The sequence below is a fragment of the Protopterus annectens genome, chromosome 7.part0, assembly GCF_019279795.1.
Source record: "Protopterus annectens isolate FY-2018-M chromosome 7.part0, PAN1.0, whole genome shotgun sequence".
In the NCBI taxonomy this organism is placed as follows: domain Eukaryota; kingdom Metazoa; phylum Chordata; order Ceratodontiformes; family Protopteridae; genus Protopterus; species Protopterus annectens.
In genome coordinates, this window is record NC_056739.1 from 1,125,321,328 (window position 1) to 1,125,393,416 (window position 72,089).

Genomic DNA, 72,089 nt, shown 5'->3' on the forward strand with positions numbered 1-72,089 from the left:
CACCTCCACCCTCTCGGGGGGCAGGAAGCTGCTCAATGTTGATCACTGCCACTGATCACAGAGAGACCTCCCTCAGCCAGCAAAAAAAATGGCCTCACAGACTTTCAAACAGTTCAGGAACAGCAAGCCTGTGTAACTGAATTTTTAACTCAGAAAAAAGTTTAAAGTTTCTCCCTACCCATATTTAAGTGCAACTTGGACCAATGGATTGGTTATTGGAAGTTTACCCCTGGTCTGGCTGCTATGCTTTTGAAGGACAGAGGCAGTCAGTAAATGTGAAGCCAAGTTTCTACCTATCCATGTTTAAGCACAACTTGGACCGATGGATGGATAATTGGAAATTCACCCCTTCTCTGGCTCCTATGTTTCTGATAGACAGAGGTAATCAGTATATCACCCTCTATAAATCAAATATAAATCACATTTGTGGGTCACACTTTGGTTGTACAGCTAGGCTTATAAGGGCCCTAGTGGTCATTAGCCTAGTATACACCTATGATCCACTGAACAAGTACTGAAATTACATATTAATCAAATTATAAAGCTCTACCTATAAACTAGATCTCAAAGCTAAAAGCAGTAGTAAGTTATATTTTAATTAGATCAGAAAATTGAAAAAAAATGTAAATGCAACATTGTATTAGTAAATAATAAAATGATCACACAGCCACAAAACATAGCAAACACACTTACATAAAAATGTGGTAATTTCATAATAAACAACATATGTTAGGGCCCCATAGACACAAGGAGAGAAATCTCATATATAACTGCAGATATAACAATTGCTTGCAGAAATAAAACTGAAAGCTCAAGTTCCATAGAACTAGATAACATTCTTGATAGTTTTCTAAGCAGAAACAAGAAGCATGTAACTACAGCAGCAACAGTCATGTTAAACAGGATGGTAGTATGCAGAGGTGTAGCTAGCTATTCTGATGCCTGGTGACATCCCTTGATTTGGTACCTACCTCAACTTTAAGTTGAAGACCAAAATAAAAAAATATATGCTCCTTTGACTTGAGGAGCAAAAATAAAATATTCTTTCCTTTTAAACCACAGCAAATTGTTTGCTGCATTCATTGGAAGCAGCTGCTACAGTTTTTGCCCCACAATCACACAATGCTAAAGCACTTTAGTTCTGACTAAAAGTGCAGCATTAGTATTCATTTCTGACTGTCAGTATTGCACTGCAGACTGCCCCTCTAACAATTTGCACCTGGGACAGGTGGCCCCTATGTAACCCCCTGGCTATGCCTCTGCCAGATACATCCCTGATCAACAGGCTGTAGTGGTGCCAGTTCAGAGGGGGTGGAGGTCAAATCCAGGGAGATTATTGTACTGATTTGTTTCCACATTTCTTTTATTTAGTATTTTTGCTAAGAAAATGGAACACACAACCAGTTACAGACAAGTCATAAAACCCACTAGGAGTGAAAAAACTAAATTAAAATAACTATACAAAACTACCTGCAAATAATGTGAGGCATGCTAAAAAAGAATAAAATACAATAGGACAAATTCAGGTATGAAAATATTAGATAAAGAAGATTTTACAAAGCAGATTTTGGTGTTTAATTGAATATATCAAAAATTGTAGTGCAGTTTTCCTTGAGAAGAGAGACGTTTTTCCTGTTATGAAGTGAAATCTTGAAAACCCTGACCTATTTATTGGCCATTTCTTTCAAATAAGTCCATGAAGGTTCTTACAGTCAAGCCAATTTTGTATGGGGTAAAATTTGATTAACATGAGAATTATAGTTAATAAATTATATATTTTTGAATGATATATTATTAGAAGGAATGCTAAGAAAAGCAAAGTTCTTTGCAATGATTTTATCATTGAGGCCCAACTCAATAAGCTTATTTTAAATAAGTTCCACAGATGTGTTGTATATTTACAACTCCAGAAGATATTTTATAAATCTGCATTGTCAGATCCACATGATCGAAATGTTGGTGAATCTGTTGGGAATATAATAGATAACTTAGATGGAGCCCAATAAGCATTATTTACAATCATGAACTAAGTAAAAACAGTTTCTTAATAGGGATATATTTAACATTAAAACGGATTTGTTTATTTCACTGAATGTTAGGGGATCATCTATTTTTTGTCAAATACTTTGAGAATATGATGGAATTTTTTATACTGAATTGAGGTAGTAAGTCTATATGAATTTGATACAAGTTTGTTATTCATTAAGCAAAACCAAAGTTGCTCAAATGAATTATAGTGTATGGATTTTAAACTGTGAAAGAGTATGTTTTGTGTATTAAATATAGAATTTTATTTAAGACAGCTACATATCCTACTGGTAAATTCATAATTTGTCTTAGTTTACTAATTGAGAGTAGAGTGTGTAGAATAAGACCCCAGATTGTTTTTTCCTTTATTAAGGTGCATTTGGATAGGTCTAACATATAGTTATTAAGTTTGAAGTTAGGATTTGTTTATTGGTTGAGATAGTTCAAACGGAGTGCTGAGATATAATAAATCTATTAGATCTTTCAAAAGAGTTATTTTATGGTCAATACAATCATGAGTGTTTAAATCTTTGAGATTTTTTTGTTGTAGATATGGGAGAGATAAAGGGTTGCAATGATAGGTGGTTATATGGTTATATCATCTTTTGACCCATACTGGTTGGCATGCATTTAATTTGGGCATATAAATTATTATTTTCAAAATTCTGGTGTCATTTATAATTAATTAGTATAAGAAGAAATTTGGTAACCCTGGACCTCCTTGATTTCTCAGAACAATTAACTATAGGCCACTCCAACTGATTTGGCTGACCAGATAAATTTAGATAGTGTTAAACTGATTTCTTTGAAAAAAAACAAAAATATAAATAACAAAGTCCTACCAGAAGAATTAATGTAGCTTCTGAAGATAAAACCACTGAACCAATGGCAAAAATGACAATCCAAAATAGCAGGTGCTGCAAACCAAAGTCAGAAGGTAGCATAAAAAACGTTTAATGTGTTAGCACTTTCACAATAATCCAAGCCACTTTATCAGAAACAGAATACTAACAGTACTTCATTTTTAAAAAATGAACATTCATTAGAAATGCAGTCTCAATCATACAATTAATACATGAGCTCAAGCATTTAAAGCAACATCATATAAAAATGTACCCAACATAAAATACATATAGAAAATACATATATTGTTTGTCTAGATTCCTTGTGCTTATAAAACAAGTATATACATACAAAAAATAAAAAAATAATAAATAAAAAATACATAATATGTGTGTAACAAAAGTAGCATGTATACATATCTATATATGTTGATATATATATATATATATATATATATATATATATATATATATATATATATATATATATATATATACATACATTTAATAGAATACCTTACTTATCTAAAAATTATATTCTTTAAAACTGGTCTAATACAGATTCTGTCATGTAAACCCTTTCCTGAGTTGCCCCTCATTCTAATAATCCATTTTAATTCCAGATTTTCAACCATGCATGGACCATGCATTCAAGTTTAAGGTTTTACAAGTAATATATGAAGATGTCCGGGGTGGTGATATAGAAAACAGGGTTGAAAATCTGAACATTTTTAAATTTTTAAATAACATTATTGAGTTCCTGTAAGGAAAAGAGATTGTTGAAATATTTTTTTATCAGGTTTTAGTTTGTAAAAAAAATGTATTGTTTTAGATGATGGTTAAGTATCATATGGTTTAAATTTAAGTTATGTTCTAAGTTGTGAGTATATATAGATTCAAAGACCTGCATAATGTTATTGGTTGAAAGGTAGGCTTTTCCTTTATGAATTATAACTGTTATCGCAGTGGCAGGATGTTTGTTTTGATTATTCTAGATATATTGTTGAGGGTATCTGAGCCCATTCAGAGTATGTAGTTACATATTTCATTTCATTCCATGTGAGGTGGGTTAGATATAAGATATGTATTTGTTTTTTTAATAATCTCATCAATTATATCTTTACTATTACTTATAGTTAATTTACTTTCAAGATATATTACTTTTTTTAAATATCTTGTTTGTTTTCGGTATGTTACCTTTTATAGATGGTAGCTTTATTAATGGAATACCCCTTCTATGAGATTTTAAAACTGCCCATTGGATGTCATAGGGGATTTTACCATTAGGTGTGCTTGTGTCAAGTTCACTAAGTAGCTTTGATATATCTTTTATAGGTTTATAGGTTCATAGGAGGTTACTAGGCTATTGGCCCTAGGACCTTTATAAGCCTAGCCATGTTGCACCCTGGTTACCTTATTGACCAAGTTGTAGGTTCTATATTTGCAACACAAGTCTATGATCAGCGCCAGCTGCCCTTATCCAAGAGGTACATAGGTGACTATTTTTTTCAGTAGGTTATGGTTCAAAGTCCAGTTATAAGATTTTGATTTATTTGGTATTATTGTAGGTTTGTCTAGCTTTAATATGATCTTGGAATTGTCTGGGAAATATCTAGGTGCAGTACTGTAGTCTCTTATTATATCCTTAACTTTGCTAGAGATTAAACACAAGTCTCTTATAAACCACATGATTATTGTAATGATTAATGCCTCACTTGATCTCACCCATTACTCTACACAAGTCTGAGTTCTCTAGTATTTGAATAAGCAACCTGAAATATCTTGTAATATGCAACTCTTTAATAGAAGAACGAGTGAGTTTGAATACTAAAATTATTTGGAAAGACTTCAGTAAGTACTACTGTTCTGTTTCTTATAGGTTTCATAGAGGTGCTCTCTGCATTGTTAATACAGCAATGCCAAATCTGGCTTTACCTGAAAGACCTAGAACAAATGGCTGTGGAAGCTAACATGAGAGTGGGGAATTTATTTCCAAAAATAAATCACAGCAAGAGAAAAAACAAACATGACAGACTGATGTCAGGCCTTTCCTTTTAGAATTATAGAATACTCTTGTCCTTACCAATATAACAAGTCAGTCATTAAGTCTTTCAAAAATAACTTTTATATGGATTGTGGAAATGGGAAAATATCAAGCTGGAATTATGGCAGTCAAATATTAAGTAGTCTTAACATTGCCTAATGACAACTGACCTTCCTGAAGTTCAGCTATGTCATATGATTGACACCAAACCCTATGAATATGTGTATATCTGGATCATTAATGAGCATATTCAAATGACTAAGATACTGACATTTTAAATTGTTTTTTTTTTTAGATTTCAAACTCATTTTCAGAATTAACCTCCTTATCAATGAGAAATAAATAAATTAAGTGCATTTGGTCAGTCTGAAGTGAATTCTATCTGGTTCTGCTCTACAGTAAGATACCTGTTAAGATAAACAAAATGTATAATCAATTTAGATGCACGCAAAGAGATGAGGTCAGATTGGTAGATCATTTTCATAATTTGCACTACATATAGTGTGGATGGAGACTCAGACATAGAACTGACAAATTAGTGAATCATAAACAGGACCATGTGTCTGTCAATCAGTACTTTGCAGGCTAAAGTGTGAAATGAAAGGAATATTTTGTATCAAGTAAGTACAAAATTCATATACTGGCACATGAAGCAACTTAATGCATGTGTGGAACAATGAGAAACTGCATTTACTGGGGTGAGTTAGGGCACATTGCAGTGGTAACATAGAGCTATGCTGGGAAGGCGTGAAGGAGGACAGACGGAAGACAAAGGGTCCACATTAAAGCAAACTGTTTGGCTTGCAGTTACATAGTACAGGTGTTGCAAGAGGGATACATTGAGCTAAGGGGAAATAGGTGTATCAGCTGTTTTATATGCTGTGAGATAGCACATTAGGTTCTGGAGTGACAAGACGTGCAGTTCAGGTTAGATAGAAAAGAAGATTATGCACCTGCTTTGACACAGTATTCTCTGTGTAGATGGATTACACTAACAGCAGATGCACAATGTAGCATACTGTTTGCTGTATATGCCCAGTGTGTAATTCACATTCACAAGATATGGCAGGGTAGAGGTGGGGAAGAAAACTGCAAGGACATTTCACAGGAAAGAGTTGTAGACAATGTGAACAGTTGTGGAAAGTTTAGTACACTGGAGTCCTACTACAAATCAACAAACTTCTAAAGTGCATTTGTTTAATTACCCCTTCCTGTGTACTGGAACTTGCTTACATGTAATATGGACTTTGCAGTGCATGACTGCTATCACAAAACTGTGCAACTCTGCCATGTTATATGCCCCAAAAGGGTTATGGAATAACTTTAGCACATCACACACACACACACACACACACACACACACACACACACACACGCGCGCGCGCGCGCATTCGCGTGTGCATGTGAGTGTGTGTGTGTGTGTGTGTGTGTGTGTGTGTGTGTGTGTGTGTGTGTGTGTGTGTGTGTGTTTGTATAGGGCAACTGATATAAACACCTAATTATAGTGACAGCCTAAATATTGACAACAAAAAAATCTAAGGTTCAAAATATCAACAAAATTGAAGTTACACCAGGGAAGGGTATATGCACTTTCCCCATTGTTGTGTGACTTCAGAGTTGGTATACATTCTTAGCATGGGGGGAGGGGGTGCCAGGCCTCCTGAAAAATTGTTGGTTTGGGAATGTGGTTAGGTTTTGTTGAGAAAAAAAGATGGAAACAACAGAACTATGCAGTAAAATGAAAAAAAAAAATAAATGGTCGAAAGTACATGCCATTTGAATGGAATTTCCTAATGTGTGGCTTGAGGTGGGCTAAAAATACTATAGTGGTGTTCTAATGCAGCTGTGTTTTGATTCTGGCTATTAATCTTACAAAATAAAGTGAGTTTGAACCACAGAGTATATATTAAATTCATAATATTCTCCATAGAACAAGAGTGGGAAAGTTTTTTTCTTTGTAGAAGTTGCTGTAAAGCTAAATCTCTAATAAGTATAGCTGATATGCCAGAAGGAAAGATTGACTGAATGTGTATTAACAATATTTGCACTAAGAAGTTTTCTGTATGTTATGAAAGCTAGAGAGGAAAAAACATTTTTTTTAATTTACTTGTGCATATCCTAAAATAGAAATCAACGTATTAACAAAATAGCAATGAAATTTACACAAAAGTATTTTAAAATGTAGGTGTGACAACTATAAATAAGTTAATATGCCAAAGTTGCATTGGAATGGGCAATGCACTGACAGTGGTAAGGGGAGCAACCCCCTTAGGAAACCATTGTTATAGGAAGCCTTATCTGACTGCTAGCTCAAATGTGTATGCTGGAATGCAGTGATTATAAGTTATGAATCCTGCCCATAGAGTTTGCTTTCTTTGCTTTCTTGAAACTATGTTCACTAAAATACAGTACAAAGAATTCAGAATAAAAATGCTAGTTTTAATCACTGGGTTTTAACCTATATAGACAACCCCCAAGAAAAAAGTAGAGGCACATAAGCTATATTCTGAGAGTTTAATAAGTGAAATATTTTTTCTATAGCAAGTTTAAAAGAATTACTGGAAATGTTTTTTCTAGGCCAAGTTTAAAAGAATTACTGGACAAAATGAGGTAAAATGAAAAGTACTGTTGAGCATTTAAAAATATTATATGAAACATGGTTCTTACTAATGGTGTGTAAATGGAATGTATTAAGCTCCTTGAAGAAAAGCATACGGAATGTGTTCTTGTAGTACGAAGTATGTGCTTAAGAAATTATTGACACTGGATATAGGTAAGGAAGTGTTGCTAATAAATGCAAAGCATGAAAAGTGGTTTGCCTAAAGAAAGCGAATCAATAACAGTACCAGAAAGACATTTGTCACAACACAAAGTCTGTATCTACCCTAAATAATCTGCAAAAATGTTTGCACTACTGTCAGAAGGTGATTGTGCTGGCCTTTATAAAGGCAAAACAAAACTGGTTGTATTGGAAGGTTTGAAGCTATGGTAACAGAAATTAATGAATTTAGCTTTAGCCAATAGTGCTATTAATAACTTTTGACAAAAATTGTGGTTGTTATTTTGTTATATGGGAACAGCAGGCAAATTAAATTTGGAAAATATATTTTTTATGCTGAGACAGTATAAGCACTACTTCTAACTAAATCCTACAGCTGCTTTACTATGAAAATAATCTCAACCTGGAACAAAAATAAATACTGACAAATTATGAGGCAGAGTTGTGAACCAAATAAAGTATCTACTTTATGACCTGATACTAATGTCTTTTGGCTTTTCCCGGTTGGGGGTCACTACAGCAGAGCTCTGGTCTGCAGTGGATTTTTACTGTACCAGGATGCCAGTCCAACACCCAACCTTCAAAGAAGGCATGTTCATTCATGCACGCAACTACCTGCATGTCTTTTAAACATCACTGAACCGAGGGGAGGACATGCAGACTCCACAGAGAAGGCATTCCAGCTGAGAATCGAACTAGAGAACCTCTTGTTGGCAGGTGACAATGCTAACCACTACACCACCATGGCCTTTTCTACTTTATGACCTAATAATGAAATAAAAAATACAAAGTTTTAAACAATTGATACCAAATTCATAAGAACTGAAAGCAAACTGGGATGCTGTTCTAAGTAATGAAACCTGTACTTGCATGAATCGGAGGCAATTAAAGGGTCACTCTGTTGAGAAAGTATAATACTGAAAACTAGCAAACTTTATGATTTGAAATATACTGTACCATTAAGATGAAAGCAAATTAAACAGAGCAGATAAAAGTACTTCTGCTAAAAGTAAAAGTGCTAAGATGCAACAGAGGTAAACTGTTGGTGAAACAAAGCAGAGTATTACTGAGTCACAAGTATGTCAGTATGTCCTGTGTAAGCTTAACGCTTGCAAAGCTGAAACACTACATGTATTTGAAATACAAAATATAATCTAATATAATATCAGTGAATGCATTCAGTGGACCAGCCATCTTAGTATTTTTTTTGTCATATAAATAACTCCTACTGTATCCTTACATATACTTGTTTTGAATCTTGCAGTTTGCACAGTATTCCATTAACAAGGGATGGCCATTAATTGTTGTCACTTCTACTATGGTAGTGCAAAGTCTTTATATGGCATCTCAACCAACTCCTGTCTTTTCCATTTGCCTAAGGTAGAAAAGAATTTCACTTTGTCTCTTAGAATTAATGTAAATAATGGCCAGAAATGATCATCCTCACTTGCAAAACAGTAAAATTTTATGCTTCACTTTCAGTTATTAACTTCTGTAATTCATTACTATTCATCCCTTGAAAGGCACTTGCATTGTTAAGTGAAGTTATACTGTACATGTGACAATACAGACATGGCTTCATATGTAATACAGTCTGAGTAAATATGCGTAGAATGCCATGTAGAAAGCTGTATACAGCAGCACTGAAATATTATTTATGATAATTTGCTTGCAGCTAAGTACATGGGGCAGAAGTTATGAAGATGTGTTGATGATAACATACTGGTTGTGAAATATATATATACGTGGACATATTTGTTATGGATATCGGGGAGAAATTTGATGTATTAGTGATCACCAACCTAAAATAATCACTAATGTGTGACTAGTGCTTTGCATAAAAATCAAGACGGCTACTCCTGAGAAATCTACTTACCCCAAGATACAATAATCTCAGAATAAGTACATTTAAGTAGTTGAGAGCCTCCAAATCAAGGAGTGCAAATTCTTTAAATGTGTTTTCTTACATTAATCTTTTAATGCTTTTTTAAAATCTGGATGTTCTATGATTACATTAATGAACATCATCGCTTACATATCAGATTTATGGCATGGACTAAAGAGATGAGTAACTATTTAGATAAATAAGTACCCATCGTATCAGAGCATGAAGTATATCATATGATTGTCAGTCTTAAGGCAGTTCTCCACCATGTCAGTAAACTGCTCAGGTATAATCATATGGCTCTTCTGTGTATCTTTATTATAGCACCTGTTACTAAGGTCTTCTAGTGAGCTATATATGGATTATTGAGGGTCTGAAAGGTTTTAATGACATCATTAATGCTGCACTGGATTGTGGGAAAGCCAGAATGATACGATGATGAAATGCAAAAATTGGTGGAAAGGCTGAGGTAGAATAATCTTATACTGAATGAAGACAAATATTAAATGTGTATGAATAGAATCAGATATGTGAGACAAGTCTTGGTGCATTAATGTAGGCAACCTGATCCAAAGAAAGTAAAAGCAATTGTCTAAAGAGAAAAGCCATCATACAAACTGATAATATTTCTGGGCATATATCAGTACTTACCCATGTTTATTTCAAAAATGGCAAGAGTTTCTATGTCATTAAGAAAATTGTTTGAAAAGGATATAGTATGGCACTGGTAGTAGGGTACAACGAATGTTTCAAAATGCTAAAATAAATAAGTGCAGAATCCTCAATTCATTATTATGGTAAGTCAAAGTAAATTTGCCACAAATAAATACATTCTTGCTGCAGATGTTTGGCCAGTTGTATATATATATATATATATATATATATATATATATATATCTACGGGTCTACTTCAGAAGACTGCAAAAACAAAAGACTGAATTCCAAAAGACTGAAAATTCAAAATACTGAAAAAGATTGCACAACAGTGGAGAAGTGGCAAATTCCATTATTCAGTATTTTGAATTTTCAGTCTTTTGGGATTCAGTCTTTTGGGTTTTCAGTCTTCTGAAGCAGTCTCATATATATATATATACACACACACACACACACACACACACACACACACACACACACACACACACACACACACACACACACACACACACACACACACACACACACACACACACACACACACACACACACACACACACACACACACACACACACACACTCATATTAGAAACAATTCTCAAGGTCTTTTTATGGGTATGAAAAGTTCTGCAGATCTTACTTGATTGCTCCTGTCAGAACTCATCAATTAGAATTTGACATTGGATAACCTACTAAAACAGTGCAGTTGGGTATAAATAAATATAATACATGTGACACCTAAAAGGAAGTGATGGATGAAGACTGAAGATGACATGGTTTTAAGACATAATATGATATTTTGCATGATAGCAGAGTGCTTAGTACAGGTGCTTTCTGTATACAGCTACAGCTTGTGATGATTTTCTCAATGCTCTGGGTTTCAGTCGGAGTTCACATTCTACACACAATCTAGTGCACTATTATTAATTAATGCAACAGGACTATCATGTTAAATTAAAAAGTAGGGATATAATATATACATAACATTTGCTCTTCTTCAAATATTTATGTACTCATAATGCTAGCACTTGCACAGTGTCATCTTATCCTTGATGTATAGGCAGTTCTTTGTCATGTCAATAAACTGCTCAAGTGCAGTCATGTGGCTTTCCTATGTGTCTTTGTTGTAGTACATGTTATCGGTTAGTGGTAGAAAAGAAAAGAATGACTGTGTTCTGAGCAGTTATATTGACCAAGGCATGAAACAGAAGAGACCTGAAGGTACAATAACCTTTTTTATTGTCACAAAGAAGTTTCAGAAAGTTTTATAACATCGTGAGCCCGAAAAATAAATCAGTTTTGTCTGTCCATATTTTTAATTAAATCAATGTGGAATGTCATATTAATACCACCGGAAGACAAGTTATGGCTACATCCCCCACCCCCACACACAAAGAGGTTGATATTGTCTTGTGGCATTTTGTAAAAGAAATGAAGACCCAAACAATGTTTTTGAATTTCAGAACTTACATTTTTATCCTACCGGCATGACGTATCTCTTTTATTTTTTTATCCATTAGAATATGACACCCTGAAAATATTCATGAGATTCACTTCAAAACAAATTTACATCAGTTTTTCTCACAGGTTAGGTTATTTCATATGCAACTAAAATAGCAATATGATGCCAAGAAAATGTGATTACAAAATGTTAAGATCTTTCAGAGATACATACGCATATTGGTAGTGGCCCCAGTAGGCCTAAATGACCAATGGAATGCATACAGTGCCAGGCTGCATTATGTTTGGCTTCTGTAATGTTTGGGCATGTGATGCCTTTTCAGGGTAAAAAAGTTAAATCTCTCTAGAACATTATTTGACTGAGTTGGGAATTACATCAAAAGTAAACATTTGATATACTTCTTTAGAAAAGTGACCTTTATTGCCACGTGAAAGGTAAAACAAGCAAAATGTTATGTACTGTCCATGGCAATACACCCAAGGTAACGTCAGCATTGAGCTAAATTTAAATGCTTAATGGTGGAATGGTCCTGTTAAGGGCAGCATATACCCAAGATACCAAGAAGAGCACATAAATGTTTTACTCAGAACTGTCAGTTTGTTGTGATATTGCCTTCTATACATAGTTGTTGAATTCAAATTTTAAAGGCATTTCACAGTGACTGTCTGAAGAATTGCATTGTAACAGGAGCCCTGGTATAAACTGGGGCTACATTAATTATTTCAGGCATAGGCTTACATTTCTTATGGGCAATTTCTCGCTCTACATACCTATATTTACCAAAAGTACAATGCCAATACTGTGTGTGTGTGTGTGTGTGTGTGTGTGTGTGTGTGTGTGTGTGTGTGTGTGTGTGTGTGTGTGTGTGTGTGTGTGTGTGTGTAGTGAACTGCACTCCATTGGTTTCCACACTTCCAATAGATTCACTTTATTTGCAGTTAAGAAACAATTATACAATGACCCCCCGTTAATATTTCAAAACATGCACGCTGATTGGCCAGCATGCCCATTGTAACTCGGACTTATACAAATGGAAAAAGGTCCGGTCGCCCGGACTTTTTCCATTAGTATGCCTTTTTTTTTTTTTTGTTACAGCAACAGAGAACGCAAGATCTCCGTTGCTTTTTAGAAAGTGTCTCACTATGTTAAAAGAGTTTAACATAGCGAGATAGCTTTAAAAAAAGCAACGGAGAAAGGAAGATCTCTGTTGCTTTTTTTAAAGCTGTCTCACTATGTTAAACTCCTTTAACATAGTGAGACACTTTCTAAAAAGCAATGGAGATCTTGCTTTCTCCGTTGCTTCCACACACAGCTCTGATGTACTGCGTAAGCATACACATGCGTAGTACTATCAGAACTGCCATAGAATACCAGACAGCTGCGGAAGGGCAGCACGGAGGCATTATACAATGCCATTATTTAAGAAAAGTAAGTATTTTGTTTCTTAAATAATGTCATTGTATAATAGCAATAACCCACTTCTGGGTGTGGGTAATGCTGGATTTACCCACGGTTGTCTTTGTTTGGCCACTCGGGCTTCGCCCTCGTGAACAATCCACACCAACCGTGAGTAAATCCAGTATTACCCACACCCAGGCGTGGGTTATTGCTTAAATAATTCCCACTTAAGGTTGTAACCCAATGTTATGACATTTATGTGGAAAATGAATCTCAGTTCTTTTTATAGCACTTGTACTTGCTACACACTAAATGGTAAACATTCAGCTGATATTGAACTAGCTTCCTGTAGAACCCTACATTACAAATATTCCTAACCGGCCTGCCATTTGCACTCATTCTTGAACTGAAGGATTACTGAACACAGTTATTAAACAAATGATACATACAGATGAAAATATGGGGTTTATTCCTGCATGCACAGGGCCAAACTGGTGTTGGTGTTTTTCAGCTACAGGTTGTGTCATAAAAAACATGTGGCATTAAAATGCAGACTGCTTGCTCGCATTTATATTATTCAGGTTCAGAAAACTTCTCCAGCAAAGGTTTCCATCAGCTATTTTTTTTTCTGCTTCATATGAAATTCATCACTGAGCTGGGAATAGTGGATTCCATTGAGTACTCATTTCTCTCCATTCCTCATCCAAGCCTGTTCTTTTTATTGTTGAAGTCTATCTGTGAACATAAGTTGACAGTATGTGAATTAGAAGATGCACTGTTTTGCTGATAGAGAATACACCTTTATTTCAGGGTAATATCTCACAATGGTAATAATTGCAATTACATAACATCTAAAACTCTCATTTCCATGGATGATGCATGTATCGGAACAGCAACAGAAAATTAATATATCTTTATCTCTTGCATACAGTGTATTTATTATTTTTTGTTTTCAATCTTCCAGTGAAGCTGTGCACCAGTGCATTCTTTGGGCTGCCAGGGAAATATAAACATACTATTAGCAGAACAGAACAAAAAATGAGCAATTAGGTCATAAGAATAAAGATCTATATATCTAGATTTTTATTCCACTACTGCTACTTGTAAAGTGTGTGTCCATGATTAGCAAGCATACTATTATTTCAGCCTATGAAGACACAAAAGTAAATAACATGGAGAATGACATTATACCTAATCAGTCTTGTGTAAGCTGCCTGCTAAATGGGGCACTATACTGAGGTTTCCTTTAGTACTGACATATAATGACACTGACACTGTTCTACCCTGCAGGGTCCAGAGTGACACAGTCCTGATATTTACACCAGCTTAGCCACCCTGAGGGAGTCCAATGGTGGTTAGGGTTGACCAAACTGCTCCTCTGTGAGTGGTGGGTTGCACAAAGACAACAGGACCAGGGAATGTAAGCTTGGCATTCCAGGCAATGTAGCCCTTGTAGACATAGGTGAAATACAACTGCAATTGCTTGATAGTTACTGACCAAAACTGAAGATATATTAAACTTATACAGAAAATATTTTATGCTGGTAATTATTCACAAACCATTGTCAGCCATATTCAGCCTTTCCAGTCCTGTTTTCCCCTGTCTCTCACCTTCACTGTCCTAACTTCCCTTCCAACATGAACATCGTGCTCCTTTTCTACTTACTGCTTTCCCCTCTGACGTGGCTGTCTGTCTTTATAACTCCTATCCCATCTTCTTTTCCATCTGATGTCTCTCTTTCTGCCATTATCTTTCACATTCTTCTCTTTAACCCCTTCTAACAGTACTTCTCATTCAACAAGTGTGCTTGACCTCTGCCTTCCCATGCATTTTTGTCCAGTTCTGCTCTGTTGTCTGGTTCTCAAATTCCTGCAATGCCTGTCCACCTCACATTACCCCTTCCCTATAATCCTCACTGTTATCAGCTCTAATCCATTAATATGTCATCCTGTTATCTTTACTGCCAGTTCCTGGTAGCAGCACGCCATCTCAACACTTGGTGTTATGATTTAGTCTCACAGCTTTCTCTACCACTCAGCAACCTACAGACATCTGTTTATCTTTGAATCTAGTATGAATATTGTTTAGCTCCCTGGTTCCACATTTAGTATGATTGCTGTGTTGCAGATGAAAGATAACACAGAAGACTCAAACAAGTTCAGTACTTTCCAAAGATCAAAGGACACTGTTGTGTAATGGTTTTGTAAGTCTTATCTCACTTTGCTGTTTTACATACAACAAAATACAGCATCATATACAGCTGGTGCTAATACTCAGAAAGAGGTTTACTTGTCCTGACATTCTTAGAAATGAAGAAAGCCTTTGTATGGATGCCCTTTTCTGCAGACTGCAGGCTTGTGGAACAAAGGAGCAGTTTCTTCATTTCCATTTAATCTGTAGTTTTTCATATACTGCAGGTAACAAGAGCTGAAATTATAAAACTTAAGATGACTTCCTCATGATCATATAGTATACGAGAAGCACTTTGTAAAGTCTGAAACATTTTTATCTGCTTATCTGTCATTATTCTTTTTTTCTCCACAGCTATCCAAAGAATGAACAAGCACAGGCAAAATTAAATGGAAAGGAACAGAAAATTATACATATACTATCATTGCTGAATTTGTGCATTGCCTATTACTATTCTTAAAGGTACAGCACCAGGTAAATACTATACTAAAAAGTTACTGACAGATTGTGAGCGAATCAAGATCTACACATGACTGGCACAGTTTACTCAAGATGGCAAAACCCAGGTCGGTTCATTTCACTGTGAGTGTGTCAGTTCTACTACATTCACAATCAGGCAGTGATTATGAGAGGTAATAGCATGCAAGCACCTAAAGCAGACTCATCAAAGGAGAGACATAATTATCAGCCCAGGCTCCTAGGTCTCTAACAATGTCCTTTAAAAATACATTTCTTACTTAAATAAAGTTAACTCAGCTGTAAAATGGCTCTCTTTTCAGTTGATTGATGTTACCACATTTATCAGGAAGCAGGAAAGCGGGACATCTTTACTACATATTCAGCATATGCACATTTTTGTATGAGAGGTCCTGGCAGTGAAAATATATACCTGCAGTTCATGTCACTTATTATGTGTTATGGTGTGATCATTGCTATCTTTTTAATGAAGAATAACAGATTTCCATTTGCAGGGGGACTGCAGTTTTTTCTTTTCTTTTTTTTTTAATAAATGCATGAACTGGTCACAGACATCTTAGCAGTAGGACGTTTGATTGGCTTTAGCTGCCTGCTGACAATATCTACTTACAATATTTAGTGAACAAAGGAGGGGGTGTTCCAGTTCAACAGCTGCCTGATCACTAGCTGCTTGAATCCCATTCCTGCGAAGCTAGGGATTCAGGTGACTGGTAGCTCACATCACATGTCTGAATGCTTGCAGCTTGAACTCGAATGCTGTCTTTGAGAGAGAGGCCGCAGCCATGGGGAGACAGAGGAGCTCTGAGCACAGTATTCAAGTTTGGGTTAGATTAGTACAGCAGCCATGGGTATGTGAATGCAGACTGGGGTTTTGGGTAACAATGGGGAAGAGTGCTTTAGGTTTAGGGAGCAGAATGGGGATTTTGGGTTAAAGAACAGGAGGGACGTTTTATAATTAGGGAGTCATAGGGAATTTTCAGTGTAGGAAGCAGGAATGGGGGAGTTTTAGTGTTGGGATCGATTGAGGACTTTAGGTTTAGGGAGGGTTGGAGACGGGATTTAGGTTTAGGGAGCAAACTGGGACTTGCTATGGTTAGTGTCAAAGACTGGGTGGGAATTTTTTGGGGTTAGAGTTATTGTTCTGGTAGGTGGGGTCACATGGTGGGAGGGCTAGGTAATTTAGTAGGATCAAGCTTTTGGGAGTTAGGGCACTTACTAATTAGAGAAACTGGCTGCGTTTAAGTGTGTCTAGAGCTAGTAGCATACAAGGACCTAAAGCAGACTCATCAAAAGAGATGCAGAATTATCAACCCAGATTCCTTGGTCTCTAACTACATTTTCATTTTAAGGTGTTGCATTATCAATGCTATTATACACTGGGGGATGCTTTGCCTGCCTGTTGTAACAATGTTGCATTTTTAGCATTTAATTTAAGCTCATTTTCAACATATTAGGCATTTATAAGTGAAAGTTCCAGCTGGAGGGCTTCTGTATCAGAGTGGGATTTGACAATGACTCCCAGTTTGCAGTCCTCTGCAAACTTGACTCAGGTCTTGCTTTTTAGTGTATAGGTCAGAGAAGTAAATACTGAACAAAAGCAGGCCTAGTACTGAGCCTGTGAGTCATCACTAGTCGCCTTCATGTTCTCTGACACTGCCCCTGCCAAACGCACCATGTGAGTTCTGAAATCTAGCCAATTTGCTATCTATCTTGTGAAACGTTCATCTATTTGTAAAGAATTTAGTTTCCATGCTTAACCTGTACATTGACCTTTAATATTTAGACTTGTTAGCAATTTTTTTAACTGACCTAAACCTCCTTTGCCTGTAGATTTTATTGCACAACTTTTTTGTTTGTTTGTTTTTCCTCTTCACCTTGTAATCCATTCATCCATCATCATCAACCCCTTTTCCCATTTTTACACATGGGGTCAGGGTGTCACTTCAACAGTGACAGTCATCTAGAGCTAAGGTTTACACCGCTGAGTGCTAGCCCTTTATCATTTTAACAACTTCATTGAACAAAAACATAGGAACCTTAAATACCATGTAACAAGCTCTAATAAACAATCACAAAAAGTCCATTTAACAGAAAAGTAGTGGGTCATCTCCACACTTCCCTTTGTTTTAGTTTAGTGATATAGCAGCGTAGATCTTGGGTAAACTCATTGTGATGTTCCTCCTCTGGGCTAGTGATCAAGGAGCCTCAATCCTCTTCACTGACACCGGTGGAGAACATTCACTGTAAGAAAAATAGACAAACACAGTATTTTCAGATGCAGCTTTCTGCACCAAGTACAGTTTCCCTTAAGAGCACACAGGAAATTCACACTCCAGTCCTGGGGCTGGGCTTTCTCTTCAGGCCCCAAATAAATCCCCACTGACCACTAGAGAACTGAGTCCTTAGCTGGGTGTTCCAAGGCAAGCCCTCTCTATGAAATCAATGCTCACAGTGTTCTTGTTTAAAGTAGCTGACACACACACTCTCTTTCAGATTTGATTTACATACACACACAAATACCTGGCAAAGGCTAGCACAGCTTACTCGCTCTGACACCTCCACCCAGACTGCCACCAGAACACCCAAATCCAGCTATATTAAGACTCTTACAAGAGTACCCAATTACATTTCATAAAATTAATACTTATACAAATGGTAGCATTTAACCAAGCAAGGAATGTGGAGCTACAGTGCCACAAAATAAATGCAAGTACTCTCAAAGGTTAACTATTTTCTAAAACACAAGCCCCAATGAAAGGTTTAGATGTATTTAATAATAAATAATAATAAAAAACTAAATAAATATAAACACCAGAGTTTCAATCACAGGAAATATAAAAAAACAACACAGATGGAAAGACTCAGACAGATACAGAAAAAAATACATTTAGCTAATCTCACTCCCCCGGATTCACGAACCCTCCATGTAAGACTAAATAAGTCTTACTCGGGGCTGCAGTTGAATGGTATGATGTCAGCGTGCCATGAATATTCATGAGGGCACGCTGACTCAACTGCAAGTCTAACACGGACTGTGCAGGAAAGCAGGGGGCGTATTCGACTGCCGAGCAGTCTAAAGGTCCACGCCCCTGTAAGTGTCCGAAATGCAAAATGTCAACACACAAGAGCGTGTCCGCTCAAATGTCCATGTACCCAACACCACACTCCCTGACATTGTAAACCCCCAGCACAGTTATAAAAAGTAAAACATTTAATTTTTTTTTATTTCTAATTCTGGATATAGCTGCCCGTATTTGCGCGTGTGTGCGCGGGTGTGCCCATTGCTTAGCTGCAGTTAGCAATCCCAACATGGAAGAGCATAAGAAGGAATGTTTATGCAAATTATGCCAAATAGCAATAGCGTAATGGTAGAGCGTTCACACAAAGAGGAGGCATTCATGGTTCGAGTCCCACCACTCTCCTTCCTATTTATGTTCTAAATTAGTATATGAAATAATTCCTGACATATATGATTAAAATTTTACTAAAAAGCATTGAAATGGCCTATGTATCAGTGAACAAAATATATATTTATAAAGGATCCTGACATATAATTTCCTGCAGTTAAGCAGCACTTTACCCAGCGCAATATAGTTGCCTGCAGTTAAGCAACGCTGTACCCAACGCAATATAGGTGCCTGTAGTTAAGCAGCGCTTTACCCAGCGCAATAAAGTTGCCCATAGCTAAATAGCACTTTACCCAGCACAATAGGTTTGTGCGGAGGTGCGCATCATGCCAACCAGCGCACCATAGGGCAACGTGGAGCAACATAGAGCAAAGTTGCCTAAACACAGCCACACCCCCTAGCCTGTCTGGACAGTAGTAAAATAAAATGCGATAACAAGGTTCGAACCCAGGACTCTGTGCACCATAATCAAAGCACTGAACCACTAAGCCATGACAGCTTAGGGCAAATAGCCACTGTTAACATACATATACTTATAAATGGTAGATTCACCATTACTAAGCAGGTCTGCAGTCAGCCGAGAATTTTCAAAAATGGCCAATCACAAAAAAGTGCGGGAAATGCTGCATATTTAAGCCCCATAATTTGGAATACTTACCATAACTGATTGTAGCTCTCATCTGCAGTTAGAATGGCTGGTGCTGGAGAGGGTACACACTTTCGAGTGCAACGTTGGGGCATCGAGGAGTCGAAATACATGGTTTGGTTCCTTGTCCACCGTCATGAGTCAAGACTCCTGCAGGGCCAGTTCCAAGGGACGGAGTACAAGGCAGAGGCTTGGAACCGGTTAGCTCATGACCTCACCAGTGTCAAAGGCATTCCTCGGACTGGTGAGCAGGTCCGTCACCACCATGCAGACCTGAAGAGATGGAAGCAGGACCTACTGAACCAATGAATACAGGAGGCCCATGGGATGCAAGATGCCCCAATACTGAGTAGGTAGCCATGGAATGCAGTATGTAAGAAATGCTAATTGATTCTGTATAATGGATAGGTATGTCCTCAATATCCCTTCATTTACTTCACAGCTGCAGGTGTCCGTGCTGCGAATCAGCAAGCCTATGCAGATAGGCTGCTAAGACTGCACCACCAGGCAGGTTAGTGACTATTCTGCATGTATTGTTATATAAAATAGGTGAGAGAGCCTGAAAGAAAGTATTGTAGCCCAATAATACAGCCATAAAATGCCCTGAATAATTCCTCTGCATGTACTGTTATATAAAATAAGTCAGAAAGCCAGAAAAAGAGTGTAGTAACCCATTAAGAAAGGTAAAATATGTCCGGAATAATATCTCTGCAGGTTCTGTCATATAAAATAAGTGAGAGAGCCTGAAAAAGAGTGTTCTAACCTATTAATAAAGGTATAATATGTCTTGAATATGTCTTCCATATGCACTGTAATATCAAATAAAGGAGAGAGCTTGTGGAAAAGTGTGTAATGTAATTAATAAAAATATAAAACCTGGAGTGTGTCTGTGTCACTTACTTTGAAATGTTGTTGTACCCTTGCATTATACAAATAGTACTGTTTTAATAAGTGCTGCAACCCACAGTTGGGCAGTCCCATCTAAAATGGTTGATGGAAGTGCTAGTAGCTGTGAAGCATATATACAGTCCACAACAGTCAGTTACTGGCTGGCTTGCATAAGTAAATCTGGCACATGAGTAGCTTGCTAATTAGATCCCTAGAAATGTGAGTGTGCTACACGAAATGTAGGGTTCTGTACAAATCTAACGGAAAATGTCATATGAACACATCCAGATATGTAGATAAAGAAATATAAATACAATCAATAAATATGTAGCAGTAACATCTGCATCTTGGACAGTTAGTATGTCAGATATAGGTCAGGTATATAATGAACTAGCCAAACCCATTCCACAACCTAATGCATGTTGCCAAGTGTAATAATACATGTAGGGGATATACACCTGCAGTCAATAGGAATGTATTGTAGACTAAAAGTAGTTATAAGATGTTAATTGAGGTTTCTTTCTACATCCTACTGTATGTGAATAAACAATGCAGTTCCACAACTCAATGGGTATGTGTAATCTCAAAACATTTTTTGGGACATATGTCCTATTGTTCTATAAATATCTGCATTCACTTTGATGCATGTGCCTTGTTCAAACACCACAATCATGCTGGCCTGTTGCCACCAATCATCCCTGCATGCTGTTGGAATGTCCACTGTTGTTCAATATATGCATGTGTTATGCTTGCTGTTCAACTGTTGGAACCTTGGTGTGTTGGGTTAATGGGAATATTACTGCATGCTGTTACAACTAATTTGGAATGCTGTTGTTTATGTTGTAATTAAACACACCTAATCTCAGAACGTATGGGAAGGCTGGTCCCAGCGGACCCACCTGTCCCTCCTCAGCTGGCAAGTGCACCTGGCACCAGCAGGTCCAGTGCCCAGCCTGGGCTCCCTTCCACCATTGGTCCTGTGCCACCTTCGTGTGGAAGCACTGCAGGGGATGGGGCTTGTCCCCCTGTGCAAGCATGGGTGGAGAAGGGCCACCTGTCACCCTTCGAAGGGTCTGGGTTGTGGTGCATAGGGAGATCCAGCATTCAGTCGTTGATCCCCTACGCCAGCTTGAGGCGAGAGTGGCACTTCTCATGGGTGAGCCTGCCCATCCTACGCAGCCCCCAGCACAGCCACCCTCGGGGCTGTGAAGGTGCAGTGGTGACTGCCCATGGGTGGGGATCTAAGTTCCACTGTTACCATCTGTGGGCTCATGGGCTTGTGATTTCTAAACATCCGTCCCCATCAATTGTGTTCACCCACCCCATGTGTCATACACTGCCCCTGTATGCGTCTTGTTTGTCTTGTCTGTTTACCTCCCCAACCTATCTCCCCAAATATACCTACTTCCTCTACCTCACTTTCCACTCTCACCTGAAAAAAAAAAAAAAGGCAATCTGTACCCACAAAAAAATTACGCCCCATACATAGCTGCCCATTTCGCACACATGTCCGCTGGACATGTAAACTGATAATTATAATTGGCAGTACAACATACTTTGTTGTCCTCACCTCTCCCTGGTTTCAAATTTCACTCCAAATTTATTGCATATGCACAGCTGTTGCTGGTAAAGAAATGGGCAGCTATGGACCTTCCCTACACCCGTCCTGCACATCCCGAGCTTGTTTTCCTACTGTCTTTCCCTCTTTGTGCTCCCTTTTTCACCACTTTCCTATCTCCCCATTTTCTTTTCTTTCAAAGAAATTAACGCGAGGATTAGTGGGAGTAAGCACATTTAAGCAGTAGTAAGCGGGTTTTAGCGAGTGTGCGTATGTGTGCGCTTAGCTAAGCATCGCTAAGTGTCACGCAAACGTGCGCAAACCTGCTTACAACTGCTTAAAAGTGCCTTAGTCACTCTATGTCAGGGCCCTTGTTCTGCTCAGCAGCAAAATAAAACACCTCTGTCTGTCTCGAACCCCAGATTTTGGACACACTAGACTGCATGAAGTACCACTAAGCCACAGCAGATATACAAAAACTTGGTACTGATATAAATATATCATGCATTACAATGAGGGAATGTAAAGGGAACATAGGAATGCCATAACACAAATCTTGTTCTGTGGGTCTTTAAAAGCAGTTGTTGTGGAATTGCATGACATGACTGTGAAAAGAGAACCAGCCATTCTAGCAGGGAATAATGTTACAGTAGCACCTTACAAACCCCACACAGTATCAGACCAGGATAAACACTGGCATAATTGAATAGGGCAGAGGCCGGACTTCCCAACTGTGACTGCTTTACAGGGATGTCCCTGATTCATAAACAAATGTTAGCTGTGCCCCTCTGAATCACTCCAAAAAGTACTAACATTAGGCAGAAAAGTGGGGAATCACACTTAATGAATAATGTCAATAAGTGAGAGTAGACACTGCTTGCACGTCAGAAAAGGTGTAGTAATACATATGCTCCGATTCCCTCGAAGTATCAACTGAAATATGTCTGTAATATATTACAGGTGTATCTCACTTACATGTACCTTTCCCTGAGGCTGTTCAAATATATACCTGAGAGTATCTGAGGCCTGGCAGAGACAGAAACACACAGGCATATCCGCATTTCTGCTGTTACACACTCTGCAAATAGCTTTGGAAGGAGTTCCACAAGCATGCCCTTATGTAGGAGTACAACACAGAAATATCACAGGATGTAGCCATGTACTGCTAGCAACCAACTGTGACAATGCCATTGTTCAAGTGCTGAAAAGACTGGTGTGGTGCACAGACAAAGAATAATAGGCTAACCTCTGGCTACCATCTGGATATTTCCACAGGTGGGAGCTACGCAGACAGACTACTTACCTTGATAGTCTAACAGGTACACAGCCACCCTGTATGTCCAGCAAGATAAACATCACACGATAATAAATAATGCTCTCTGCAGTTCTGCACCCCTACCCAAAAGTACTATATACCTGTGTATTCAGGCAAAACCAAGGGTGTAGCTAGGCATACTCAGTACTGAAATATGTCCAGTTGTCTTGAGCAGCCTGTGCTAATGTCAACACAAACAAACCACAAACTGTTCAGAAGTGAGTACCTTAATAATTACAGTATAGCAGTTCACAAACAGTGCATGTGCCAGAGGAATACATTGCAATAACTACTTTTGTATGGCAGTTAATTGTCTAATTCAAAAAGAAAGTACATACTCCCATGTATCCTGTGTTAGCATTTGGAGGGGTGATTAAAAGTCTACACTGAGAAGTGTGTACTGGAAGCAGCAAAATTCAGGTTTGAGTACAACATGCATATCACTGGCTACAACCCTAGCTTCAGATATGAGACATATACCAACCTTCTGACTGACACAACGGTGTCCAGAGCAAACAAGCATGGGCCCCACCTTGGAAAGCTGAAAGGGCTATGCCTACCTAACCTAGCATTTTATAGCAGTGGGCTGCAATCACAGTGAGTACTGCAATTACCACACAGCAGGCTGCATGCAATTACTAAATGGTGAGCACCAATTGGTGCAGAGGCTGTCACATGCACATGTGCAGATACCTAGAAAAGGAGGCTGTACCTGCTATCCACACATGCAATAATATCATTGCAGGAACAGAGAGAGAGAGAGAGAGAGAGAGAGAGAGAGAGAGACAGAGACAGAGACAGAGACAGAGACAGAGACAGAGACACAGACAAAAGAGACAGAAACAGAAACAGACAGAGAAACCCCCCCAAAAAAAACAGTAACAACAGACGGAGCAGAGAAATGCAAAGGTAAGGTATGTAACACAAATGTATTTGCCGGCATGTAGTAGATGTTCTTGAAGAGTACTCTACATACTGTGAATCATCCATATGTGGCAGCAGTACGTATCTATATGTATCTGCACATGTGCATAGGGCAAGGGACATACTGCAACTGTTAGTGAAGGGTGGACATATATATGTTGTTGAAGGTTGTTATGTGCATATATCTATGTAGGTTGTAGTGTGTGGCATAGAAAACAGCATGCAGTGCTGGTATATGTCATGTGGTGGTTAAACACTGGTGGACTGATTTGTCAGATCTGCTGTGTTGCAGCCAGTGAGGCCTGCTAAAGCTACATGGGCTGAGGACACCAAAATGCATTCTGCACAACACTGTGCAATATTATTACATAACTGTATATCTCACAACTGTCGCATAATTGATAGCCCCACCATGAAAGGTGGACTGTATATGTGCCTATAGGAACATCTATATGTACAGCAATGGATGTTTAGATGTGTGTGTGTGTGTGTATATATATATATATATATATATATATATATATATATATATGTATATATATATATATATATATATATATATATATATATATATATATATATATATATAGAGAGAGAGAGACACACACACAGGGTCATACGTACTGCAACAGGTGTGTGGTGACCAAGGCATGGACTGAAGACCAGTGTCGATACTGCAGTGCGATCCCTCCTTTCCAAAACACTGTAACCATTAACTACCACATAGGTGGAAATCTACTTAACACTGAAGGTGTGATGAGGGAACATGGGACACAGGTGGACAGTAGTCTCCCCTTTGATAATCACAGTGCCACACTAGTCTTGTAATCTGTCTACGTGGTACGTGTCATCACAAAAGGTTTGTCATCTAGGGAAATATAGGTCAGTGTTCCCCTCTACTCATCAAAATGCCCCATATGGTATGTACCTCACATGACAATTACAGCAAGTGAAAAGGCCACGGACATACCTCACAAAGAGTAATACTGGCCTCAAACAGATGCCCTATGCAGACTGACTCACAAAACCATAGCTAGACTGTGCTGCATACCGCCCACACAGAGGTGACCTCTGCCAGACATACAGAGGTATGTCACACCCATAACTGTTGGACAACCACCATGTCAACATATCACAATCCCTCCGGGCTACACGCTCTAGGGCCCTAAACCTCATCAGCTCACTAAACAGCACATGCTAGAGGGATAGGTTCCTATCTCAGAGATATGCCATACTCTGGAATAAATCACCTGTCAATAGCAAACAAGGCTCCTCATTAGCAGTTGTCATAAATACCCCTGATGATTGTTTGGGAGATAGGTAATACACCCCGGGAATCACCTCTGTGATTCTGGTTGACAGGGGCAAGTGAAATCAAATTACATGTGTGTCAAAGGCCAGGGTAGCATATGGCTAGGCTGCTCTAGGCCCTAGGGCCAATAGCGTATTACCTACCTATGACACGATGCACACACATGTACTCAGTGCAATACCTGCTATGTGAGGTTGAATGAGTGTGACAGTGAATGTGTGCAAGGTCTGTAAAGGTATGATAGCCTAGTGTGAATTTGTTTCTGTCATGGTAGTTTGTGTCCTAGCTGTGAGGCCTGCAAAAGATGTGTATGTTATTGCTAGGCAGACATAGTAGTATGGCATACGTTGTGATGTAGTTCCTTGTTGACGACTGTGGTGTCCCATTGTAGGTATGCTAAAGCAATACATGTATGCTTAATGAGTGGTACTGCTGGTGAATCCAACTCCCATATGAACTGTAGTACTACCTGAAGCTGTAGGCCTAAACAGCAGAGTATGGTGTATGTTCACATTGCTTGGAAACACTGTCTTGTGTGTTTCCTGTAGTCTGCACAGATTACATACCTCAGGCATAAAGTTTTGTAAGTAGTGGCACACAGTACTGTATGGTACACAGGTAATGCTCATCTGGGTTGGCATACATTTGTGTGTTGTATGTATGTCTGATGTGTGTGTAATTATGCCTGTATCATACCCACAACCATATGTGTGTTACAGGGTATACATGTGTATCTAGCAACATGTATACTCTGTTACAGCAGTATGCCACCTATATTAACAACTGTGCACATATGTTAGGCAGGGGTATGGCATCAACGACTAGGGTGGTTTACTGGTAATACTGTAACTGTACTTTACATTCATTGCAATGGATGACATCTTTCTTCATGCATTACCTTGACATATACCCCTGTGGTGAGGTTGTGCATTGTGTCACAAACAGTGTGCCGGGTACTGGTGTATAGTGGTTTGATATATAGAGTGTGCCAGGCACTGTCAGTCAGTTGTGGCCTGAGCACCAATATGTGGTATTGAACGTGTGTATCATCTGACAGACAAATGGATGCTATATATGGCAGTTAAGTGATATCTGTAGTTAAGGGTGTAAAGTGCGTCACATGACTCGCTCACACATATTGTTCATTTCTCTTTCAGGGCGATGGCCCATCAACGTAATCCCTGTTACACAGCAGCGGAGGAACAAGAAATCCACTACAGCCTGGTGCAGCACTACTCCCTGCTGTTTTCCAGAAGCAGCCAGCACCAGCATGAGCGGACTGCACTGTGGCAGGATCTTGTTCGTCGGGTAAATGACATAGACATGCATAACTGGACATATGAGCAGGTACACCATCACTGCAGTGATTTAATTAGACATGTCTGGTGGCATGCTTCTGATATCCATAGACAACAGCTTGCCACAAGTGGTGGGGTGGCCATTCATCCCCCCCTCACCAGAGTGGAAGAGCTGCTCCTAAGCAGGGTTGCTCCTGGCCAACAACAGCAACAGCAACAGACGTGTCATCATGGAGGCTGGAGTCACCCAGCATGTTGACATGGAGCGTGCAGGTAACATGCCCTATCTGTAGACTACTGTTACCTGTATTGTTAGATTATGCATATGTGAGATGTGTACTGTGTGTTTAGCAGTTATGCTGCCTAGTGTTGTGCAATACTGATATTTGGAATATTATCTGTATACCTATGACTGTCGACTGTTGTTCTACTGTAGTTTAGCAAACCCACAGTAGCAATGCCACAGTTGTGGCTACTGACAAACTGTCTCATATTCTTGTAGGTCCCTCTGGTGTGACAGCAGGGCAGATGATCCATGCTGGTGAGTGTGTTATGACTTTAATATTGGCAATGAAATGTGCATGTCATAGGTAAGGTGTAGGCCATGTACACGTAACACACCTATGCATAATGCATGCTGTGCATGTTTGCTGTGGGATGTTGCACATCTCAGTAATGTCAGTAGCTGCCTCAATCACATGAAATACACAGAGCATCAGACACACTTGTGGCAACACCGTATTGCACATTGGATAGGCATAGTTGATACACATGTACACAACATAACACGTTTGTCATACGCAGTACACCTCAACATGCTACACATGGCGTAACCACACACCCACTGTAAGGTCACACTTCAGTATCCCACATGTCATCCACACAGCACACATGATATACCTGAGGGGTAGAGGCCTATCATGGGGCTGTGCAACACTCTGCAACACATAACACAGTCATATTAGGCAATGTTCCCTATTGGGCACCTCACATACCCATGTACAAAGTGGCTGTGTAATTGTGAGCGTAGCCACGGCACTTCAGTTCAGGTACAGCATGCTAGGCGGTGGTCTGTCACACATTAGTAGCCTTGAGTGACCTCATGATGCATGATGATGATGGCTAATGGCATTACACCCCATCCAGTTACAGTGACCACAGTACTACACACAGCAGTCATTGCTTTGCACCTCAATGTTGTGTGTGTGCAAACATATGCACCTATACACAATATGCATAGCATGTTGTGTGTGTGCAAACATATGCAACTATACACAATATGCATAGCAGTTGCCATCTGTACAAAGTGACACATATATGTCCTGGAATGCTATTGGGTGTATAGGTCACATGACACACATTGGGTATGTGTGATGTTTAATGTTGCAGTCGTGTAACATGCCTGTCATGGCTGGCTCTGACATATCTGCAATATGTCCCACACTCACCATAACCACTGTACAATGGCCATGTCGAGCATTGGTATTCCATCATGTATACATGCACCACTCATCCCGTGTGTGTACATAACATGCATGTGCTACACCTGTGCCCACAATTATCTGCTACAGACACAGACACTGTAATCAGACATGGAAATCTATGTGACACACAGATAACACATGCAGCCATGGTATGTATACCTGTGAGTGATGGTGCACAGGACATTGCAGAGCTTATAATACTTGCACAGCAATGTTGTGTCCTTGTACACATTGTGTTCCAGGGTGTAGCCAATCACTGAACAACTACACACATGCATCAAAGCCATGTATACTGTCATTAACTAGGGCTGTCTACACTCACATTGTATGGTCTTGAGCAACACATATTCTGCATGCTGACATGTGTGAGGTGACTGTTTGCCTTGTGATACTGTCACCCACCTTCAACCACTATTGAGTATGTTTTGGATTGCTGGTGTGTGTGTATCTGCTGTAGTGAGGAGTGTATTTGTGTGCATGTGTGCATGTGTTCATGTGTTCATGTGTGCATATGTTCATGTGTTCATGTGTGCATGTGTTCATGTGTGCATGTGTGCATGTGGTCATGTGTTCATGTGTGCATGTGTTCATGTGTGCATGTGTGCATGTGTGCATGTGTTCATGTGTGCATGTGTGCATGTGTGCATGTGTGATAACATCATGTACAGATTGTAAAGTGTGTTTCCTGTCTTCCTCTCACAGGTGCTGAGGTTGGGTTGGCTGAATGCAGCAGGGAACCTGAAGTCACTGCCACAAATAGTGGAGATGATGATACATGTATTGTGGCACAGGCAGGTTTGACAGGGTCTGTCGTTGGTCCGCCAATCAACAGTACACAGCTTTCCACCCTATCTATGTGCACACTCATACTGCCAATACATCCCTCATCACCAATGGCCTTAGCTGAGGGACAGCATACAGTTGGCATTGACCAGGATAGTGTGGTATCCATGGCACATGCATCCCCTCACAGCAGCCATACCCAGATTCCTGGAATGGTGCCAGATAGGTGGATGTCCAGGGGTTCTCCTCATGGGAGCACCGCTGGTCATAATGCCCCTGGCAGACATGCCCCCACAGGTCTTACAACCTCAGGTATTTTCTGGGCTGTAATACAGGCATGTATGGAACGGTACACCAAACAGGGACTAAGGGCGCAGAGAGCCCATAACACCAGTATCAATGACAGTATCCGTGACCTTGCTGGTGCTATCCGTAATTACACCGAAGTCATTGATAGACGTTGGGGGGAGACATTAGATGCCCTCCACAATGTGTTTTCCATGAGCCAGGACTGTGCGGGATGGTTGAGACATTGATGCGGATGTATGCCAGCAACATCAATAGCTGGCAGTCATCGCGGATGACCTACAGATCACAGCCACTCCCGTAGTGGCAGTAAAAACCCCAGCAATGCTGGGGCTGGCCTGTCGATTGACTGTCCTAGTAGACCACGTGCACGTGGCTCTGGCCAGTCCCAGCAGGGACATGGGTCCAGTCGACATTCCTCTGCCTCTGATGATAGTACCCAGTCAGGCTTGGTACCTGATACTGTCCGTAGCACCCCTGCCAGGCACAGGTACTGTGTCTGTGCCCAGAGACAATGATCTGTACAGCCTGGCAGGTACAGTCTGTGGCTGTCTCACAACCTCCCATATATGGCAGCCACATGGTGTAGCTGTGTGCATGCAGACACACACACATAAACCAAACACCTAGGGCTCACACATACACACACACACATTACATCAACATTGGTCCATGCTGTACTGTTGTCCCTCACACACACACACACACACACACACACACACACACACACACACACACACACACACACACACACACACACACACACACACACATACATGTTGATTGGATGGGTCAATGTCGGGCTCTGGCAAACCAAAAACACACCCTGTGCATATGATGAAACCTGTGCCACCTCCTGTCATCTGTAACATTGATGCAGGAACAGGCTAACATGGTGCTGATGCACAGGGTGACATTATAGCAGTGTAGCAATGTTAGCATGTTGTCAACAGGAAAGTGTAATGATATCCTAGTAGGTATATCTGAGCAGGCATGATGCATCAAAGCTATGATTGTCAATGTAGTATTGTTTACACCAGTGTTAAGTCTGAGTATGTATGTATTGTCCGCCCATGTGCCACTTGGCTGAAGTGTATAGTGTTACCAGCATGTGTTAGTGAGTGTACAGTACGTGTGTGATGTGTGCAGTACAGATTAGCAGGTGCACATCTGTGAACATGGTGGGGGTGCACTGTCTGCATGTACGTGCATAATGGACACATGGGACGTGTGACATACCCTGTATTACACAGTGTTAACATCTCATAGTATATCTCGGTGGCCAGTATGCATTCTACTACAGATATGTTCTAACATGGGTACACATGTGTGTATGACATGGTTTGACACTATGCTGTGGGTGATACTGTTACTATCTGTCAATGTTTTGCATTCTGGTAGCATACACAAACTCAGCAGCCTGACTATAACCAATCATTAGATGATGTCCTGACAACTGACACACAGATGTAGAGAACTCAGTAACAGTTGGATCCTTCCGGTACTATATTATAACAGTAACCAGTGGTATTGACCACCACCCATTTCTGGGACCACACCTGTTTGGCATATAGCCCTTTTAGGTACATGCAAACACACTAGGGATATGTCCATCCACATCTGGAAATGCATGCATTGGCCTACAATTCATTCTCTGGATGGGACACATATCCTACACAAGGGTATCATACAGACAGATACCTGTTGTCCAACACATTCTGTGTAGCTCTAAGCCAACTTTAGCATAGTCATCCACATTTACTATACATAGTATCCCGACAGTACCACATAGGTGGTAGCCCCCAACATGTATGTCGGGTACCAATGTGTACATACAGCCAAGTTTTGTGTTATGTGTCCTTTGGCATCCACATATCCAAAGGTATTGTGAAGCCCCTCGGTGTATCACATAAGAAATTAGGGGCCTGTATGCATATCCACAAGGCTGTTGTACATCTATAATGACTGTTCATTATTGCCAGACTTTGTTGTGTATGAACATGTCTGACATATAGCCCAGGCATGTACCCTCACTCACATTTGTCTATGAAAACTGTCATGGGTGTGTGTGACACAGATGACCTTGGCCACAGATCACTACAGTGGCCGGCCTTGTCACATACATACATATGTGACCTACATTCGGAGAAGCAGCGGCACAATCTGTCAAAGGTAACAAATGTATTCATGTGGTATGCAGGCTTCATACCTATGTACTAATTGAGGTCACATGTACATATATTTATTTGCCACACAGATACCTTATGTGTGCAATGCACATACTGTTTTAATCCTGATATGTCATACCATAGTAAAAGCAAAACCTGCACTGCATTGACGAACGGTATCATACACACACACTCAACAATTGCAAGATTCAAACCCCTACCTAACTATACTATGACCCTAGGGACTAACACATTAACACAATGCACTATATCCTTTACTGGGGTTCTTATTTCCACTGCTATATTTGTAGGATGCTGACATCATCAGACTTGCAAAAGGGGAATATACCTCTTTTAAGGTGTTTCCCTAGTCTCCAGAAAGGGCATTCCTTTCAAAGGAAGTCACACAGACACATACATCCTCACACACACACACACACACGCACTCAATAACTACAGGATTTAAGCCCCTACCTAACTATGTTATGACATTAGAACCATACGCATTAACACAACGTGCTATACACTTTATTGAGGTTTTCATTTCCACTGCTATATTTGTAGGATGCTGACATCATCAGACTTGCCAAAGAGGAATAAACTTCTTTTAAGGTGTTTCCCTAGTTTCCAAAAAGGGTGTTCCTCTCAAAGGAAGCCATACACATCCCCCCCACACACACTCGGCAGGATTCAAACCCCTACCTAACTATGTTCTGAGAGTGGAAACATGCATTAGCCATGCTATATGTGTTATTGGGGTTTTTATTTCCACTGCTATATTTGTAGGATGCTGACATCATCAGACTTGCCAAAGAGGAATAAACCTCTTTTAAGGTGTTTCCCAAAAGAGCATTCCTCTCAAAGGAAGTCACACAGACACATAAACCCCCCCCCCACACACACACACACACACTCGGCAGGATTCAAACCCCTACCTAACTATGTTCTGACAGTGGAAACATGCATTAACTGGCCATGCTATATGCATTATTGGGGTCTTCATTTCCACTGCTATATTTGTAGGATGCTGACATCATCAGACTTGCCAAAGAGGAATAAACCTCTTTTAAGGTGTTTCCCTAGTTTCCAAAAAGGGTGTTCCTCTCAAAGGAAGTCATACACATCCCTCCCCCCCACACACACAGCAGGATTCAAGCCCCTACCTAACTATGTTCTGAGAGTGGAAACATGCATTAACTGGCCATGCTATATGCGTTATTGGGGTTTTCATTTCCACTGCTATATTTGTAGGATGCTGACATCATCAGACTTGCCAAAGAGGAATAAACCTCTTTTAAGGTGTTTCCCAAAAGAGCATTCCTCTCAAAGGAAGTCACACAGACACATAAACCCCCCCACACACACACTCGGCAGGATTCAAACCCCTACCTAACTATGTTCTGACAGTGGAAACATGCATTAACTAGCCATGCTATATGCATTATTGGGGTCTTCATTTCCACTGCTATATTTGTAGGATGCTGACATCATCACACTTGCCAAAGAGGAATAAACCTCTTTTAAGGAGTTTCCCTAGTTTCCAAAAAGTGTGTTCCTCTCAAAGGAAGTCATACACATCCCCCCCCCACACACACACACACTGGGCAGGATTCAAACCCCTACCTAACTATGTTCTGACAGTGGAAACATGCATTAACTGGCCATGCTATATGCATTATTGGGCTTTTTATTTCCACTGCTATATTTGTAGGATGCTGACATCATCAGACTTGCCAAAGAGGAAAAAACCTCTTTTAAGGTGTTTCCCAAAAGTGCATTCCTCTCAAAGGAAGTCACACAGACACATAAACCCCCCCCCCACACACACTCGGCAGGATTCAAACCCCTATCTAACTATGTTCTGACAGTGGAAACATGCATTAACTGGCCATCCTATATGCGTTATCGGGGTTTTCATTTCCACTGCTATATTTGTAGGATGCTGACATCATCAGACTTGCCAAAGAGGAATAAACCTCTTTTAAGGTGTTTCCCAAAAGAGCAATCCTCTCAAAAGAAGTCACGCAGACACATAAACCCCCCCACACCCACACTCGGCAGGATTCAAACCCCTACCTAACTATGTTCTGACAGTGGAAACATGCATTAACTGGCCATGCTATATGCGTGATTAGGGTCTTCATTTCCACTGCTATATTTGTAGGATGCTGACATCATCAGACTTGCCAAAGAGGAATAAACCTCTTTTAAGGTGTTTCCCAAAAGAGCATTCCTCTCAAAGGAAGTCACACAGACACATAAACCCCCCCACACACACACACTCGGCAGGATTCAAACCCCTACCTAACTATGTTCTGACAGTGGAAACATGCATTAACTGGACATGCTATATGCGTTATTGGGGTTTTCATTTCCACTGCTATATTTGTAGGATGCTGACATCATCAGACTTGCCAAAGAGGAATAAACCTCTTTTAAGGTGTTTCCCAAAAGAGCAATCCTCTCAAAGGAAGTCACACAGACACATCAACCCCCCCACACCCACACTCGGCAGGATTCAAACCCCTACCTAACTATGTTCTGACAGTGGAAACATGCATTAACTGGCCATGCTATATGCGTGATTGGGGTCTTCATTTCCACTGCTATATTTGTAGGATGCTGACATCATCAGACTTGCCAAAGAGGAATAAACCTCTTTTAAGGTGTTTCCCAAAAGAGCATTCCTCTCAAAGGAAGTCACACAGACACATAAACCCCCCCCACACACACACTCAGCAGGATTCAAACCCCTACCTAACTATGTTCTGACAGTGGAAACATGCATTAACTGGCCATGCTATATGCGTTATTGGGGTTTTCATTTCCACTGCTATATTTGTAGGATGCTGTCATCATCAGACTTGCCAAAGAGGAATAAACCTCTTTTAAGGTGTTTCCCAAAAGAGCAATCCTGTCAAAGGAAGTCACACAGACACATAAACCCCCCCACACCCACACTCACACTCGGCAGGATTCAAACCCCTACCTAACTATGTTCTGACAGTGGAAACATGCATTAACTGGCCATGCTATATGTGTGATTGGGGTCTTCATTTCCACTGCTATATTTGTAGGATGCTGACATCATCAGACTTGCCAAGGAGGAATAAACCTCTTTTAAGGTGTTTCCCAAAAGAGCATTCCTCTCAAAGGAAGTCACACAGACACATAACCCCCCCCACACACACACTCGGCAGGATTCAAACCCCTACCTCACTATGTTCTGACAGTGGAAACATGCATTAACTGGCCATGCTATATGCGTTATTGGGGTCTTCATTTCCACTGCTATATTTGTAGGATGCTGACATCATCAGACTTGTCAAAGAGGAATAAACCTCTTTTAAGGTGTTTCCCAAAAGAGCATTCCTCTCAAAGGAAGTCACACAGACACATAACCCCCCCCACACACACACTCGGCAGGATTCAAACCCTACCTAACTATGTTCTGACAGTGGAAACATGCATTAACTGGCCATGCTATATGCGTTATTGGGGTTTTCATTTCCACTGCTATATTTGTAGGATGCTGACATCATCAGACTTGCCAAAGAGGAATAAACCTCTTTTAAGGTGTTTCCAAAAAGAGCATTCATCTCAAAGGAAGTCACACAGACACATACCCCCCCCCCACACACACAGCAATTACAGGATTCAAACTACTACCTAACCATGTTATGACACTAGAGACATACACATTAAAACCACGTGCTATATGCTTTACTGGGGTTCTTATTTCCACTGCTATATTTGTAGGATGCTGACATCATCATACTTGCAAAAGAGGAATAAACCTCTTTTAAGGTGTTTCCCTAGTCTCCAAAAAGGGCATTCCTCTCAGAGGAAGTCACACAGACATCCTCACACACACATGCACTCAGCAACTACAGGATTTAAACTCAACCTAACTAGGTTATGACACTAGAGACATATGCATTAACACAACGTGCTATACGCTTTACTGAGGTCTTTATTTCCACTGCTATATTTGCAGGATGCTGACATCATCAGACTTGCCAAATAGGAATAAACCTCTTTTAAGGTGTTTCCCTAGTCTCCAAAAAAGGGCATTTCTCTCAAAGGAAGTCATACAGGCACATACATCCACCACAAACACACACTATACAATTGCAGGAGTCAAATCCCTACCTTGCTATGTTCTAACACTGGAAACACACGCATTAACAGGACACGCTATATGCTTTATTAGGGTTTGCATTTCCACTGGTATATTTGTAGGATGCTAACATCATCAGACTTGTCAAAGAGGAATAAACCTCTTTTAAGGTTTTTCCCTAGTCTCCCAAAAGGGCATTCCTCTCAAAGGAAGTCACACAGACACATACACCCCACCCCCACACACACTCAGCAGTTACAGGATTCAAACACCCCACCCCCACACACACTCAGCAGTTACAGGATTCAAACCCTTACCTAAGGTATGTTATGACACTAGAGATAGACATATTAATACGATGCGCCATATGCGTTACTGGGGTTCTTATTTCCACTGCTATATTTGTAGGATGCTGACATCATCAGACTTGCCAAAGAGGAATAAACCTCTTTTAAGGTGTTTCCCTAGTCTCCAAAAACAGCATTCCTTTCAACGGAAGTCACACAGACACATATATCCCACACACACACACAGCAACTGCAGGATTCAAACCCCTACCTAGTCATGTAGGACATTAGAGACACATGCATTAACACAACGCGCTATATGCTTTATCCGGGTTTTGATTTCCACTGCTATATTTGTAGGATGCTGACATCATCAGACTTGCCAAAGAGGAATAAACCTCTTTTAAGGTGTTTCCCTAGTCTCCAAAAAGAGCATTCTTCTCAAAGGAAATCACACAGACACATACATCCCCCACACACACTCTACAACTGCAGGATTCAAACCCCTACTTAACTATGTTATGACACTGGAGACATACGCATTAACAGGACGCACTACATGTTTTATTGGGGGTTTTATTTCCACTGCTATATTTGTAGGATGCTGACATCATCAGACTAGTCTCCCAAAAGGGAATTCCTCTCAAAGGAAATTGCACACATGTTCTAAGCAATTGCAGGATTCAAACCACTACCTAACTAGATTACGATACTAGAAAGACACACATTAACACAACACGCTATATGCTTTACTGGTGACGTCTGTTTCCACTGCTGTATTTATGAGACACTGACAGCATCAGACTTGCCAAAGTGGAATCTACTTCTTTTAATGTGTTCCTAGTCTCCAAAAAGGGAACTCCTCTCAAAGGACTTCAACTACAGAAACATTGACTGGGAATACTACTCAAGCCCCAACACCCTCGCCCAACAGTTGCTAGAATTTCTAAACCCAAATGCTATGTCACAACTAGTCACCACTCCCACAAGAGGGGAAAACATATTGGACCTGATCATCACCAACATGAGGACTCCATGTTCCACACCAGAGCTATGCCCCTCATTGGTAAGGTCAGACCATACATTTATCTCACTGGACATCCATATCCCATCCCCACCCCCATCCTAGGTTCTCTCGGCGAAGAACTTACCAAAAGCAAATGTCACACTTCTCAAAACCGAGGTGGTATCCTTCAAAGACCCTGGAACAGAGGTAAATACGGCTCAGACCGCTGAATCCTTTACAAACACATTCTATTGACACCTACTGCAATGCATGGATTGTGCTATCCCAAATAAAAACAAGACTCACTCCTGCAAAGGTAGGGGACCCGTCTGGTGGACCCCGGCCATAAATAAGCTATACAACAAAAGGAGGGGGCTACTACATGATAGAGCACAATCCCAAAAAGGGAAGGCATCTCTGATCAGTACTAGCAAGAAGCTACGTTCACTCATGAATTAATCTAAGACCCGCTTTGAAAGGTAAATTGCACCAGACACTAAGGACAATCACAAAGCGTTTTTTAGTTATGTCATGAACCTGGGTGCCAACTCCCAGATATGCTGTGAGTTACTGCAAAATGACAATACATACACTGAACCCACAGACATTGCCAACATCCTGGCAAACAGGTTCAGTGCAAATGTCACCCCTCATCCCCCCTACTGAGCAAATGTCCATCCCAACAAAGTGCAGCCTCCCTGACATCACAGATGATCAGGTGAGTGCTGCCCTCTCCAAAGCAGACAACACAGCATTAATGGGAACGGACGGTGTCCTGGCCTGCATCTTACACAAGCTTCACGATGAACGTAACCCTCACATGAAGTCACTGTTCAATATCAGACTTACTACAGGATATGTACCCAAGGAACGGCGTACAGCAACAGTGGTCCCGCTCCACAAAGGCGGTGCCACAACAGACCCCAGATGCTATCGCCCTATAAGCCTATCTAGCCTGGTCTGGAAAGCTATGGAGCATATCATCATGGAACTCATACACACAGACATCGGGAACCTACAGACACTGGATCCTACACAATTTGGCTTTGTTGTGGGCAGATCTTGTCTCTTGAACATGGTTGACTTCTGTAAACAGTTACCAGGTCCATAGACGTAGGGAAGGTATTCCACACAGCCTACCTGAACCTCGCAAAAACCTTCAAAACAATACCCCACTCGGGCATCATACATAAGCTCACCAGCTTAGATATCGACACATATGTCACAAGATGGATTGCTAACTGGATCAGGGATAGCACCCACATGATAAGTATTGCAGGTGCCATGACTGACTCTACACCAGTTACACGTGGTGCCCCACAAGGCTCAGTCCTGGGACCTCTCTTGTTCAGTATATATTCCTCTGACATGCAGGCTAACACAGGAGGAATATGGCTGACCATGTTCGCAGATGACTGCAAACTGGGTGCCATATTTGACTCTTCAGCTGGCACAAGCATCCTCCAAATGGGTCTCACAGAGCTGGATAACTGGTGCCAGAGCCATGGCCTATAGCTAAATGCCATTAAATGCATAGTCATTCCCTTTGGGAATAACAAAGTGCCCACACATTACCGCATAGATGTTAATACATTAAGTATGGTAGAAGTTGTTAGGGATTTGGGGCACAAGTAGTTAGTAATCTTGCCTTTGACAATCGCATTGCCAAAGTGGTTAGACAGACCATCTATATAGCCCACCTTATCCCAAAAGGTTTCACATCTAGATCAAGTAAAGTCATTGCGCCCCTATACTCATGAGGCCCATTATTGGATACAATGCCCCATTTAGGATGTACCTTACCCGACACCTGCAGCAACTGTAATGGCCACAAAAATACCTCACCAAGTGGATCTAGGGACTCACACAGATGCCCTGTGCAGTTCAGCTAAAGTAACTCCAGCTCTACTCAGTCACTTACCGCCTACTTGGATGCGATCTGTGCCTGTTGTTTACAGCCATGTCCAACACAGAATTAATGGACATGCTCCACCTCAGGATATCCAGATCCCTTAGAGCTACACACTCCAGGGACTTACACCTCAGCACAGATATTAATTGGACATGCTGGAGGGACACATTCATATCCCAGAGGCTCTCCTCACTCTGGAATGGGATCCCAGTCCCGCATAGGCAGAGCCCCCCACTGACCCCCCTACAGGAGACATATTGATGAGTGGATGGGTGATCATAGGTTTACCCCTGGGATCTCTTCTGGGTCCCTGATAGACAGAGGCACAATAAACTAAACATAAAAGGTCTATCTTGTGTGACCTACTATTCACAGGCACAGTCTATTAATCTAACAGGGCTGCAAAAGCCAAACACTCTGGCTAGGCTTATAAATGCCCTAGGGCAGATAGCCTAGTATCAATCTATGCACCTATGGTAATGTTCGGGATGCACATTGTTTATTGAGGATACTGATTGCAGGTTTTTTATCTTCTTTGCTTTCCCACTTTCTACAAACAACCTAAGTATCTGCAGAACATATTTTATTATGACAGGGTTCCAATATATTATATATGTGTCTGTTGTCATATAACTGTGTACACAAGGCAGATTGGTGAATAGTGAGAGGTTCCTGGGTTAACACAAGCAACTGCCAGATATGTATGGCCCACTGCTGTACTCAGACATGGCCTAAGTGTGTGAGCATGCCCAGTCTGTCCTTTCAGTGTTTTGTTGCCTGACAGTTGTCTCATTTATTCAAGTGTATGAGCATGCCCAGTGTGACCTTTCATTATGTTGCTGTCTGACATCCACTACATTTGTTGTGTGTGAACATGACCACTATTAACATTTATACTATATGTGTGTTGAAAATCAGGTTCTATTCTTACTGCTGGGCTCACCTTTGTGTCATAACTTGACAGAGATTATGCTGTGCCTGCAGGGTTTCCATGAGATACTTTGCATAGACATATCAACATTTCTTCATACAGGCTGAGCAGTGTAATACCATCATGGTTTAGTGGTTCAGTACTATGACTGTAGTACACAGTATCTTGGGTTCGCGGTCTGTCACTGCTTTATATTTTCATACTGAGCAGACCAGACTGCTTAAGAGCTAGTAGAGCAAATATGAGCATGTTGGTTTTTGTTCAGCTATGCCCAATGTAGACCAAGCTTGTCCAACATTGCTCAACGTTAACCAACATTGCTGAACATTGCCCAATATTGCTCAACATTGACCACAGTTGTGCTAGTGTTAGTGTGTGCAATTGCTTTACATATACTAAATGGTGGTGAAAGCTGTTTAGCACTCCTTTATATTGCTTAACACATAGCAATCATGCCTCAGGTGGTGCTGCAGGGCTGCCTATGTCAGATGCACATACTGAACTCCCTATACATGTTTGGAAACAGGTAGTGTCAAGTTAGGCATCCCTTTTACTATATGTGTGAGTCAGAGAGAGGTATCATTTCCAGGGTTCCTACTGAGCCAGTGTATGTGCTATGTGTTGCCTCTTTGCCAAGGCCAAAGCATACTGGGCATGCCTCCTTCTGCCTACTGGGGCAGGCTCAGGTTGTTCCTCCTCCGAGTCACGCTCTGCCTGTGATGGCCTTGGCAATGGTGGGGGGCTGTTTGGCCCAGGCCTATGCTGCTCCTGCTGCAGCTGTTTTTGCAGGATCATATTATGTAGCATAGCACATACCATGACACTATGGGTACATGTAGTTGGTGAGTACTGCAAGGCTCCACCAGATGTGTCCAGGCATTGGAAACATGACTTGAGCAGGCCAAACACATGCTCGATTACATTTCGTGTTTGTGCGTGTGCCTCATTATGGCGTTCCTGTTCAGGTGTGTGTGCATTTCTGATGGGTATCATCAGCCACGGCTCCAGTGCATAGCCAGCATCCCCTACTAGGTGACATGAGGGATGTCCCCATTGGAAAATGTCTGGTGCAGCTGTGGCAGATGCCTGATATGGGAATCATGGTAGCTTCCAGGGCAGCCAGTACACACATTCAGTATTATGCCCTGGGCATCACACATGACCTGGCAGTTGATGGAGGGAAAGCCCTTGCGGTTGAAGTAGACCCTACCCTGCTCACCAGCTGGTGCTTTGATGTGTATGTGCGTGCAGTCTATTGCACCCACTACCTCAGGGTATTCCGCTATTTGCTGGAAGAGATGCATATTGCTGGCCAATACCTCACAGGAATTGGGGAAATATACATGATCACCGACATGTGTTGACATGGCATCCAGGAACTGGTGCAGTACCCTGGATGCTGATGCCTGTGATATCTCCATCATATCACCAGTTGGTCTCTGGAAGGTACCTGTTGCTAATATTCTTAGACCAACACATACCTTGGTTTCCACTGGGATGGATTCCCCTCTGTTGGTTCTGTGTGTGAGGCGTGGCCTGCACAGCTCAACAATTTGCTGCAAGAGGTCTCTGTCCACTATATAGTGCTCCACTATCTCCAGCTCATGTAGCCCCTGATAGGTTACTCTGAGTCTGTACACTCTTCTCCGTCTCCTCACTGTGGGTTGTCCAGCAACATTCGCATTGTCACCACCCTCAGCATGTTGCATATGTCACCTTATAACAGCAATGGCAGCCCCTAACATTTCTTTGTCTCAGTAAAGCTTTTTCAGTTTTCACTTCTATTAGCTTACTGCAGTGTTGCAGTGTCTCTTGAGAGAAACATAGTGGAATGTTATTTGTAGAGTTTTAAGTGCTGGGCTGGGCTAGTGTACTGCCTGTGTAATTGCCTGATTCTGATTGTTTTCACCTGCTAGCTCTGCTAGTACTCCCTGATTAACTTCCTACTATTTGTTGTGCTTCCTTTTTCCTTTCTGTTTCCCCAGGGGGCAGCGCCGCGCACACAAGCGCAAACACACGCACACCAGCTCACACGCGTGCACACATGCTTACACAGACTTAAACTTGCTTATTCTTCATAAAACGCATGCACACCGGTGCAAACACGCTTACACAACTTTAAACAGCCTTAGACATGCTTACTCTGGCTTAAACGCGCACACAGGCATACACGCACACACAGTCTTACTCGGATACACAGGCATGCACACGTTGCAGGCACTTCAGCAAGAAACTTTAGTGTTATCCATGGCATACACCTTCAGTTTCTTGCCTTTAGCTAGGCTACCTGTTGACACACCTCTTCCAGTGATGTGTAATTGACAGCAGACACATGCCACTCTGCTCCAATGAGCTTCACTTCTTTCATACATACCCCCCTCATGATGTCACCTATCTTCTACTCTGTTACTCCCCTTATCCTACTCCTACACTCCACTGACTGCGCTCATTTGCTATGTAAATTTGGGATTCACTTTCTTAACCCTCATTTGCATAGGATTGCCTACTAATGCTTGGTTACATCTCTTAGACTGAGCTTCCCCCCTTAGCAACCTCTACTGTTGCCATGTTGTCTTCAGCCTGCCATTCCCTTGCATTGTAAATTAAGAATTACAATAAAATCTACATTTGTGGATTTTAATTATTGGTTTTCTTCTTTTTAGAGGGCAGCGCATTTGCGCGGCACTGCGCTACGTTTAAACACCGGAGATCGGGATAAAAAAAACATATTTTATTTTTATTTTGCATTTTTGCATCGGTGAACATTGCCAATGGTCGTATTTTTGGCCATTGGCATGCTTCCTCAACTGGATGCATCCTTTTTTTGGAGCTGTCACGGCTCCGTTTTGCTATTTGCAGAACCATACTCAGTTGTCAACGGAGTACATTTCTGCAAATAACACTACTCTTACTCAGACAGGTTTGGGTTTCTTGGATCACAAATTTACCTCATTTGCATAGCTTTCGCCTGCAATTGAGGTCATTTGCATATCCAAGCCCTGTCCATGTAAGACTCATTTTAGGAGCTCTGTTGCATGCCCCTACTAGCTGTTCCTGGATAGCTCGGCGGACATGTTGGCTGCATGGAGTCTTACTCTACTCATAGACTCTGTGCAAGCCTTCGTGAATCCGGCCCACTATATTTTTCCTAACTGAACAAAGAATTACTGCTCCCAAGTTACTTACTAAAGCAAGGCAGGATGAACATGGATGAGTGTCTTGTCAGGTCCCAAAAACAGAGTGCACACTTCACATCTCTCACTAGTATTTAAGTACAATTTCAGTGCAGGCTATATAATGACATCACATCTGGTCATCTGACTCTTTGGTTCCCACACTACTCCCTCACTAGAAACTAAGCCAGGATCTGGCACTGATGTGTCTCATTACACACATAGAACTTTAGCTAAGGCTTATTACATATTCTGGAAACTGTAAAACAATTCCAACACTTCCACCATTACTGCAGAAACAACAAACTATTCTCTGGAAGCATTCAGACCTGTGAGATAAAATATTTATGGCCTAAACCAAGTCATTTAATTTCAGGCTATTTTTCTTAAGGTTAGCTGTGCTGAGATTAACCCCTTCCTGTCCACTGTCCTCTGTTAGAATATTTACATTTCATCAGTTACAACAGTGCAGTCTGACATACATGTATATTTCTTTTCTGTCCAGCAGGACCCACTGTTGATACATTTTTAACACAAGCAACTTTACAAATGCATTTTTAAGACAAGCATCTGTACAAATCAGTTTGATATTCAAATGACATATAATTCTTTTCAAAACTCCAGCTAGCTCTGCTGGCATATGTTACACATGCACTGCCGTACTCCCTCTGGCACAGCTAGCAGTACTTCACATCATCACATCTCTCCCCTCTTTGAAGACTCAAGGTAGTTTTTCAAGTGACCCTGGAGAAACGTTGCTTAACTGAAATCAGCCTATCTGAGAACACATTAACCCATACCCTGTCTTGATAGCCCATCTGCACTGGCATTACTGACCTCACTACGGTGCTGCACTGTCATGTTATATGCCTGTAATCCTAGGCTCCCCATTAATAACTTGACATTTTGCTGGTTGGCTTAATGTAGCCATGTTAAGGGATTGTGGTCTTTAATCACAGTGACTTTCTTTCCATACAGATAGAGCTGACATTTTTGCAGTGCCCATACTATGGCTAGACACTCTTTTTATACAGCTGCATAACATTCCTCCTTGGGTTGGAGTCTATGGCTGAGATATACAACAGGGTGCTCTTCTCCCTCTGAGGAAACCTGGCTGAGTACAGCCCCCACCCCATGGTTTGAAACATCTGCCTGCACAACAAATTCTTTGTTGCAATCTGTACTGTCTATCACGGTGGGGGGTCCTTCCAAAGCTCCTTTAAGCTTTTGGAATGCATGCTTACAAGCTGGGGTCTAGCCTACCTTATCTGGCCTGTTTTTCCTTATCAGGTCTGTGAGTAACAGCTATTGTACTATAATTAGGACTGAACTTTCTATAGTACCCTGCTGTCTCCAAGAATAACCTCACCTGCATTTTGGTAACAGGGGCAGGCCATCCCTGAATAGCTTCCACTTTGGCAGGTTCTGGCCTGATCTTACCACTCCTTACTCTATGCCCCAGGTAGGAGACCTCTGCAATACTCATCTGACACTTACTGGGCTTAATGACACAGGTGGAGAATATTCACTGTAAGAAAAATAGAGACACACAGTATTTTCAGATGTAGCTCTCTGCATCAAGTACAATTTCCTTTAAGAGCACACGGACTGCACATTTCAGTCCTGGACCACTATAAAGCTGAGTCCTTAGCTGGGTGTTCCAAGTCAAGTTCTTCACCACCCTTTCTATGAAATCAGTGCTCTCAGTGTCCCTGTTTAAAGCAGCTGTCACACACAGTCTCTTTGAGATTTGATTTTCATACACACACACACACACACACACACACACACACACACACACACACACACACACACACACACACACACACACATACCTGAAAAAGTGTGGCACAGCTTACTCCCTCAGACACATCCATGCAGACTATAACATAGATACACTGCCACCAGAACATGTGAATCCAGCTACTTTAAGGCTCTTACATTGGTGCCTAATTTCAATTAGTAAAATTAATACTTATACATATGGTAGTGTTTAACCAAGCAGCAAAACTTTCAGAAAAGTGGAGCCACAGTGCCACTAAATAAATGCAAGTACTCTCAAGGGTTAAATATTTTCTAAAAGGCCAACCACAATGAAAGGTTTAGATATATTTAATAATAGATAATAAAAAAAAATGAAAATATTGAATATCTACTTACAATAAACACCAGAGTTTCAATCACATGAAATATAAAAAAACAACACAAATGGAAAGACTGAGACAGATACAGAAAAAATACATTTAGATAATCTCATTATATTTTTTCTAACTGACTGAAGAATTCCCATTCCCTAGTTACTTACTAAAGCAAGGCGAGATGAAAATGGATAAGTGTCTTGTCAGGTCCCAAAAACAGAGTACACACCTCACACCTCTCACTAGTATTCAAATACAATTTTAGTGATGGCTACCAAATGATATCACATTTAGTCACCTGAGGCTGTGGTTCCAACACTACCCCTTCACTAGAAACTGATCCAGGATCTACCATTGATATGTCACAATACACACATAGAACAAATACATAAGAACACATAGAACAAGGTTTATTATAGCATCTGGAAACCGTAAAACAATTCCAACACTTCTACCTTTCCTGCAGAAACTAACAAACTATTCTCTGGTAGCATTCAGACCTATGAGATAAAATCTTTATGGCCTAAACCAAGTAATTTAATTTCAGGCTATTTTTCTTAAGGTTAGCTGGGCTGAGCTTAACCCCTTCCCTTCCAGCATCCTCTGTTAGAATATATACATTTCATCAGTTACAGCAATACAGTTTGACATACATGCATATTTCTTTTCTGTTCAGCAGGATCCACTGTTGATACATTTTAACACAAGCAACTTTACAAATACATTTTTAAGACAAGCATCTATACAAATTAGTTTGATATTCAAATGACATATAATTCTTTACAATCTCCAGCTAACTATGCTGGCATATGTTACACATGCACTGTCCTACTCCCTCTGGCACAGCTGGCACTACCTCTCATCATCACACTCATCACAAATGATTATCCTATATTCAAATATGAAAGCAGAATTCATATTATAAAATAGATTTGGCCACAAAAACAGTTATATTTAGGTTACATGAAGTATTATAAATCCGCATTTGCCAAAACCTTGTGTCTTGAAGGGATGGGATATTAACCATAATGGCAAAAGTAGTAGAATGATATGGTAAAGTCTACCCATCAGAATTCTGGCAATTTTTTGTCCCTGAGAATAACAGCAAAATAGACCTATCACTTCTCATCAATGTGGGAGTCTACCTTCTTTAGGAAAAGTTATTACAGAGGCTAGGCATACACAATAACATACATACAGAATAACATACAATTCAGCCATAATATTTTCAAACAGGCTTAAAGGCCAGCTGTTCAATCTCCAGTTTAAAGCATTTATTAAAATTCACAGGGATTTAGTTGAGATCAGGGGCTTTCCCAGATTTTAAGGAATCAGTAGTTTGGTAGACCTCCTGTAAAAAAAATGGTTTATTGAATCTGTCAAGTATTTGCAAAGTAATCTTTGGAAATATAGCATTGTCTATAAAATGTTTGCAGTCATGATGATGCTCTTAGCTTTGAGATTCACTCTTCACCTGTGTCTTTGTTCTTTTTTTTTTTTTTTTTTTTAGCATGTTGGCACTCGGCATTTCGAGTGCTAACATTTCAACTGGGAGCCTAAAAGGGAAGACATTCCCTTTTAACAATATAATCAGTAAATTGAGTTCCTTCTGTTGACTTACTCACTTTTTATACTTTACTCCTAGTTCATTAGCTAAAGGTTCAAGCCCTGTTACTTTTATTTAAGTCTGAGCTTTATTAGACAGTGCTCTCACTTCATCCATGAAAAGGGAGAATTGTGTCCAGTGATTGATTGCCCCACTCAAGTAACAAAAACTAAAACAAAAACATAATGAGTATTTTCTTTAGGCACACAGGGTGAAATATATGATCTCAGCATACACGTTAATAAAATGATATTGAGAGTGCGTAATAGGATCTTTAAACATTTAAATGACTCATAAGTAATTGTGCACCATGACACCTGTATTATTCTGAGGTTTTGCATGGACTTTAGGAAACTTTGTGTGAATTTGTTCTGTCAGTCTTGCTTATTTGTAATCACTCAAAATGCACTGCTATAATGCACAGGTTACTGTACGATGACAGAATGTCCTAAGGTAGTCAACATGTTCATTACACATATATCCCCTGTTGCTTAATTTCTCTGGTCTGTAAAACACTACAATGTGTTTCATAAATTCTTCGACGTTACACATCTATTATCCCTTATTTTGATGCCATACCAATAGGGCAGCCAGGATATTTAGAACTGTATGACAGCTTGCAGAATGTTGCTCCCCAACAAACGTAACCCCAATTCCATAAAGTGTACATTTAAGCAAAATTGTCCTTTAATCAGACATGCATTCCAAAAAAGCATCATCATTTAACAAAATATATAATTGTAAACAATAATAAATGCACCTAAAAAGAACTTCAACATATATCACATCTCACTGCAATAAATAATTTTTTAAAATTGTATGATGTGATGTTCATTTCACACATCTGGTTATGTCCACTTGCTATACAATTAATTACACTTAGTGTAACAGTTAATGCTAATAATGCTATCAAACCGGTGGTACAACATTTGTCATGTTTCTGTGATACTTCCAGCAAAAGAAGTAGTTGTAATACACTGTACTACTGTTACCTTGGAGCCTTAATAATATAAGCTTACCCCGGGATTCATGAAGCTCGGCGCAATGCTGGTGTAAGGCTTGCGCTGGCCGTGCGGCGTATGTATGGAGTAGTCACGCCATATGCATATTAATGAAGATGCGCAGCCGCCATAGCCACATGCATAGGAAACATGCGCTAGTGCATGGGGCGTATCGAAGTTGCGCACAGAGCCGTGTCAATGTCGGCTGTCGATGAGCAACCTAAACTGCTGAATATTATATTCCGCCTGCAATAGTAATCGCACCTATCAGTGTCCGTGGATACTGAAACATATGCAAAGCATGCAAGATAGTCCCTGCAAACAGAAAATGCACGGTAGGGAATAACGGGTCCCTACCCTTGAACAAATGACATGAAAACCGTGTACCCGTAGTCCAACCTAGTGTTGATAGCTATACCATGTGGAAGTGAAATGTATCATATGTTAGCGCGCCACCAGTAGGTACATCCAGCCCAATGGAGAGGGTCACCAGCTGACCCATAATGTGTGGGAGGGTACATAGCTGGGCAGATGTGTCCATAACCAAATACACGAGGAGAAATGTAGATATATGTAGTGACCGTATATCCGAATCATAGCCCACAAGGCATGTAATAGTCACATACAAAAGGTATGTCCGTATTTCACATACCAAATGTGATAGGAAATAAAATACGCATGTAAACGAAACAGAAGGAGCATATAAACAGCTACAACAATAAGGGCACATGTAGGCCGAAAGGAACAGTATGATCTGTACCGTCGACTAAGATTACCACCTGTCCCATTTTGCGAGTGACAGTCCCTCTGTGGGCAGATGTGTCCTGACACAAACTTGTAAAAATGGCAAATGTCCAGAGATTATAGGACATAATTATACCTTAGACGTCATGTAATAGTTGCATTAAACAGTTATTCTCTGTACGTATATTACATAAATGTCATAAGAAACAGAATAAGCCACCGAAATGCTACAAGAATAAGCTTAGATATAGGCAAGAATTGTACGTTCTATCTGCCGAACTGACCGTGGGTATGTGTCGGCCTGTAAAATGTTCTGTGTTCACTGCAAATGTCACACTGGCCAATTGAAAAGGTGGAAACACTACCGTCGACTGTGGGGAGGCATTGTCCACAACAGTTGGATATGTGTAAGGAATAGCTTGGACATAGGAAAAGGTGCCATCCTACCAACGAGTACAACAGGCTGGCAAAATCTGGAAGTCAGCGGTATAAGCTGAACTTGTATGTGACACCATCGAATGGGTAGTACCCGGGTATACCAACCAAGTAATGAAAGTGAAGTATGGGCGTGTACCTATGTGCGTGAGGTATAGCATGTGGAAAGCAAACATGGCAGGGTAATCCACACAACCATAAAGGTACCTGACATATGTAGGGTAGTCAATGTGTTACTCTGGCCGTGTCATGGGCCAACAACCAAAGTAGTGATCTATGGGGTGTGAGGAATTCGCGTGCGAGGGGTGGATGGGTAATGGTAAAATCCTCAAAGGCGATACTGTGTCATATGCAGAAAAGGTGAACCAGAGGTGTATGAGGGGGCAGCGGGTGAAGTGGAAAGAAACACAAACACATGTAGAAACAGCTGCAAGACAAGCAGACAGGCCATAGTGTAGAACACAATCCCACAAACATATGAATATGCAAATGTGCGATACAAATGTATAGATATGTCACCATCACATACCCACAGATTGGTCCTGATGGAACTGGCCATAACAAATGCAACACACCTGGATGCATAATGGCCTACCCAGCATACCCTCCACATCACACAACCCGCCCCCGTACCAGAACGTCCATCAAATCCAGCCATACTTGGCGTACTGGTTTGTTGCAGACACAGCTACACATAGTGACCCCTATGCATATGTAGTAGGTATTGTCACCCTAGGCAGTGTCAGGATTGCAAACCATGTACCCCCTGCATGTAAAACCCCCTGCATATTTTCGTAAAGCCACAAAAATCTTTGGTATCTGCCTTGTTTTGGTCATGACCAATTTTTGGGATATCCCTCATGGAATAACTAACCTGTGTAAATAGTAGAATGGGTATGACGACATGATGTCCAATCCTGTAGATATCTGGACAGAAGTCAGAACATGCAGTAGAGGTCCATGACACTGTCCAGCCCTAAGTGGTCATGCATAACCTACTACCCAGGATAAAACACCTTCCCGTGACGCACCTGTCCCGACACGAATAGGTGGGAGAATATATTGCACACATTCGCATAGTGGCAAACAGCATAAGGGTGAGGAAGACACTGATGTAGACAGGATAACCCTGATCAAGTGTGAGGGACACTTACTGTGTGCAGGCGTGACTGACCATACCTGTCAACCTGAGTGAGCAAGATATCTGGACAGAGCCATGAATACAAGTGAGACAAAGGTCCAAAAGCAGGGACAATTTGTAAAGATAGCTCTTAGAAACATAGACACATGACAGAATAACATTTTGCACATTGGCATTAATGTCCGGAGTATGAAGTCTGAAACCCAACTGTCTGTCAGCACATTCCGACTTCAGTCTTTAATGATGAGCTACTGCTGTGCCAGAAGACAGAGGTCCATACCATACCACTCAACTGTCCAGATATTTGCAGAATGACCAGAGTTTTGCCTCATATTGTTGTTGTGTGTCTCCGACAATCTGCACCTGTCTGGTAAATAGCTGAGGATTGATGTCACTAAATAATGAGAAATATTTTGAGTTTAAGACTACACATCCTTCAGAAAAGTCATGCTAATGCAAAACCTAGTATTCTAACAATGTTCTACGCTTGTAAGAGCAATAGTTAAAATGCATCCCTATTTGTCCCCCCATCAGGTAGGTTTTGCGCAGATTTGTTGCTCTAAGAGGTTGAGAGGTATGGTCCATACATATTTACAGTAACAACCCTTCACATTTGTGTAATGTACAACTGCATACCTGTAGTCACTTCATGTCCAAACCAGTAATCCCCGTATGACTGAATACAGGTAATAGTCAAATGTGAATGGAAACACCCCTCACCGTGGAGTATGGACTGTAACAACCCCACCCATAATATGCATTGCCAACAGAATAAGCTGCTGACAGGTGCCCAAACACCTGTATCTAGAAACACAGGTAAAAATTCATAATAGGGAGAAACTCCCCTTCCATATGCTTTGTCTGACATTTGAACTCGGCCAGGGAAGTTCTGTTCACCAGGCGGACAAGCCTAAACCCAGATCACTACATGAACACCCTGACAATGAAAGACCTGTATGTGTCAGGACTATATGCCTTGGTGTTCTGCATATCCATAGAGTGATTAACAATGCAGCTGGGGTCCACAGCAGTAGGCAATAGGGAATGTGTAATATGTTGTACCGAGTTTTTCCCAGCAGGAGAATGGATGCCTGTGTTGTAAGTGAAGCGGTGAGGTGTATGTTGATGTAGCTAAGTACTGTGGGTATGCATATCAATGAACAGTAGTTCCGGCATCCGGCCAACATGAATTCAGTCCCGGTTGACCTACGACCACTGCACATATAACTTTAAAGTGTAATGAATGCATTTGTACTGTACACACATTTAAATATGTAAAGGTGAACGTGTGTTTCACATCAGTCCGTAAACCAGAATACAGATATGTAACTGTTACGGTCAGAATTATGAAAGGCCACGTATGCACAAATATCTATTAAACATATGTAACCCACAATAAAGATATGCAAGTGCGCCTGCGCGTGTGTAATCCGCTTACAGCATAGCAAATGAATGCTGTTTTCTCCACGGTATATATACATGGCTCATACCTGTTAACCCCGTAAAGTACAAAACCGGACAAAGCCACGAAAACAACTGGTACAAATAGGGACAATCCCCAGATATTGCCCTAACAAACATAGAAAGTGGACAGAATAACAGGTGTGTCACTAGCATGGATTCTCTGAAGGGTATGAAGTCGTAACCTGAAATGCTTGTCATTATTGTCCAACGTCAGTCTTTAATGATATGCCACTAAATTGCCAGATAGACACAAGGTTATGAAAAACAGACCAAAGATAAGAGGCAAACAGCTGTACATTCAGCGTAAATCTGTACAGTTGAAAGGTATGATATGGATATATATATATATATATATATATATATATATATATATATATATATATATATATATATATATATATATATATATATACACACACATATATCCACAGACTTAAACCAAAGCAAATGATGAAATGAGTAATGTACAGACATATGTATATATATATATATACATATACACACATGATACATTAATAGATATAGACACAACAAACATATGTCCCTGTAGATATAACACATGTACATAAATAGGTCATGGTATAGCTATTATGGATAGACAGACAGACATGTATGAAAGGTGAATACACTGCTGCTTTCCAAACCATTGCCTGGAAAGTACCAGTGTGACAGGCCTGCAAGTTCTACACTTTAAACATGAATATAGGTGTCCTTTGCAGGACCCCAAAAATTGATTCCGTACGAAGTGCGAACCATCATCGATGCAAAGGAGGTCACAGCTGCAACTATGATATAGCTGTACATGCAACAGTAGCAGGTGCAAGGGTAATAACACATGGGTCGATAGAATGTATGACGTACGACCTGATATCCAGAGAGTGGGGAGTGCTTAGAAGTGTCTTCACACTTTATTATCGCTCATATTAAACATGTTTAATGGGTACTGTGGAGGGGTGTTAGGTATGGGAACCATGGGTATGCAGAAATGGGCCTAGGTGTTGGTTGGCACGGATTTATTAGGTCCGCCCCATGGGAGTGATCAATATACCTATGTGTGTATAGCACACACCTACATTCCCCAAAAAGGTTCAACCCATCTACTGGATATTGTGTAAACCATTGGGGAAAGACGTAGGGACCTATATCAGTGTCATGTAGGCGATTATCATGGACGGACATGCATACGACCAAGATGGTAACCATACCTTCCAAACTTTCAGAATAAGACAGCTGAACTAAGGCATAGTACATGAAATACAAATAGGGACTATATTAAATATACCCCTGACAAAGTCAGAACGTTGATAGAATAATGGCGTAGTCAGGAGTATGAATGTTATGAGGGTTAGTAATCATGAAATAGAAATGTCAGTCATTATTATCTAACCTCACAGTCCGTCATGCCTTGCCAGTAATTTACCAGAAAGGCACATTATTATGACAGATGTAACAAAATCATAGGTCAAACCTCGGGGTGTTTACCCATAATGTGTACAGGTGAGAGGCATGAAGGTAACCAATCCTAAATAAATGTACAAAACTAGTAGTACTAGGTGGACAGGTGAGAAGAAAGACATCAGGACAAATGACAAAACATGTACAAGTCATAAGCATGTACTTCGACAAATGTGAATGACAACGTATGCCCTGTGAAAGTCAATGTGGAAGGTTAATAGACCCAAAAGAAATGTGTCCCTCAGGGTGTCATGCAGTGTCACCAATACAGTGTCCAGTCCCCCATACTCGTACGTGAGCTCTGTAAATGACGGAAAGTGCAAATACCGGTGTACACATAAGGTACATGATAGAATAAGTAGTGTAGATAAGCACCTGTTGGCCTTTGTGAGGAATACAATCCTCTGGGTGGGTGTGTCCTGCAATAGAAATGCAATGGCATCTGTCCTGTGATGCCGCCAAATATTGTGTGTATTGTTGTAAGAAACTTGATATCCTGTATCAGAAACATACCTTGCAACTGTATAGATTTTCGCAGAATGTGCAGATTTTTGCCTCATATGTTTGGTGTGTGCCTCTTACAATCTGTACCTTTCTGGCAACTACTTGAGAACTGAAGTCATTAAATAATGACAAACATTTGAGTTTAAGACTACAAATCCTTCAGAAAAGTCATACTAATGCAAAACCTATTATTCTGTCAACTATCCATGTTTGTAAGAGCAATATTTAAAATCTGCCCCTATTTGTTCCCCCATCATTTTAGGCTTTGTCCAGATTTTGTGCTCTAGGAGGTTGAGAGGTATGATCAGAAACAGATACATGTCTGAGGAAACGGCATTATCGACTGCAAGATAACTCAGAAGGTATGACAAGCGCTGCAGTAGGAAGTTCATTATTGGCTGCAGGTATGTGCTGACATGTCAAATGACACAGCAGTCTACATGATGTACCTATAGGGCAGTCACCTTTACAAATGATGACAGTGGGACATACCCACAGCCATGCATACACCACAAATAGACATATCACACAGCAAAGCCTAGGCCATGATACACGAAGCCTCCAGCATGTATGAGTTGAGTGAGAGTACAGCAAGGAAAGATGACTGCCAGGCTATTCAGCAAACACCTGTAGGGGTGTGTAAGACCGCCCATAACACGAATGTTGCACGGACAATGTTGGGATTTGCAACATACCCCATGTGAAAGATATGCAAATGATGTAAATATGCGATACATGAAACAGTAAGCTGTCTGTGCAAGAGCAGAGTTATGTACAGAAATGTATCCGGATGTTAGGCGACTAACGTTCTGCACGTTGCCAAACGGAGCAATGACAGCTGCAAATACAGTATGAATACAGTCGAAGAAGCATGCCAATGTCCAAATCTAAGGCCAGTGGCATTATTGTCCATTGGATATCAATAAAACTGTAGTTGTCCTCCCCCGATCTCCTGTGTGGAAGTGTAGCGCAGCGCCATGAGAACTTGCTGCGCTTCAAAACAAGTCGAATATGTATAATATACATACAAAATGTAGGTTTAGTTAGATGTTAGTACGCCATGCAGATGAATGGCAAGCTGGAGACAACATGGCTACTGCATACTGGTTGTTATGTGTGGAAGCGCTCTGTCAGGGATGTAACAAGGCATTTGTAGGCAATCTGATGCAAGTGAGGCTGAGGATAGTGAATCACAACATGTCATGCCATATGGGCCAGGCCTCTACAGTGTAGTGGAGGATAAGGGGACTATTAGAGTAGAAGATAGGTGACAACATGAGTGTGTATGTACAAAACACTGTAATCTTACCGGAGCAGTGTCACATGTTTGCTGTTAGTACTTAGTGGAAGAGATGTGTTATGAGCTATCCTAGGGAAAGTCAGGAGACTGATGGTGTACGCCATGGATACCACCGATGTTACCTGCAAACCTGCCCACAGTGTGTCCGTGCCCATGCATGCCAGTAAGCCCGAGTAAGCATGTATGTGCGCGTGTCAGCCCGTGTGCATGTGTTGAAGAATGAGTAAGCTAGTGTACGAATGGTGAAGCCCGTGTAATGTCTTGTATGCCAGTGTATGTGTTTGTAAGCATGTATACATGTGTACTACACACATCATACACGTACTGCACACTCAGACGCACGTGCTGCCAATACTACACACATCAGTGAAATGGCACATGGATGGAGAATACATAATCAGAATTAACAGTGCTGTAAACTATGCTACAGTGATGGTCATAGCTGCAATGCATCATGCCTGCTGATAGACACATGGAAGTATCACACTTTGTGTTAACAGCATTCTAACATCAATACAGTGGAATAAAGCCACAGTGTGCATCAGCACCAGGTTAGTCTGATCCTGCATCAATGTTACACATCACAGGTGGTGGCACAGGTGACATCATATGCACAGGGTGTGGTGTTACATTTCCAGAGCTGTCATTGAGCCATCCAATTTACACGTAGGTGTGCGTGTGTGAGGGACAACGGTTATTGCATGGCCCAATGGTGATGCAATGGGTTTGTGTATCTGATAGCCCTAGCTGTTTGTGGTAAGTGTGTGTGTCTGCATATACACAGGTACAGCATGTGTCAGCCATATACAGGAGGTTGTGGGACAGTCACAGACCGTACCTGCCAGGCTGTAGAGATCGCCATTACTGGCCATGGACATCCCTCCATGCATCCAACACTAACCCAGTCCTGCACCTGTCAATTTATACACATACAGTCCTGGGATCTGTACCACAACCTGTGGATAAACGTGAGTCAGTAATGTTAACCTGAGTTGCATAGAATTGTCAGTTACTACATACGGATATGAGCCATACTCACCCTCCAAAGTAATAACCACTGCTGACTGTTGCCGAGATGTGCATACAACCATTCAAAGGTGCTGTACTAACATTGTATCCAATGCCCCTTGTAATACCCAGCAACACAATAACCGGTCACTACACAAGTATAACCCATGATCACTACAGCACACAGTATGTTCACTATCACAGAGCCATAGCAGATGTACATACATCCAAGGTGATCACGTACAGATAATGCAGCACATTCAAGAGTGATAATCTCAACATACATATCTATATACAATATATATATATATATATATATATATATGTAGATAGATACATACACACACACACACACACACACACACACACACACACACACACACACACACACACACACACACACACAAAACACACGTGGCAGGGTTGGGAGCAGAACACAAACGTAACCACTGTACCACACAACAGCATTACGCAGTTACAGAATGCGCTACCGTGATTAGTAGATCACAGCATTCACCCAGGCATACGTCTAGCCTGCAGACAGCAGCATCAAAGGCAAAGATGCCGCACGGATGTTATGGAGAGTGAATATTGTAAAAGCAATGTACTGTTGTCATGCAGCTGGAAACACACACACACACACACTTGGCAGGGCTGGGAGTCGAATATACACCTAACTACCCATTCACACTACAGCATAACGCATTAATAGAATATGCTACCGAGATTGCTAAACACAGCAGTCCCAGAGGCATATTTCTAGGCGTGTATCATCATCCACAATGGCAAAGATTCCGGTAGGAAATATCTGTGGTGTGAGGCATCTAAAAGCATGACTGAGTCCCCAGGCAGACGGGAGCATGCGCACACAGACACACACACTTGGCAGGGCTGGGAGTTGAACATACACCTAATTACCCTATCACACTACAGCATGACGCATTTACAGAACGCACTACCGAGATTACTAAACACAGCAATCCCAGAGGCATACTTCTAGGCGCGTGTCATCATCTGCAAAGGCAAAGACGCCGGTAGGAATTATCTGTGGTGTGAGGCATCTAAAAGCATGACTGAGTCCCCAGGCAGACGGGAGCACGCACACACACACACACACACACACACACACACACACACACACACACACACACACACACACACACACACACACTTGGCAGGGCTGGGAGTTGAACATACACCTAATTACCCTATCACACTACAGCATGATGCATTTACAGAATGTGCTACCGAGATTACTAAACACAGCAGTCCCAGAGGCATACTTCTAGGCGCTTGTCATCATCCGCAAACACAAAGATGCCGGTAGGAAGTATCTGTGGTGTGAGGCGTCTAAAAGCATGACTGAGTCCCCAGGTGGATGGGCGCATGCGTGCACACACACACACACACACACACACACACACACACACACACACACACACACACACACACACACTTGGTAGGCTGGGAGTTGAGCATATACCTAATTACCCTGTCACACTACAGCATGACGCATTTACAGAACGCGCTACCGAGATTACTAAACACAGCAGTCCCAGAGGCATACTTCTAGGCACGTGTCATCAACCGCAAAGGCAAAGATGCCAGTAGGAAATATCTGTGGTGTGAGGCATCTAAAAGCATGACTGAGTCCCCAGGCGGACGGGAGCATGCGCACACACACACACACACACACACACACACTTGGCAGGGCTGGGAGTCGAACATACACCTAACTACCCTATCACACTACAGCATGACGCATTTACAGAACGCGCTACCGAGATTATTGAACACAGTGGTCCCAGAGGCATACTTCTAGGTGCGTGTCATCATCTGCAAAGACAAGGACGCCGACAGGGATTGTATAGAGAGTGATCAGTCTGAAAGCATACAGACATATTACTGTCCCACGGTAGACGTAGACAAACACACGGCAGTGGTGTGATCGGGGCAGCTAAAGATTTACAGAGCACTACAACAACAATACATAGACACAGGACGCGCCACAGACAGTACACTCTTCAAGATAGTCGACCAGTGTGTACTCGGTAGGCATCCATCGTGATGTTGAAAATGGACATCTGTTGCCTGGATGAACACCATGACTATACAGGATGTCAACGGCCATGCCCATGCACAGAGGGACATCACTGACACAAGGTGTCACTGGCCATGGCCACATGCTTAGTAATACACGTCCATTCGGACTGTATTGTGTGTCGATCTACACAACGGTGTACTGGGCATGCTCACACACTTAGCAGTTGCAAAGGGCCGTCTTGCATGCAGACAAAGTCTCAACATGCAAGGGCTCACTTTGGACTGTCCTGTGTGTCTATCTACACAACAGCGTACTGGGCATGCTCACGTACTTAACAGTTGCAAAGGGCCGTCTTGCATGCAGACGGAGTCTCAACATGGAAGGGCATAGTAAGGTATAACTGTCCCCATGCACAGGGTGGGCCGTCTTGCATGCAGACGGAGATTAAACACGGAAGGGGACAGTAAGGTATAACTGTCCCCACGCACAGGGCGGTCACACACATGCAGCTGCCATCACAGCTGTCAGAGGTGCAGATCACAGACGTACACAGCACAGTCTACACTGTAGCCCTCAAGACATAACCATGTCGTTGGTGCAGCAATACACAGCCATACATTAACACAACACCATGTGACACATGACCAATGGACTGTACAGAGGTCTACAGCAACTGTGCAGAGTACACATGTAGCGACAGGGTTCCAACAGGTGTTATGCATTGCAATGACACCACTATACATGACCAAGTCTGCTCAAGACATACCAGGGGCCCCGGGTCTTACACAGCTGTGACAGATGAGTGTTGCTGTACACCAACAAACACACATGTTTGGATATGTCATACATGTGATTGCAGTGGATGTGTGCATGGACCACACACACAACACATATGTACATAGCATAGCCTTTACTGTCCCCCATGCAGAACAGTGGCCTAAGCAATCATACACACACAAATGGAAGGTGGGTCCATGTCTGTGGAATGCTCACAGTACAGGAGGTAGCAATGTTGACCGTGGACACATTCCCCTGTACTAGTCGCCCATGACACCCATGATATTATACCACAGTCCATGTGTTATGTATGTCAATACACATGTCCACCAATAGCAATGCATACAAACATGGCTACAGGAGACACATGTAGGACCGACACACATGTACAATCTGTGCTGTGCATGCAGCAACCATGCATCTGCGGTGGCCGATGTCCGTAATACAGCTGCGCCTAACTACAACATGCAGTCGCAATGCAGCCCCATCATTGACACCTGTATATGGTGACATACAGACAGTACGGTTGGTTGTACATCACATATGGAGGGATGTGTGTACATAAAGTGGTGATCCACCTGTGTAGATGTATGTGTGCCGGGGATGGCTCACAGGTGTGTCACACTCAATCCTACCATGCCATGTGCAAACAGTACGCTATGTCACTGTTACTTGACGGTGATGACATAACGCATACACAGCGGTCAGGTGTTACCAACTGTATGTCACATGACACCTGTAACACTTACATCCTCCCGTGTGCATATAGCAGCACAATTGCCAGACATAGCATTGGTACACATAATGCAGACAATACCGCTGCATGTCTATCAAACATCTCATCATATGGCAGGTGTATCATTCCCAGCACTGCCATGTGTTTCCGCTTGCGTGACCACATATGCCACATATGGTGGGGATTACATCCCAGTTGGTACACATCCCTGTACACCATTGTAGAGATCTGTACATACTGCAGTGTGGAAAGCATGACGTCGGCAGGTGTGGTGCATCACACATATCGGCTATCCATATACACATTTCTGGTCACCACAGTGTGTGTGTATGTATGTATGTATGGCTGTCTGGTGCTTGGTGTGAGGGTGTATGCTACCATACAGTGAAAACAGGATCACTAACCCCTCATGGTGACTAACCCCTCATGGTGATGCAGTCTACTACCCTGTTGATGCCATCGGTCCCAGCCATACTGGCTACCTGTGCATGTTCCTTCTCTGTGTCATGTCATGTGGGTGCAAAGTACTGCGAGGGTGATGACCACATAGGCAAGGGTCCACACCTCAACACTATGGGGTGTGTTATAGTGGTGTAGACCCCGTGAATGTGGCCATGTTCCTGTAATGTGACAGGGTATTACTGCTACACAGTGTGGCCTCATGCTATCAAGTGGCCTCTAATGTCATCATTGGCCAGACCGCTGTGTACAACCCCTGCACCATGTCAACATACCTGTGATGTTTCCTAGTGTGTATTTCACATCTCTGTCCACCGTAGCTTGTTCAACTGACCACATGCTTCAGGTGCAGTATATGTGTGGACATCTGTGTCATGTTAGACTTTCCAACAGTCAGGTTGAGGGTACGTTTAGCATGCTGATTTTGCCATACGTGCCTGTGAGTACTCCACAGTTACACATGGGGGACTGCAAACACTGCTACCTGTAGGCACATGCCAGTACACCATAGGAGGGAACCAGGGCATCATTACCAACATGCTGTTACTGTTGTAACCAAGACACATGCTGTGAACATATCACAATGCATGCTGCACCCGGACTTCATGGTATGATTGGTGCATGTCGACAGTACACAACCGATGTCACATGCACATCTCTCAGTATTCACACACAACCAATGCAACATACACATCCCTCACTATGCATACACAAGTAATGTTAGATACACCTCTCACTATTCTGTTCACCCTGTGCATCAGACCATTTGAGAATATCCCTGCACCGAATGTGTGGATGACAGGGATGCGGCACAGGCTTCATCATATGCACAGGGTGATACTGTTTGCCAGGGGCATAGGCTGCACCAATGAATGACATCATGTGTGTGGGTAAGGGCCAGTGATTTGATTGGATATGCCTGTTCTATATGCATGTAGGTGTTGTGGAGCCCTACAGTTGTGTTTGCTGTGTGCACACTGTTCTGTCATTTGTGAGGCCTACACAAGGATGTTATCGACAGCTCCAGATTGTACATACCAGGTTGTATAGCTCACTGTGACCGGCCATGGCCATGTGTCCTGTGCCTGCCAGGGGTTGCATGGGCACTACCAGGCGGAGGTACAGAATGGCTAGTGTCCGACGACACATGGCCACTGGAACCATGTCCCCACCAGGAACGTCCAGGGCCATGTCCACGTGGCCTGCTGTGTCCTGGTGTGGACAGCGCAGCACCAGCTGCACTGCTACTGCTACCGTTACTATGGGAGCGGCCAAGTGAGGTGGCATGCTCATGTTGACCTGCACTAGGTGGTATAGCTGGCCTACGTCCACGTGGCCTATGCCTCACCCCTACCAGATGTTCCAGCACAGACAGCTCACGCTCGCAGATTGCCATGCCACGGTCAAGGATTCTGACCATGTCACCCAATCGCCTGTCCAGAACATCAGCAATCTGTTGTTGAGCATCTGCCAATGCCTGGATGTTGTTGTTTAGGGTACAGATAGCAGCCCTCTGCAGCCTCTGCCCTTCTCTGTTCTGCCATTTGGCACATGCCTGTGCCACCATTACAGTCTGGAACATGTGTCTGGTGATTCCAGCTGCTGCGCTATGTCCTGCAGGTGCATGTCTGCCAGTGGTCCTCCTACGAGCAGCACCAGCCACATGCCTGTGTGGCACCTCTGCAGTCAGTACACTGCCACCATGGTGTGGAGACACACCTTCTGTAGCCACCACACTTTCCTGTTCAACGCTAACAGACGTTGACTGTCCTTCCTCTATGGCCACTGGTGATGCGGTATGTGTTGGCAGCTGAACTGTGTGCGGGGAAGAGGGGGACATAGCTGGGATGGCAACCGTTGGCACAGATTCAGCCCCTGACATCCCTGCCTGTACCTCATGCATATGTTCATCACTGCTAGCATCTGTGGGGACACTATCAGATGGACAGCAGGAGGGTAATGCACCTACATCACCTGTGAATGCAAAGACAGACTCTAAATTACAATAGACACACACACACACACACACACACACACACACACACACACACACACACACACACACACACACACACACACACACACTGACACACACACACACACACACACACACACACACACACACACACACACACACACACACACACACACACACACACACACACACACACACACACACACACTCACACACACACACACTGACACACACGTACACACACACACACACACACACACACACACACACACACACACACACACTGACACACACAGCCTGACACACCATGCATGTGATATGACAGATGGCATGCAACATGCTTCTGATACAGCTGACAGCATGCAGCTCAGACATCACTAGTGCTTGTAATCATACCCCCTGGAATGCGCACTACAGCAGGCAGGTGTCATATCATTATCCATACAATTCACACGATCATGGTAGTATGCATGCATCCCCGTAATACACCATGTGGACCAGAACAGGATAACAGTACACATCGCTGATGTGACCCTGACATGTAATCTGCTGACGTGTGCATTAACATGCATGCATGCCTGACACAATGGTGTCCTGACACATGTACAGCATTGTACTGGGTATCACATTGTGGTGTTGTCCATATGCCCTACAGATAGAATGCATGTTGAGCAGATGTGCATGGGCATGGTAGGGGACTGTGAGCCATCTACATTGCTGTACAGTGTGAAGTACAGACACTGTGCCATTGCATGGCATCATGAGGCATCTATATTGCTAAACAGTGCATGATATGTATGCATTGCATATCCAGAACTGCATGCATACCCATGACATACCTGTGGATTGTGACCCACGATGCTGAGGTGTATACACACCACACCAAACCATGCTGTGTCATGTGACAGGTCACTGGAGGACATACAGGTGACACCCCTGCATGATGACTACAGAGTGTTAGCTGCCTGGCAACCATGTCCACACATAGCAGACCTGTCACGTCACCATTTCACACATGGCATTGATGTACCACGCACACAAGGTGCACAGCTAACAGTGATGTCCTACGGCAGCAAGGGAAAAGTACAGTATCTCTGGCCTGGTGTCAATTTCAGTGGAATCTGTAAAGGTGACTACTGTCATGCTATGACACAGACGTCATGTTCAACACATCTTATGAGGTAGACATCACTGACACCTCCACTAGCTGTGCACAGGCATTTAAAATGTGCAGCATACCACATCACCGGTACAATCTGTCTAGTACGGCTGTAATTGGACCATGTGTGGACAAAGTGGGACAGGGTATATCCACATCCCATCTACTGTGTGGCTACATGTCTCCGGCCATCCCCCATGGCCATGTGTGCACATGTGTTGGTCATGTATGTGATGGCCGTCTATCACACATGTCTGTGTTGTCCCATATGACATACACCCATAGATGTTGGATATGTCACCATCCACAGGGCTATGCAGACAACAGGTGTATGTGTGATATGTGGGGTATGGGTTATGGGAAAGTGTGACAATATTGCAACCAAAAGACTACGTGTCTGAGACATGTCGGATGGAACATCACAATGTGTGAACCCATTGCTGGGGAATATAACACAATGGTGATGCCTGTGGTCTGCCCATATCACTGCTCACTGTGCGGTACTGCTTTGTGTACCACATGTTTTGTTCCACTGTATAGTACCTATGCCTCCATTGTAGAACACCTCCACCGTTGTATGCACAGCTGGACACACATGTAGCAATGACAAATACTGTGGTGTCATGTCTGTGTGTCATTTCATTTGTATATATTGCACATGGGTGGCTTGTGTGGATGATGGGTGATGCGACCTGTATATCCATGTATTAACTGGCCACATGGTGAATAGATCTATGCTTTGACATGTCTGATACTAATGACAGTCTTACCTGCAACTGACTCTTGTCTGTGCGGCACGCCAGAGGTACCTGTATAGGGTGACACAGCAGTATGAACATTATCCATGACTGTATAACAGCCACAGGGTGCACAGTGCAAGTTAACACATTCGCCTGTACAATATCAAATAGTAAGCACATGTGTGCATACCATACCTCTCAACCTCTTAGAACAATAAATGTGGACAAAGCCTACTATGATGGGGGACAAATAGGGACAACTGTGACATATTGCTCTTACAAACTTAGAAATTTGCTAGACTAATAGGTTTGCATGCACATGGTTTTTACACGGAATGTGCAGTCATAAACACAAATGTATGTCATCATTTAATGTCTCCATTCCTCAGCTATTTGCCAGAAAGAGACAGATATTAAGGGGAACACACCAACAATACGAGGCAGACATCTGGACATCCTTCAAATACCTGTACAGTTCAGAGGTATGGTGCATACACAGGGTAGCATAATGTAGCAAGCAGCATGTGTGTCCACATACTTTGCATATGTTGTTACATTACATGATGTACACTGACACATGCACATACGTGGGACATACTGGCCATATGTTCAGTACTGACTTACCAGGCAACTCCAGGCTCATTGGTTGGGAGACACCCACCTCCATGATGGCAGCGAGTGTTTGTGGGAGCTGTTCTGAGGGTGTCCCCAGACTAGCCAGTAGGTCCTCTGTGTGTGTGAATGGAGGCTGGGTTGGTGGCCCACCACCTGTTCCACCTTGTTCCCTGGTGATTGCAGTGGCACGCTGTTTTGCATGACGTATCAAGTCCATGCAGTGTCTGCACACCTGCTGGTAGGTGCAGTTGTGGCCTCCCACTTCATTGACCCTCCTGCGTAGATCCTGCCACAGGTCATCCCGCTGCTGTGCGTGCTGTGGCACATGGCTAAATAACACTTCGTAGTTCTCATGGAGGTATGGGATTAGGACATCATCCTCCTGTCAGCTGTATACTGGTAGGCGTGTACAAGGCATTATCTATAAGACATGATGAAGGTGACAGGTCACATTTACAGACATGTACAGTGATACTGCTGCACATACATTTCTAGTACATATGCACAGTTATCTTTGCAAATCAACATGACACTAACACGACTGGCATGTATGTGTCACACACATCTAACACCCATTATGCATTGGATATCATCCCCATATATGTGTGTCACCTCATTAGTGTTCCTACTGCATGTGACATCTGTCTTCATGTGGGCATGTCTGTTTGCCTGCACTGGTGTTCCTACCTATCTGCACATGTCTGGATGTATCCATGGTAATGCTGTTGACCTTGATGTTGTGTATATGTCACATATCAGCACAGACACAGCCTTAATGGACTTGGGCAGTGACAGTGCACCAAGTATGCATGGAAACCTGTACATGCATCTGTTTTGCCATAGACATCTACACTGCACTGTACAGCTGTTCAACATCCTGCCACGGATCGCCTGTGTTGCACATGTGATAGACATGGGACAATGGCTAGTCGGACGTCATTCGCAGGAAAGGTTGTCGGCTATAGCATGTACGGGCTGGGTTTACTAGCTGTATCCGACACCCATTATGCCACTGTGAGGGGCATCAGTGACACACTACTGATCCAGATAGTTGATACTACATCTACCATATGGCCATCACACCATGTATGACAGGGATGATATGTGCAGCTATGTGGACAGGGATGCATGGTATGGCGGGAGTATGTCACAGGTATGGCACAGGGATCTGTCCAGCATGTGGCCATCCTAGTCGTAGGTCGGTGGTTGTCCATGACGTATGTCTTTCAGATAAGGCTATGGACATGAAGCATGTCCAACAGCATAGTATGGCATATGTCTGTATGCAAGGTGGATAGCATGCTGCATACTGGAGGTGAGTATTGTGGAGGCTGGTATCGGCCATCCATGCATGGGCCCTACCCCTGGAGGGTGATATGTGTTCCAATATTGGTCACACGGGTGCTGTGTATGCCTGTCCAATGATCTCCATGCTCATGGATACCACCCTGTCATGTCATGGGTACCTCGGATGACTACCTAAAGGGCCAGGAGATGTCTCCAGCTCAGGGAGGTGTACTGCACAACACCATCCCTAACACAGTGTCCATAATGTTGACCACAGCCTAGGTGTTACTTAATGGGTACAGGGGTATTCCCCTAGTGGTGTCATTGCTGATATCATCCACCAGAATGTGCACATATGTCACACACCTCACACACACAGCCCATTCTGTATGTTGTTCACAACACTGTGACAACTATTGCCCATAGGTCATGGCCATTCACATCCTCACATACACAGATGGCTGACATTTGTCTGTGTGGTATGGGCTACAATGCGGGTGGGGTACAACACATTAACCCTGGTTTACTGTCGTTGACACCATGTGATATGCACATGTCCCTGTAGCATCTTTAGTAGTTGTGAGTCTGTCAACAGGCCACTAGTAGAACACTCCTGTGACATACAAAGGCATTTGTAGTCAAACATCCATATTGTCTTGTACATCTGTACTGCTAACATCTACATTGATAATGGTTCATGGACTTGCAGACCATACCTGGCAGTGTTTTGATGCGGTGCCACCAATCATGACTGTTGTCAACACGTGTGGGTTGATATTATCCAACACCCTATCTGTACTGTATGGGCATGCTCGGCACTTGTTCAGAGCTTCTTGGCACGTTATGAGCTACTGCTTAGTTTAGCACCCATTTCACACCAGTCCTCACAGGTACACTGTCTGTCCATACATTTCCAGCTTGCTTACAGTACAGCAGCTGTCGTACACACATCACTCATATATCTCGTGAGACATGGTGGTTTATATGGCATGCCCACCTGGCACATACCACTTATATACAGGCATGTCCAACTGGCACATACCAGTGCTATTGCCTGTCACTGTGATGACTATGTTGTACATGTGGCAATAGAGCTATTCTCATGTACACAGTTAATGCACACCTCCCAACATACAACAGTACAGCCTGTGGGGGATGCACATATGCAGCCCTGCTGGGGGTTATACTGTCACCAACCCTGACTGCACCTGACAGTCATGTGGGGATGTGCAACATTCGCAACACACCCCACTCATCACATAGTCCCACATGATTCCCACCACAGGCCACACATACTGGGACACCTTGTACAGTACCCCTCCATACTCTGTGTGGGCACCAATGGCAGCCCACATCGCCAAACACAACCCCACCAACCTATAGCCCACAGACACGTGTGCCCATCACATACAGCCAATAGGGTGTCATAACATACACAACACACCTGCCATAGGTGACTTTCGGCGGTCACACTGCTGTTCCACTCAGCAGGCTACACAAGGCGATAGTCACTTACATCCTGCTGTCAGGTAACTGGTTCTGCAACATAACCTATGCACACATGCCACAACTCAGCAGGTATGATGTGACTGTCATTTTCCATGTTTGTGTGACTGAAGTTGTATCTCAGGGCACAGACTATGTGTGCAGGGACATGCAATAACCCACCAGTGTTGTAGCCCTGATGGTGTGGTCCGAGCCCTGGGGAGCATTTTGCGGTCATCTGGACCTGTTACCACTGTACAACGAGTGACTGTGTCACTCCCAACAGTTGCCCATGCTTCTGCTATCATTCCACAGGCGTCTGGTATACGTCCACTTTGACAGACCTGGTCAAACAACATGATGCTGTGGCACAGTTGACCTGCATCTGTCAGCCCTGGGAGTACGGATCCTATGTTGGACTCTTGCTGCTTTTATACTGCCTGTCTTGCACAGTGTCCATTAACAGTCACCACCAGAATGGGAACTGGCTAGCAAAACATGTGGTCATGTAACACAATGCTTGACATCATCCTCTGTGATGCACTCAGGCAAGGCACACCTGATACTGCACCACTTCAATATCTCTGCAGTGACTGGGACCTGCCTCTTGGCTCTGCAGAGCACACCTAAAATGACTGGTTATAGACAGACCGTACCTTTCAGGCATGTACCTGGACTGGCACACCCACGACTGAGGTGTCCCCATATTCCACTATGTTGTACACACATCCCGGCTGGTTACTTAGCACAATGCATCACAGGTGCTCCACGTGCAACTAACTGTGTCCGGAACTGCTATTCACAGTATTACCAACTGCGGATTCAACATACCCCACGGTTACCAGACCTCATTTCATGGTGTACTGGACAGTTGGGCTCATACTGCTGCTACTGATGTGAGACTGACAGTATCCCACACTTAACTGTGATAGCCACACATGTACCGACACATTAGGTGTACGCTGTCCATGAGTCATAACCTCCGCTCGGCTGGTTCGACCTATACACACCACCTCCAAGACCAACAGAATCCTTGACATGGACACTACCAACATGCGACTGCTGTTCCACACCAGGGGTTATCCCCTCATTGGTGGGGTCTGAACATATGCTACTCACCTTTGCTAGCCACATACCGGCACCACACACTTCACAGCATACACAGTAGATGAGTACTACAACACCTACTACAGATGTCGTATGACAGTGGTACTGGACGTCATGACACACGTGCAGGTGGACAATGCACATACAAAAGCTAAGACATACCCCAGTGCACTTCATTAGCATGTACACGACAATATGGATCATGCTATTCCACACTGAGCCATGATGGTACACACCAGATAACAGATGCCACTCTGGGGGTGCGGTTCCATGGACATACTTTACAACAGGTGGGGGCTGTTGCACAGTGGTGTACATTCCCATGGGCGGGGTAACTCACTGGTCAGCCTCGGTAGGGCCACAGGATGCCTCATCACATACTCCATAACTAGCTACGTACACATTACTGCAACACATTCCGAGATGTACCACAAGGCATTATGGTGGTATGTCAGTAGTCGTATGCAATACCCACATCTGCTCACACATACAACTGTCACTCTGGAACATGACAGTAACAGGTGATGTTGGCAACATGCTGTCTGATGGCTTCAATGCTAACATTACACCCTCTCACTCCCTACGGGGCCACATTCCTTGCAGGAACATTACGGTGTACCTGCGGTCACACCTACACAGTACTGACCTGCACTCTATATGTCCTAGGACACTGGTCCCTTGTCACCCTACAAAATCCCAGGCTGTGATGTCCACAGACCTCTGAATGACATGTCTCCCCACTGGGACACCATATTCTGTAATAGCCTTGTACCAGACATTGTGGCCCCTGACTGGCACACAGCAACAGTTACACTCCACACAGGTGGTGCCACAATGCACGACTAGGACTATTGCCATACACACCTCACTGGACTGATCTGCATAGCTATAGGGCACATCATCATGGACAACATTCGCTGAATCTTTGTTGTGCTCCGGTCCTTTGATGCCAGCTGGGTTGGTCCTGTTGGGGCCACAGCATGCCTTCTACACCTGTTGAACACCTTTCATACAGTCACCAGAGTTGTTGATGACGACACGGGGGTCCACACAGCCTACATTGTCCTCTCGCTGCCTTACAGCACCGTTCTCCATTCTGGTATTGACAACATACACATCCACCTGCACATCAAAACATATGTCTCAGGATGTTATGCAAAGTGGCTAATGGATGGGACACACACACTGAGGGTGGCATACCATATCACATACTGCATTCCAGTTACACTTGGCATACCACAGTCCTCAGTCATGGGGCCCTCATGTTCGGTATATGCTTCCCTGAGGTACAGGCTACCACTGAGGGGACTTCCCTGCCTAGCTTTACAGACCACTGCATACCAAGCACTGTTGTTGATCCACCAGCTGATACAGACCCCATCCATATGGGTGTCACTGTGACGGATACCTGATATGAACATCATGGCCTCAACCTGCATGACACTTGGCATGAACATCACCTTTACAGTAGACCATCCACCCACTGGTTATCACATAGGTGTTAGTCCCCTGCATACATGTTGCATTGTACGTGTTCGTACTACACATGTATGTCGCACATACTCCTGTGATTACCACATTGCCACTGTGGCGTGGATATCCTTCTACGTGTCCACACTTGTCTGTACTGGGTGTGTAGCTGGTACATAGGCAATTGTACCTCTGAACACCGGACTTATACACACATCCATGGGTAAAACACCCTGCTTGGGGTGTACCTTACACAATAGCTACAGCTTTACATCACTCAACATTAAAATGCCATGATGTTTATTGAGCTACGACAGTTAAAGTTTGTGGCTGAAGTACAGACACCATGTCTGTACACATTTGTGGACTACATACTCAGGGCTGACCTCTGCTGCAAAGACAGGGCCCATGTCTGCAAATATGTTAATGGATATACTCCGCATACACGACATACACAATAGCCACTGTGAGCATGATGCTCATGGATATGTGCACACATGCGACAGTGTGTGGGATGTGCTTGGGGGTTGCATTCCCAGACCAGACACTTACCATGCTTTGGGACAAGATTCCTATGTACATCATGCATGGACAGTCAGTAGCAATGTTCATGTGATACCTCACTTGGTGGATGGTGGACACATGTACGCCAGGGATCACTGCAGTGGCTGTACTGTGCAGAGATGCAGGTTACATATGACTCTTCTGTTCACAGGACACTACCCTAGAGAGGTGTCACTGGTGTGCACACTGTAGTTGTTGTTACACATAGACTTGCCAGACTGCATGGTACCCCACTATGAACCTGTGGAGCTATTACATGTCTTCTGTGCATGGTTACTGGAATAGCCCTTCCATTTAGATTAGAGCTGTCACGCTATTACAATGTCCCATGACTACAGGCCATATGTAACTTGTTATTGTACATGCCAATCATGTTCTTCTTTGTCTGTCACATCTTTTCTGCTATTCTAGTATGGGAGTAATGCTTGAGTCCTTTGTAAATGCACAGAGTGGATTACATTATTTATTTCATCATAACTGTTTATACATAAATTAATTACATACTACTCACATCACTATACGATGCCTTTGGTATGCATCATATGCCTGTTCTCCTGTGTAGAATATCTGACATATCAATCTACTGTACTATACATTACACATATGTTACATGGTATCCCATAATTCAAAGCATACTTGCACAGTGGGACCACCTTAGACATGTCATTGACGTTATATGCCCATACACATGCGTACTGTTACAGTATATCCACATATACTATCCCCTGCTATGGCACGTACTTGTTGGACATACCCTGCCACTGACGGCGGGTTGTATGACATTGTTCTGTTTAAAGCCTTCATGTTGCTTCCCTTGTGGTGTCTGTGCTGTTTACCTTGTGGCCTACTGCTGGATGCACAACTTCTACAAGCGTTAGTACGATCAGCAAGACATCACTACATAAATACCATTTCCCACTTTATGCATGGCGGACACTTTTAATTACTGCAAACCAGGCTATGCATACACTGACATAACTTAATACGGAACATACTATACATACAGTTAGTGTTCTACATACCTTGATATCATTCCAGTATTTCGTCTCTATCTCGCTCTTCTGTATCACTCTTTAAACTGTTGTACGGCATGAGCATACAGTTTGCATATCTGGCAAGTCATCCTTATATATGTCGATACCTGCAACATGTGGTTTACTGCCGCCAATTGGTATTCCGGTGTGACTAATTACGTGCACTTCAGCTGTGCAGCTACTCCATTCACCAATTATGCGGCAACAGTGGGGTATAATTGAATTCTCCACTTGGGCATTGGCCATTTGCCCTGCCTTCGGGGAGACGGCCTGTATTGTGTTTTGTTGTGTGTAATTGCAACTGCTATGTGTAGAGCGAAATGTATTTTGGAGTCATGTCCCCCGTGGATTGTGTGTGACAGCTTGAGTATGTGGTTCTACCTGTGACTGTACCTGTCATCCCACCCGTCTGATAATGGACTATTGCAAACACCTGTAACATTGCCGTTTGTACCGTTATATGACGGATACAATTTTGCATGGCACCTTTAAATGTGTCTCTCACAAGGTATGTTAATGGTTCAACAGATGTAATTGACTAAGTGGATGTTTGTGCTGTGATT